A 60,948-nucleotide genomic window follows, 5' to 3' on the forward strand; every position below is an offset into this window, starting at 1 on the left:
CCTTTCTACCTGCCCTCCATTGTCCCCTTGCTCCCTAATCCTCCAGTATCTTTCACAGAGTTCATTTAAAATTAGTTACAGGTCAAAGGAAAACACTTCATTATTACTATATGAGTATATTCAACTTCCAAATTGCTGGTGCTAATGTACGGAAGCAAGACATAACCGAAACATTATTGGTCTGTATTGGTTTATCAGGTTTTATTTGATAATTTTCCTAACTGGACATTATAGACACCCCTTAAGGTACTGCTGGAACCCTGTTCTCAAACCACTTAACGATATGCACAGTGCAAAGGACATTCCCTAGTGAGAACACCAAAAGGCTCATTTGGAACATTTATACCACGATGTACATTAGCACATCACTTCTTCAGTGTCAGGCTAGCTCCTCTGAGCCAAAATCTGAATCTGCTTACAATGAATTCAGTAACTGGCAAGAATGACCCAAGGGTGAGAAAGTAGCCTCCAAAAATATTGAAAAGAAAGCAGATGTCCCAGCAGTTGAAAGTAATGTCTTAGAGTCTATTAGAAGACCACTTCACATGTAAATATATTGTTCCAAATACTTACAAAGTGACAAGCACTATTCTAAGTGTTTTACGTACATCCTTCTATGTTTCATCACAACTCCGCAAGGAAAATTCTAATTGCATTTTGCAAATGAAAATGCTGAGGCATGGAGAGGTTAAATATCTTGCATAAAACCACACTGCTTATAAGTAGTGGGCTAAGAATTTGAAGACTACAGCCTTCTCAGTCCTGTAAAGAGTGCAGTGCCTGTATCTTTAGCTCAATACTGGCACCTATAGGAAGGATTGGACAAAGTTAAAACCAAAAGAGCTATCATCTGTTTCTTCTGTTCACTCTCTCCAACAGATTTCTGAAATTTCCTTTAAGGAAATACCTATAGGTAAATCCCGGGGTTTCTGCAGCTGAAAGTTCTTAACTAATATATACATACCAAAACTGTATACTTTGGTGTACAGCAAATGAGAAATTTACATGCTGTAGTTTTAATATAGGTTTTACCAAGGACATCTTCCTGAAGACAGAGGATAGAGGATTGTGTCCTGACCAAAGAAGTGATGGGCTCTTATGTGGCTTATTTGGATTTTATAATTTGAAATTCACCATGAGGGGCTTCCCTGGTGGTGCAAGGGGTTAAGCATAGCACTGTGAAGCTATCAGCAGCCTCTGCAGCATGAGTTCGATCCCTGGCCATGTGGGTGGCCTCAGCAGTGTACTTCAGTCAATCTGCCTGTTCTGTTCCCCACTCTGTCTCTGGTGAATCCTCTCCTCCCCCCAGAACCTCTGACCTGTACCCTAGTTCTTGTATGCATAAATAAATAAATCTTTAAAAAAAAAAAAAAGAAATTCACCATGATAGGCTAATATGAAAAAAGCATTCACGCTGAGTCTGTCATATGGTTAATCACCAATGGGCACAACTGGGTAATACCCAAAATGTGTCAAACTCCAGGAAATCTGAAAATTTAAGGGAAATACTATCAGTCATAGAAAACCTTTAGTCTAAGATCAGGAAATTACGTTGAGAAATAAGACATGACCGATCTGATTTTTTCCTCATTTTAGTCAAGGCCAAGGACCCCATGAAGTTTTCCTTAGAAATTCAAAGAATTACATGTCTGGAACATGACTCAGTCTCTCCACTGAATCAACGTAGACACAGCTGCAAAATTTGTTTCCCCCATCCTGAACCTAACAGGCTACTGCAGCCCCTGCCACCTGTGTCCAATTCACATCTCTGCTTGTTTCCTGTTATTTTCTCATTGGCCTTTCTGCTGCCCCACAGGAAGATGAATCAACTCTGCTCAGGTTTGGAGAAAATCTCAAAGTTTCAAATGCCTAATAAGCAAAGGTACCAGCTAAGTACAACCTGGATTGTCATCTCTCCGTGAGCAGTTCTATGTAACATTGAATAAAAAGAGAAATAAAGAACATATACTCCTCTATGTGCATGAAGATATTAACATACCTGGGGAGGGGAGTGACTCTCAAGCATTTTGCAAAGATTTTGTTCATCTATCACTTGTCTGAAGACTAGTACACTGAAAAGTGAATAAATCAGGAGAGATAATATAAGTTAGAAAAAGTTAACCTACAGAGTTAGATTAAGATAAGTCAACTTCTATCTCCAAATTTCTAGTTAAGGTAAATTAAATTAAATTTTACTAACAAGCAAAGTAAATTACCAGTGGTCACCAATGAACACAGCTAGAGTCGAACCATCGTTTATGTTGCTCAGTGCAGAGAGGAAGAAACACTGTGGGGGCGGGCAGAGGGAGGGGGCAAGCTCCCTAATAGGACATTAGACAGAACTTATTTTACAACTGGAGTTTGTGTTAGGGATTGGGGTAGGGACTAGGAAGGAGAGCTTTGCCCTAGATTGGATGCCTTCAGGATGTGAGGCGATTCTGTGTTTGGGTCTCTTAATAATGTCATCCAGAAGCAACAGCACAGATGGACCTAGGGAATGTAGGGAATGTTATGCTAAGTGAATAAGTCAAATGGAGAAAGACAAACACCACACTTCTATGTGAAATATAAGCAAATGAAACTAATGAACAGACAACACAAGGCAGGAACAAACTCTTAAGACTGTGAGAACAGAAGAGTGGATACCAGAAGAAAGGGGGAAGGAATGGTAAAATGGGTAACAGGTACAAGGGATGAATTGCATGATGAACGATGGAAACTAGACTTTGGTGGTGATCACTTGTAGTATACACAGTAGGTGACTCATAATGTTTAAACCTGAAAGCTATATAATGTTATAAACAAATGCTACTTCAATAAAATTTAAGAAAAAAATTATGTAAAAAAATATATATGCCTGTGCTTTGAGTTAGTTATACCGACTGTGGAAATGCATCTTATGTAAATATTCTTTAAAAAAAGATATTAAATGTTGTCATTGGATTTTTATAGTAATTAAAATTTAAGAGCATTTTTATTTCAAATAAGAGCAGACACTCTAAATATATCTGCAGCTAAGTCTCCTAGCGAGTCTACTAAATCATAAGAACATAAGTGACTGTTACTGGAGCTAAAATGACCCCTCAGAGTTGTCAAATGGATCTTTAAATGTCCACCTTCTCAGCCATGGGTAGGACTCAAGTGAGGTGACTTTGCAGATGAGACAGTTGCTGGAGGGTCTGAACTGAAGGCCATCTGCTTGTAGTAGCTAGAGCAATGAAGGAAAATCAAGGACACATTTCATGTCCACTGAAGTTTGTCCCAAACTGTTGCATACATACAAGATCAGCTCTTCCAGGATTCTTGGTGCTGCTCTATTCCTGGGGCAAATTTGGGAGAAGAAATTAAATGGAAAGAGACAGAGTCTCCACCACTGCAAATGGACTTGGAAATGCAACTGATATTGTCTCCAATCTCCATTATCTGTTGTAGATTTCCCTTCTCTTCTGCTGATACTTCAATTTGTTTTACAAGTTTCCTAGGGATATGAAACTTGTCCTCAAGCAGTAGAAAGCTCTTCTAAAACCAGAACTGCTGCATTTGTCTATTACCATCAAAACTGGGCAAACAAATACTAAGGGACAACCAAGTGGATCACCTGATTTGGATCCACTGGTATGGTGATGATCCATGATCCATTGGACATATTATGTCCAATCAGAAGACACATTTTCCACAGAGGAGAAGAAGGAATCATTTCATGACCTTGAGCTCCACTGGGACTTAACACAGTGCCTGGCATCAAGAAAACTCTCTTCATCCTCTGCCAGTGAGTGAGGGGGGAAACGGAACCTACTATGCAAATGAAATGACTTTGTGTGTGTGTGTGAGTGTGTGTTTCATTGAGCCTGAAGCATAACAGGTGCTCAATAAATATGAATTAAATGAACTATACTTATGCATGTACATTTTGCAAAAGAAACAATTTAAACATTAGCATTCCCTTACTATCTCCAAACAGCAGAGGAGTCGCTTCTCTTCAACCAGGGAGAAGTGACTTTACAGTAGAGGATAGAGATTTTTCTATTATATTCCATTTTTCCATTGATTATGTTAATCCTTTATAAGGTTTGTTTCTAACACTTCTATATTTGCCACTTCAGGTCTTTATCTGCAGGTTGGAGAATCAGGCTGATTGCTTTCTTCTTTTATTCATTAGGAACCAAAGACTATGGTGAAAAAAAATCAGTAGAATAGCCAGTATAATTAGTTACTTTATCACTAGCTCATGTAAATCTCTTAATCCATCACGACCGGTATGCAATACAGCAGTCAGAAGAGCCTCCGAGCCTTTCTATTCGTTGATAACTCTTACTCAATGAAAGTGCAGGCGTAGCCTCAGGGGGAAAAAAGTCCTTTTATGCCACTAGAGGGCGCTACAGCCCAAGATGTGAGATGAGGCAGCCTCACTCCTATCGCACTGCAAATGCCCTTCACTGTTTTGTATTGCACTGTATTACTGTAATATCTCTATTGAATAGTTTTAATTAAATTGTGTGATATGATACGTATAATATGGATTTATGTGGTATTTAATTGGATTGTCTTAGAGAAAGGACTCTTTATTTGCTGTTATGTTTTTAATTTAATGTCTATAATTGATGGCCATTATTGTCATTTTCGTAAAAAGCAGTGGCTGAAATTGAAGCACAGCAAAGCATGACTCACTTCAAGACCTTTTCATGACACTCATTTAGAGACAGTATGTTATAACTGAAAGCACTGGAGACTATCTTGTGAACATTGCTTGCATACAGTAGGCACTCATCAAAGATATTTCAGTACTTGGACATGACTGTCTCATCTATGCTATCATCTGGGTACACTTGGGTAAATTATCTATTCATATATTTCTCAAAGTGGTCCCCTGACTACTCAGTCATATCATCACATATAACACTCATCATCTGGGTATTTAAATGTTTCTTATACTACTTGAAACAAATACATAAGTATTTCTGTGAAGTGATGGGGGGGGGTGTTTTAATAAGTATCCTATGTATATATCAAAGTTTTAGAACCATGGGCTAAATCAGGTATCCAGGTTTCTTTTTTCATCTGAAAAAGCAATGAATTAACTAAACCAATTCTTTGGTACAAGTTCCTGTACAGAGTATACAAAGTTAGTCCCATACAGAGTAAATAGTTAATCCCTATTTACTAGGGAGAGAAAATATCACTTCTCATAGTTGCAAAAGCAAAGATCAGCTGGGGAAGAAGACCCCTTCAGTTTACTCTCATCCCTTGCTTCTGGTCTGTCTTCCTCTCACCCATCAGAGGGGCTCTGGATGTTCAGGTGAGGGGGCCTAAACCTGGTCATGGGGTTCAGCAGAAATAGAAGAGGGTTCGTACCCAGTCATGGAAAGAGAAGAAGCTAACAGTGGTCAGTGCTATATTCCAAAGTCTGGATGGAAATCAGACATTTAATGGCTAGAGATGATGTATTGTACACAGATGTTGGATTATAATGCTGTACTTCTGAAACTTACATAATATTATAAACCAATTTTATCTCAATAAAAATGTGTTAATTGAAAAAAGTCTGCTCTGAACCAGTAACATCAGCATTATCTGGGAATATTTTAGAAATGCCAAGTGCTCAGATTTCACCAAGGACATAATGAATCAGAAACTCTGGGACCAGGACCAAGCAGTCGGGTGTTCTGGCAAGTCCTGGGGTGGTTCTGATGCACACTGAATTTACCAACCACGCTCTGTCGGCATGCAGTGCCAGGGGCCAGCTGAACTCGAGTCACTGCCCTGATTCCGAAAGGCCCTGTGGGCTCCAGTGTGCAGTGACGAGAGCATTGGCCTCTCCTTTAGGAATCAAACAGGATCTTTAGCAAAAAGACCCTCCTGGAAAATCCTATAGACCCTTCAATGACTATAAAAACATTTCAATAACGTGGTGCTTATTTAACCTAACAGTGCCTCATTGAAGCAGAAAAAGATAGTACTGCCATTTTGTTAATAACTTCCATGAATCTGAACAACTTGAAAATACGTTACCATCTTCATCACTATTCCTGTTCGACAGATGGGGAAACTAAGACACTAAGAAGGCACAAGTGATCACAGGTTGGACTGAGACTATTAGCACAGCCATCCCAGAGCTACAGCAGCAATCTCCCTGCTGCTTCATTTAAAAGACACTGGGTGGGCAAGACTATCTTCTTTTACAATTCAGTTCAGTTCCCCTGGGGGCCTCCTGGGAGCACAAGGGGTTAAGTCTCAGCACTGTGAAGTTATTTGCAGCCACTGCAGCTTGAGTTCAATCCCCAGGCAGGGAGCGAACCCACATGGCACAGCAGACCTCTCCTGTCTTGCCTGCTGCTTCCCTCAGCGGTGTATTTCGGTCCATCTGCCTATTCTGCTCCCTGCTCTGTCTCTGGTGAATCCTCTTACCCTCCCACACCTCTGGCCTGTACCCCAGTACTTGTCTGCATAAATATATAAAATAATTTTAAAAAAGGAAAAGAAAAAAATAATTCAATTCCCCTGATACTAGTAAAAGAGATTTTTCTATAGCCCTGTCCTTCTTCAGACCTTTGCTTGTAGGAACGTGTTAGGAGGCTGAAACTTTTGTCTGTAGGATAGAAAATGACAGATGAGGGGAATGGAATGTCACATTTCAAGATATATGGGGAAAAATATTTACAGCATTGAGTTTCCTTGACTATTTCCCTCCTTCCTTTCAACCATGCCTTTCCAACATTTCCCACTGACAGGCATCTACCTACTCCAAGATTAAAAGAAAACAACCCCAGTCCCTCCCTAAAGGAAAAGGTCTGCGGGGGGATGGCAGGGATGGAGGCTTATTTGTCTGCCCCCAACATGATTATAATGGTAAAAAGAAGGTAAATCTGACATGTAATTCAAGTAATGTCTTTACTTCTGCAGCAATTGTTTAATATAATTGTGGTCACCATTTAATGAGTGACTACACTCATTGGTTAGATAATATTATGTGGTATCAATTATCCATAAGGTAACCAACCCTGTATATATATTTTTTTTTTCTTGAAGTTTACAGAAAAGGAAATTGAGGCGTCTTGCATTTTTTCTCTCCCAGCCTTCAATCAAAATATACTGAATTTTAATCAGTCTTTAAATTTCCCTGCTCCTTCCTGTCATAGATCTTTTTGCACATGCTATTCCTTCTAATTATAATGCTCTTCCCACCCCACTAACTTACAATACAATTTAGAACTTAGCTCGCTTTGTAATTATATATTCATTAGTATCCTCTTGTTACAGGGCAGCCCCCATATAAACAGGTTGCCTGGCTGTGGGTGCTCACCCGCGCACTTAAAAGGGACTTATTAATACTCCACTGCAGGCACACACAACAGGTTAATAAAAGGTTTATTTACAAGGGAAGGGGAAATGAGGAAAGGTACAACTCAGGGAGAAAAGAGGGAGATAAAGTCTTAAATGCATCCGACCCGCTCCACCCGACCTGGAAGCCCAATGGCACTCTGAGAGCTGACGGAGAGCCAAGAGCCATGAAGCCAGGAGGGGAGAGCCCCCAAGACCCATGTATCTGGTTTTATACCAAACCTGGCTGCTTAACTCCACCCTCAGATCCCAGCAACCTTCCCTTTGGTGGTGATGGGATTTGTCTTTCCCAATGTCCTGATGGCTTTGGTCTGGAGTGGGGGTGGAGTCCACAAAGCCTGTATGGGATTAGCTCAGGACATCCTTTCCCCCTAACACTCTTCAAAAAATGTCTGTCTCCTATTTGATATCCTGAAACCTAATGAAATCAAGGATTACAGCTACCTTTGTTCACGATCATATCATCCGAAGTAGTGCAATACCTGGGACATAGTAAGAATGCAATAATATAGGTTACATTAATTAATTTGCCCAAATTGTCAGAGCTAAGAGTTAAACCAATGTGTTTTAATCTTTCAAATTGGTAATTATTTAAAAGAAGGAGAATTCAGGAGCTATCCAAGGAGTGTACAATTAATAATTTTTTGAGAGAAATTATTTTAAAATGTACATTCTCTTCATTTTGTAACAGGGTGGTCCCCAGGAAAGGGGGAGGTTCCCTGCCCCACCCAAGGGAGGGTGGAGCTGAGCAGGAAGAGGAGAAGCTGAAGAAGAGACTGAGGAAGGAAGGAAGCAGGATGGAGCCAGGAGACCTGGAGGAGGCACATGGAGCCTAGAGACACGTGAAGAAGCTGCGCTTGTCTTTTGGTCGTGGACTGGGTGACACAGATGTGGGTGAGACCCGTGGGGAGGTGACCATGGCAGTTTTTATCTTGATTTTGATTTTGCTCTTTTCCTTCTGGGCTTCTCTGGTTGTTTCTGACCCTTTTCTGTGGGTCCCCACTGGAAGGTACTTTAGACTCATGGCAGGCTTTGGAGCCTTGCTCTGGGCCAATCCCATTTGGATGGACTTTTACCCACGAGGGGACGGGTAACTTTGGGTTGTTGATTTAGAAACTAGACTCTTTGCCTTTCCTGTCTTGTTTCCTAGTTGTATTAAAGTTCCTTCCCATTAAAGTCTCCTGTGTTTTGTGTTGATGAGGCGGATGGCAGAACCCATTTAGAATAGGCAGGTTTGCAGGGTTTGGGCTGCCCCTCTCCCTGTCCTATAACAATTTGACAATTTTTTCTTGATTTTTTTGGACAATTTTTTTCTTGACAATTTTTTTCTTCATTTTTTGAGAAGTACCAAAAAGACATAATCATGACTGTGTGTAGTCATTTATAAATATTTACTACAGTGTTTTTACAGTCATATAAATTTCTCACAATAAGGAACTGATTAAGTAATGACATATCCATATGCTCTTACACAGTGCAGCTAGTCAAAATTACACTGCAGGAAAAAAACTGACATATGGGAAATAGTTCATAATATGTTTTATGTGATAAAGTAGGTCATAAAACATTAAGTCAAATGTAATAACATTTTGGTAAATATCCATAAAGAAACTGTCAATAAAGACATTCACCAAATTGTAGTAACCATATTTGAGAGTTGAAAGTGTAGGTGATTTTTTTCCCTCTACATGTCTGTTTTTCAAATTCTTATTCCTCTACAGATCTGAACTTACCAAATTTTCCACATGGCACATGGGAAAAATAAATATAACAAAATACAAATTATAAATGTATGAAAGGGTAATGATTCAAAAACAGAAGGAGTCATTGAGCCTTGAAAAGAAACCAGTTGAAACAGCCATCAAAATAAAGATTTCAAAAATGCAGCAGATAAATAAATGCAAAACTAGGCTGTCCTGATACCGATAATAAACAAATGATCTCCATAGATAGCAGACAATGAGGGTGAAGTGTGGATTTCAAAAGAAATCCCAGAGCCTAGGAGCTGTAAACACTATAGGTCCTGTTAGTCATCATTCAAAGGTCAGTCCATATCAGCAGTCACAAAACCAGGGCCGGGCTGTGGGGGTGGTGGGGAGGGCAACCAGGTAAGCAAATTAATACTACAAGTAACATTAAGTCACACAGGCCTCATATCTGAGGTTGTGGAAGCTTTGATTGTAATCCAATGAGTTCCTTTGCCTGATTCTCTTCAGTTTATGGAAATAGCACAAAGAATGGTAACACTAATGATATCTAGTATCACACACCATGAGATAACTAGGTTAACTGACCTTTTGAACAAATAGAATCCTTAAAATACACTACCAAACAGGTAATCTATAAATGAAAGTGACATGGTCTGTTGCTTTGACATTTGAACATGGAAGACAACAGAAATCGACTTTACTGAAATACCAATGTGTGTGCATGTGTGCAATAAAAGCACTTTCTATTTCTACAACATAATGTCATCTGAGAGTCTCTAAGTCTTGAGTGGGTCCCCCATACATTTTTTTTGTACAGATATTATTTAATTTTAAATAAAGATAAAGTTTTGGGGCCTCCCTGGTGGTGCAGGGGTTAAAGTCTCAACACTCTCAAGCTATTGCCAGCCACTGCAGCATGGGTAGGATCCCTGGCCAGGGAGTTAATTCACATGGTATGACAGACCTCTTGGGTCCCTCCCACTGCTCCCCTCAGTAGTGTTTCTCAGTAGATCTGACTGTTCTGCTCCCCACTCTGGCTCTAGTGAATCCTCTTACCCCCCACACCTCTGGCCTACACAGCAGTTCTTGTATGCATAAATAAATAAAAATAAATCTTTAAAAAAAAAAGTTTTGACATTTTGATAGTTTTCATAGAAGGGGGTTTTGTTTTTGCTTTTGTACTGTGTCAATGCCTTTATCTATTCCTTTTCATAAAATTGAGGTAAAATCTGGCATACAACAGTTTCAAGTGAACAACATGCTTTAATATTTATACATATTACCAAATGGTCACCAAGTAAGTCTAGTCAACTAGACTTTAGTGTCTTTGAAATTGGAGGTATTGAAGAACTCAAAGTTCACAAATTCAGTTTAGTAGGCAGTGGCTAAATTATTATCATTTCCTCTCTTATACTTTATTAAAACAATTTTCATATTTGATGTCTACCAGATTCTTCTGTAGAGCTTATGAAACGAATACAGGGGTCACCATCTGTTTCGGACCTACTAGATCAGATACAGGTGCTGAGCCAGGTTCAAGGGGTTAGCAAGTTGTATGGGTACCTAGGTGCAGCTTGAGTTGTGAGAATCTGCTTTGGGTAAAGAGGTGCTGTGAGGAAAGGAGGTGGCAAAAGAACAAGGAAAAGAAAATTAAATTTCTAAAGAGAAAAATTAGAAGAAACACAGGTGATAATGATAGTCACTCCTAGTTGGTGCCATCTCTTTTAGACCATTTCTCCATAGTTTGAATAAACTAGAGAGCAGAGGTTAGAATGAGCCCAAATGAGTGGGTTGTTGATCAGAATGTCAATTTACTCAAGATGTGTGACAGGGAGCAAAGAGTGTGCCTATCAGCTGCTTCTGAGAAAGAAAGTAAACACTCCCAACATGCACTGAGGCGCAGGGAGTGGCTCAGGTTTCTAACTCTTACCTGCAGAACGACACAGAGTAATCATTAACAGCTTCTTGGGCTTAAGGATCACGAGGAGGAACCCTGCAGGAGGGAGCCTGGCGTGCCGACAAGCGCCGCCCCTCCTCCCGCCTGCGGCTGTGCCCCGGGACAGGTGAGTGAGCTGACTTTCTGAGTTTGCGAGCTGTCGGGAAGAGCCAGGCGAACCAACTATCCGGGAAAGTTCTGCCAACAACTAAGGTAAAAAGGCTCATCCTGCTCGGAGTGAATAACAGGTGGAAAGAGGGGGATAGAAGAACCCCTCTAGACCCACGCCCGAGGTCAAGCTGAAGGCAAGTTGTTAGAAAGCAGCATCCACTGGCAGCCCTGTCGAAGGTGGGGATCAGAGCAGCCTGAAACCCGAGCATAACGTTTTCTTTTGAGATATATATATATATATATATTTTAGAATGCCCTTCCCTGACAAGGTAGGCATGTTGGGGGCGGGGGGCGGGGGTGGAGAGGGGCACTGGGGAGGAAGGCGTAGAAGAGAGAAGGGCAAAAGGAGTGTGTGGCCACTGAATGCCCGCCCTTTCCTCAAGGGATATTTCCATGCCAACTTTACATGGAATGGTGCTTGCTCTCACCAAGATGCTAATCTTTGGCTTGATGCCCCTGTTGTCTCCCTATTCTTACGGTATAGTATTATATTGAATCAGCAGAGTTGAATGTTCTTTTAAAGTGAGGGTTCAGCGAAATTTTTGTTTCCATAAAATGACAGAGCCATCCCGCCCCCCCCCCATATGAAAAGGATATCTGGTATAATTTCAGACCTCACCAACAAAAGGATAATCATAAATAATTAAATGGGAAGCCATGTGCTAAAGGTACAAATTCTGAAACAGGAAAGCCATGGATTCAAATCCTGACTTTGTCAGTTACTAGTCTGGTCCTAGCAAGTTGCTTAACTGCTCTAAGCCTCAGTTTGTCATCTATAAAATAAGGATCTACCAATAGATCATAACAGGATCTACCAATAGGGTTTTGGTAGGAACTAAACACTTAGTAAGTGTTCTATAAATGGCACCTCCTATTAGCACTAAGAAGTAAACAGCTCTGCTGAAGGGGCCAGATCAGGGAAGGAGAGATGAGCTGTGGAGACCAGACAGGATGGAGGTGCTGGGGTTGAACTGGTTTGCAGAGTGGAGTCAAGATAGGTGAGCAGATGGCTAGTGGGCAAAACATTGCTTTCCTAACAGTGAAATTATCTGAATTTTTTCTACTTTTCAAATAGAGTATATGGTGGCAATCATTATTTGCAACTGAATCACTTTTATTTTTAAAAAGTCACATATCAATTATTTCTAAAAAAAAAAAATGAATTTTACAGTAGGAGAGCTGTACATAATCCCTATTGTGAAACCCATGACATTTGAGTTTTACAGGAGCGTGCCCTTGAATAATTTTGATAAAATTAGAACATATAATCTGTGTCCTTATTGTAGCACACATTGTATTATTTGGATTTGAAGTGAGGTAGACTTTCATTTGTATTTACTGATAAGAACATAAAAGAACTGTTTTGTTGTTTTTCATCTCTTATTACAGGAGGTCACCTTATGAAATTTTATTTAAAGAGTCCTTTAGTTTATATTGCTGCTACTTTTATGAATGTTGATGGCTTTCAGGAAAGGAAAAACTTACAGAGCAGACTACCAAGGTATTCCTGCTGATGTCATTTCATTTTTTACTTTATTAAATTAAACATTTTAAAGGTTTGTAGTTGAACCTAGCTTAATATTGTTATTGTTTTAATACATTTTTTTTTCAAATTGCAAAGTTGAAATTCTCCAATGTATTTACTTGGATATTGATGGGAGAGTTGTGAGTAGAATTCCAAAGCTAACCAAATTGAACATTACTGTGTTATTGTCCTCTATAGATTAATTATATTTAGTATAATTTAGCTAAAAATTTATAATAGAATACAATCTATTTGGAACAAATTATAGTACCGGTACTCCTTAAAGAAAAAAATACACTTTTATGTCCATTAGATATTCTTAAAACTTCTTAAATTATATTTTGTATTTCTTAATAGACATATGTCTAAAAAAAAAACTAATAGCCCCAATTGAAGTAAATTGATGTAAACATATTTGAGATTAATTTATTAAACATAACTGATTGTAAGTCTTCCTAGGTAAAACTTAGTATATGTAGTTTTCATTTTACTTAGTTTTTTGATTTCTAATATTTCTAATATTATTTCCGCTTTTATTTATTTATTTATTTTCACTGAGGTAACATTGGCTTACAACTCTGCATGTGATTTAGGGGAATAGGTTTAAAGCACCTCAGATATATGTCACCACACCACACAGATCACCACACACCCAGTGTTCTTTGCCATAGACCCCTGACCCCTTTTTCCCCAGACCCACTCTCTCCCCGACATGTGTAACATTTTATGAAAAATTATTCAGTGTTTTTGGTCAATTAAAAGAGAGAGAGATTTAAAAACCAGCAATGAGGGCCTCCCCTGGTGGCCAGAGGTTGAGCGCTGGCCTTCGAAGCTGCCGCAGCCTCTGCAGCATTGGTTCTATCCCCGGCCACCGGCGAGGGTCCCACATGGCCAGCAGACCTCTCCTGCTGGGCCTGCTGCTCCCCTCAGCCATGTACTTCGTCTTTCTGCCTGTTCTGCTCTCCGCTTTGGCTCTGGTGAATTCTCTCACCCTCCTGCCCTTCTGACTGTACCCAGTGCTTGTATAAATAAATAAATAAATCTTTTTTTAAAAAATTAAAAAAAAAAAATAAAAACCAACAATGATTAAAAAATTAATTTTTATAATTATATTCAAAATAATACCATATGTATATAACTTGTCTTATTAACATGTAATTCAAAGTTTTAAATCTGATAGTTGTTTAACTCCCTAAAATAAGAAGCATGCTAGGGTAGACATATGTCTAAAACATGTTATAATTGAAGTAGAAATCTAATGCTAACAATTTACTTACACAAATTCATTGATTATATAATGAAGATAAGGAATTTATAATTGTTAGAGATAGACTTCATATAAAGGTTTTTAAATTTTAAAAAAGATTCAAGCACAGGTCAGTTGAAAAACAACCTCTAAAAAAGAACTTCTGAATATTTGCTGCACTAAAGCCTAGGGTTAAAGAACTATCCTTTTGAAAATGTTATCTGTCTTTCAAAGCTGTCATCCCTTCTTAACATCAACACAGATACCAAACTAAATACTACTACTGCTTTCAGTAGTTGAATATGAATGTGTGTCCTTTTTAAGTGATGATGAAGGTGTTTGTTGTCTTAGTAGCTGAAGTGGTTGAAGGGTAACTTTTCCATCCTTAGTCTAATAATAATAAATAAAACTCAACGAAAGTACTTACTCATTTGCAGCCAACATATGAACAGGAAAAAATGAGTCATGGTCCCAGTAAAGTCAATCTTAGAATTTTCTCTTGGAAACTCAAATAAAGCAGAGAACCCTTAAACTGTACCATAGTAGCAATTCTAGAAGATTCCAGTAATGGACTGAGCATCACCCTTCCAGATTGAGTGATTACATGAAGCCTTGAGTAGTGAAGTGGCTTAAAACTAGCTTGCTTCTACTGTTCCTGCTTCCCCCATCCTCACAGAGTATTCTAAGAGAGAATAAGCATGGCATAAGCACTGTATAAATATGCAATAGAATATTAAACATTGGTATTTCAAATTAGATTCCACTGGCCTTCTGGCAATGGCAGCTCACATAGGAGTCTGTTTGATTCATAACCTGTTTTAATCCTGTCTTAAATTCAAGCACTGTGGTATATTTTTATAGCATCTTAAAACAAACATTTCCTAACTACAGTCAGTATTACTTAATAAAGTCATAGTTTTATACTCCAACTCTCAACTTTGACTATTTCAGCTAATAAGTCACATTCTTTAGGAAAAATATGAGCCAGACACTTCCCAGAAACCACCCTTTCCTGGACTCTTTTTCTATATTCTTCAGCCCCTCAGCTACTAAGACAACAAACACCTTCATCACTTAAAAAGGAGATACATTCGTAACCAACTACTGACATAATAGTTGAATAATGTATAGAATTATAGATGTTTTGTCTCATTTCCTTGAAAAGATGTAACTGTATATGGCTCTGCTCTTCTCTACTCTAAGATTCCAGGTCAGTGCTTAGAGCAAACAGTGTTATCTTGTTGCTGAATACATATTTGTAACTTTGCATTGTTTCTTTTTTTTTTTTTTTAAGATATATTTATTTATTTATTTATACAAGCACTGGATACAGTCAGAAGCGCCCAAGGGTGAGAGAATTCACTAGAGCCAGAGCGGGGAACAGAACAGGCAGACTGATGAAGAAATACACTGCTGAGGGGAGCAGCGGGCGGCAGGAGAGGTCTGCGTGCCATGTGGGACCCTCACCAGCAGCCAGGGATCGAACTGGCGCTGCAGAGGCTGCAGGCAGCTTCGCAACCCAGTGCTCAACCTCTGCACCACCAGGGGAGGCCCTTTCCATTGTTTCTTTAGGCCAAATAGATTATTAAACATTTGGTGTTTCAATTAGATTCCACTGGCCTTCTGGAATAGTTTAAAGAAAAAGCACCCACATGTGTACAGGCCTTAATGTAACCTATTTCACAAATGAAATAGCCACTTGTTCTTCCAATGTAATAGTCTCTTTTCTTTTTAGTAACTTTTATGTGTGTTATATAAGACACATTCCTTGTACATGACTTAGAAATACATATAAAATCAGAAAGAAAATAACTTTAATTTTGTAACTCAATTTTACTGTTAATATTTCCTCTTACTGCTTTGCTCCATCTATATATTCATTATTTTATATCTGTTTTGCCTATAGACTTGCATCTATACTCACTCTAAGAAATAAAAAAATGAAATAAGCAATAATGTCAAATAATAGCAATAATTTGAAATAATAGTCAAATAAAATAAAATATGTGTAGAGAGAGAATGCAATAAGCAATTAGAAAACTACATGTATTTTGCTGTGAAAGTTTAGGAACAGAAAAATTTGGTGGGGGGGTGGTTCTGGGAAATCTAGAGACACTAGCTCCTGCATATTAGTTCATTGTAAAATTATTTCACACACTCAAGAACCCAGTGGCCTCAGGAATACAGACATAGGCTATGCTTCCTGTGCTAGCATGGTCACAGGCACAGAAAAGTAACTCATGAGGTATGTGTTGAAAATACTAAGGAGTGGGCCTCCCTGGTGGTGCAAGGGGTCAAGACACAACCTATGAAGCTATCAGCAGCCACTGCAGCATGAATTCAATCCCCAGTCAGTGAGGAGACCCACATGGCGCAGCAGACCTCTCCTATCTTGCCTGCTGCTTCCCTCAGCAGTGTATTTCAGTCAGTCTGACTGTTCTGTTCCTCATTCTGTCTCTGGTGAATTCCCTCACCCTCCACACCTCTGGCCTATACCCCAGTTCTTGTATGCATAAATATAAAAAAAAAAAAATACTAAGGAGTGAATCAAGTTTTCCATTTTAAACATTTAACCATTGAATTAATCCATGCTTGGGCACAGAAAGGTTCTATCTATGAATCGCCCATCTGAGCTCATTAGGGCTTGGATTGCCTTCCCATTCTTTGGCTTTGGTCTGGTTACTGGCCAGTCCAGATAAGGCCCCACTTAAGCAGAATTCGGAGTAGGGAGAGGCAAACTACTAATGTTCTCTGATGCTCCCAAATCTCAGCATTGCCTGCACACTAGCTTTGTTAGATTTTGCATTCTCAGGCTCCTGATCTCCTCTGCCTGCTCAAGCTGATTTTACCTTACTGGTCTTCTCCATTACCTGTTGAGCTTCCTAGATTTATTTGAGCCTATTACTACCTATCTAGTGCTTCCAGGACTGTTTATTTCTTTAGGAGTAAATTGCTGGCCTATCTTCTTCCCTATCTATTGAGTTCCATTCTACCTGGGAATGAATGAATGAATGAATGAATGACCATACTTAACTAAATGTGATTTTAGTTCATACACAATCCAAGTCAATATGTTCTGGCCCCAGGACCACAGCCCTGTAAGATTCACCTCCACATATAAAGTATGTAGATCTGTAACAACTACTTTCCTCCTCAAATCACAGTTTATTATGAGCTACAAAATCATTATGGAGGTTCTTACTAAGAATCATAGGCTTCTAGACCTGTAATTTTTCTTTCCATAAATCTTCTTCTTCTCTGCTAATTATGACCTTTGTCATTCTCCTCTTAAACCTTTTGAGGAAATTAATTCAGACCTTAAATCTAACAAGTCTTTACAGTTTAGAAGATATTCACAAAGGCCCTATCAGGTTTTAATTTTCTGTGAATCATGTTAATGGGAATGGAGATAGGAAACTATTTTTATTCATAGATTTACTTACTTTAGCAATTAATAAAATAAGACTTTTAACACACCATGTTTTTATCTTTCAGGTAATTGTTGAGCCATTTTTTTAGATTCATGCATGGTCTATAATATTTCTTGTTTAATTATCATATACTGCCTATGAACAGAAATTTTGTCCTTTCATTTTCTTCCTTAAATTTTATTCAACAATCTCCCTTTCTAAAATCACAGAATGATGTAAGATCTTTTGAAGTTCTTTAATCATCTCCTCTGCCATTTTCTGAAGCTGGCTATAGTTTGCTTTAGTATAGACCACAAGTTTGATAATATAATTACAAAGCAATTTTTTTCTTTCTTTAATGATACCTTTCCTATGTTTTTATAATACAAATAGAGGAAACCAGTCAAGAAGCTGCCTGCAATGATTCTTCATCCCATCACTGTCAATTTGCACATTGTGATTCTGTGAGGCTTCTGTAGGTGGGTCTTCAGCTCAAAATAACTCCAGCTTCTAGTTCCAGCTAAACTATGTTAACTATGAGATCAAGAGAAGTTTTATGAATAGCTATTAATCCTTCAGGCCACATCTAACAACTTCACATAAGTCAGTAACTCAAAAAATATTAATTGAATTCTTTCCATGTTCCAGGCAGAATTCTAAGAACTAGATGTACACGGGTAAACAAAAAAAAAAAAAAGTCCCTTTTCAGGAAATTCCTCTTGTGATGGGGAAAACACAGGATGTAAATAATAAGGTCTTTTCAGATACCAGCCTGAACTCAGATGAAAATAATGTAATAATGACTGACCTGATCAGGGAAAGTGTCAGAGAGGAAACACTTGGACTAAAATCTGCGAGGTGAGGGGGAAAAACAGTCATTTGAAAACCTGAGGAAGGGTGATCCAAGGAAGGAGCAACAAGTACAAACCTCAGGAACAGGCATGAGCTTAAGGAGGCCAACGTAGAGGAAATATAATCAATGAGGGAAATAATGAAGGTAGCTGAATGCTGATTGACAGGACCTTGTAGGTCATCATAAGGAGATGATATTTTAAGTGTCTGCAGGGTTTTAATCATGGAATGATAAGATATATTTCCAGCTTTAAAATTACCATTCTAGGCAGTTCTCCTGGCCTCCTGTGACTATGCAAGTGTTTCTTATCACAAACCTTATCCCTTTGCAAAACAGGAGTGGCAGCTCTCCTGCCCACCTGTGACTTTGCAGGTGCCTCTCTTTTTCTTTTTCTGTCTATTTTTCCTAATAAACCCATCCTTTTAAAATGTAAAAGTAAATAAATAAATTACCATCCAAGATGCTGAGCAGAGACTAGAATATGGGTCACTATGTGGATGCAGGTAAACCAGTCAAGAGGCTAACTTAGTAATGCAGGAGAAAGATGATGGTGGCTTGGCTCAGTGTGGTAGCTTTGGAAATAGAAGCTTTTGGAATCAAATTATATTTTGAAGCTGCCATTCCATAGGACTGGCTTTTAGATTGGATTATGATAAAAGAGGGAAAAATAAGACTGAGACTTAGTTTTGGTGCTTAATTATAAAGATGGGACAGAATTGTGTATCTAGAAATTCTAGAACCTAGGAGGAAGTCATTGGTTCTATTTTCACCTTGTTATTGAAAGGTCCATTAGACATCCAAGTAGAGACATTAAGTAAGGAGTGGCGTGAGTCTGGAGCTCAGCAGAGAGGCTCGACTGAAGATAACTATATTAACAGAAGAAAGTAAAGGATGAGAAGAGAGGAGAGTGGAGGATGGGCTCTTAGAACAAGCCAGCATTTGTAATTGTATAAAGGAGTCAGCAAAGGAGACTAGAAAGTTTAGGCATGTGAGAAAGCAAGAAAATAACCAGGCTTTTGACTCAAAAGCCTCAAGAAAAAAAGTGTTTCAAAAGGAGAAAAGCAGCCTTATCAAATATTGCTGTGAGACAGAAAAAATAAGGAGAGAAAATGAACCATTTGGTAAGCCAGAGGCCATTAGACTGTGGGAGGAGAGATGCAGGGAAGAGTAATAGAATAGATGGCAAATAATCTGGATCCAGGAAGAAGATAGAGTTTGGGCAGCAAGGTGATCACTTGGGGAATCTTGCTATGGGACATTATGCTTCCTTTTTTTGTGGATGATTAGAATGACAATATCTGGGAGCAAAACTCTAGTTTTAGAGGCAAGAGCAAGGATTGTATAAGCAAACAGCTCAGACTAAATCCTGTGACTGAGTAACTGGGATTTGCTGAGCTCATGGAGCATGCTGTTCTTTGTCCCAAGGCAACCTAATATACCCACGCAACCTCTAATCTGCAGAGTTAATTTGTCTCGTTGGCTAAGCTTCTATCGCTTTTGTGAGATTCCCTCCCTCCCAATGATGTGCTGTCAAAGAGGATGATATTCCCAACTAAGGAAGCACCATGCTGCAAATCAGAGGACATAAAAAATGGGAGATAATGCATAAATCAATCAAGATAATTAAAGGTAGAAAGCAGAAAGTAGCATCACTGTCTTATAAATAATGGACTATGAGAAGACTTGATAAGGTCCCCCTAGCACAAAGGACTAGAAGGAAGCAGAGCTCTGGGTCTGCCATAATGAGGGCCATCTAACTGGTGAGGACAGAAGCAGTGGTATGACATTCCATTAGACTAGGAAGGCCTGGGATTAAAGAAAACTTCAATTCTGAATCTGGAAATATAGGTTTGGGTAGAATTGTAAGAAGCCTAAATGTTAGATTATGAGAATGTATTTGCTAAGATTGAGATCCCAAAAATGATTATGAATATGAGGATGATGTGATGGTCAGAATGGTTAGCCATTAAGGGAGAGTAGTCAAGCATTCAGCCTTGAAACTGTTACCGTATGCCTGATAAAATGTGCTCATAGATTTCAGGTATATTATATAATTTCAAACTAACAATGCACCATAAGGAAAAATATGCATCAGGGATTTTGTGAGAATAGATTTTCTTTTCTTTTTTGGTGGGAGGAGTATGGGGAGAGGGTGGATAGCCCTGTACTCCGCTGAAAAAAAAAGAGGCCACAAAATGTTTTCCACATACCTTACTCACTCAAATATAATCTAATCTGGAAAGAAAAGGAGAGAAAAATCCTCCCCCTCTTTTTAAAATAAAACAATAGAACTTTTCTCCCCAGCCTACCTTTTATTCTGACCACATCCCCTATGGTTCTGTAGCCTTAAAGGCTATAGAATGAATAGAAAATATTATACTTTAAAATCTCTGGTCACACCTTAAGTCATTTATATGCAGACATAAAGGAGTACATTTTTTATGTCTGACTGCAGTTTCCAGAGCCTGAAGGAGACTGGAAGGATGTTACATCAACCCTTCGAGTTAGAACTTGATTTTCACTGCCTGGAAACTTAAAATTGCATTTGTGGGACTGGGGCAGAGTTCAGCCAGTTTGGAGTGAGTTGTTGCAATAGAAGGATTGTTCTCTTGCACAGTTATACTGAAGAGAAGTCTTTCTAGAATTACTCCAAAAACAGACTGACTGATTTGGCTAGTCCTTCTTTGCCATGTGCCTCTGTTTCTATAGTTTTCCAGTACACAGAGTGTATTTTCTTCTTCTCTGCATACCTCTACTCATTGCCCTGGGATTTTTTTCTCTACTTTAGTTCTCTTGTATTTCCATCTTGCCAAAAAAAATCTCAATAATTGCAAAATACATCTTTCTGGGTAGTAGAAGTTTTTGGAAATTTAATATATTCTTAAAAATAACATTGAGCTGCTAAGTAAATGGAAATTTAAAATTGACTGAATTTTTTTATAAGTCTCCAGAAATTTTATTTAAAAATATAACAACAAGACATCAAATTTTTTTCATAGACTTCTGGAAATGTTATTATAGCGTATAAAGCCAGTAAGACTTCAGAAACAACATTCCAGCCAGGCAGAATTCCTCTTGTGTCTTTGCTTTTTTTCCTTTGTATGCTTCTCAATAAAAAGTAAGCTCTGAACCAGGAAACAGCAACTTCAAACACCCAAGCACATCTGTGCATTTATGGAGAGATGGAAAAGGAAGATAAATAGGAAAACCTGGTCATATCAGCACTGCAGATAAATTGAAAAATGAAAAAAGTCCTTCGAATGTATTCCAAATCACATACTAAAACTTCAGAAATAGGGTTCCTTTTAACAGGAGATATGGTGAATCTGGACATACTAGATATAGTCATTACTAGGAATATAGCTAGCACAGCCATCAGCTGTAAAGTGATGATCAGCACGAACTTGAATCAGAATTTCACTTATACATTTGCAAGTCATTAGCATTTATCTTGAACCAACATTGTGGTATGTGTTATGCTTTCTTAGAAATACTGCTCTATCCCGGTCTGCCTAGCCCCTCTATCTCTCTATCTCACATTTGTCAGTCTCTCAAACTGATGACAAGGAGTGGACCATATGTCAAGTTATATATTTCTGGCTCATCTAATATTTCTTCAAATGCTCTCTATATCACCTGTTTTTAAAGATTGCAAATATTAAATTTTGTGTTTCTCTTTATTTACTACGATTTTCCATAAATTATATGAAGAATCTAAATGTTCAATTTAAAATGGGAAATTGATATCAAGAGAGATGAAATGGATTTTTTCTCATAAGCACATAATAGGTAATCAGAACAGAGGAAAATATCTTAAAAATTTTTAAATTTATATGGAATTGGGCAGGGGGCAGAAAAAACACATTATTACTTATTCCCAAAATACATTGTTAAGTGATAATTGAAATTCTGAGAAAAGGTTTAGAGAATGCCATTTTAGAAACTGACTCAAAATGAGTTAGAATTCAAACTCTCAACTGTAACCTTACTTTCTTACAGTTGAAGGTTTTGGAGAACTTGTCATCCTCAATATAAATTCCTTCAGGCATGGGGAGAAAATACTTGAAAAGACTCTTAGAATAAATCAATTCAGAGAGGGTCAAAATAATTTGTCTTACCTTTTTCAAACTGCAGTAACAATTTGGTAAAGATGACAAAGTAAAGGTTTTGTTGACATTTAGACCTTGTTTCAAATTATGTGTTCCTTTAGTTACTAAGGTGTTTTAAATAGAGACAACACCATAGCTGCCTGCTGGCATGCTCTGAGGATTAAATGAGACACCCTCTACAAACCAGCCCACCACCAGAGTGGAAGATCCATAGCAGGCACATGTTAAAAAATTCTTCTATTTCCTTCCATTCCTGACCCAACTCCCATGCCCATCTGTAAAACACTTTGAAACATTCCCCAAATACTTTTATACACTAGGCACACAACACAAAATTCAGTTTAAGTCAGAAACTAGTGTATGGCTATATCACAGGAACATACAATTAATATTATTCTAAATTTTTAGGGTATCCTCAGATGATCTCAAAAAGGAGAAAAAGATAACTATGATGGCTCACCAGTACTCTTCTTGGATCTTCATCAATGAGAGGACGTTCATTACCAGGTATACCCGTATTATATGTTATTCCACTCACCACTCATTTGTGGCTTATACTCCAACATTATGTCATTCTAAGTAAGATATATGACCCGCAAGACCAAAAATAGAAATCTTCAGCTGAAACTTTGAATAAGAAATTGAGTAAATATGTTCCTACAGGTTGCTAACCATATTCTCTCATGAAACACTCATGCTTCATAAACAGTGATCTAATATCACTAAAAGCTACATTTCTATTTTAATAGATGCAGCATGAACTGGTGGATTGAAGGCTTCTCATCAAAGTTATAGTCCAAGAAATAGCCCAAAAATAGGTGTTTCTGGCCCAGTCATCTGCCCTTGTCCTACAGGACACACTTCACTTTCTCTATTTCCCTCTTGAAAATAGGTCATACTATATATGGCCAGCACCCTAAGCTGTTTTCTTTTTTTTCCAAGATTTATTTATTTATGCATATAAGAACTGGGGTACAGGCCAGAGGTAGGGGTGAGAGGATACACCAGAGACAGAGTGGAAACAGAACAGGCAGATTGACTGAAATACACTGCTGAGGAAAGCAGCAGGTGAGTCAGGAGAGGTCTGCTGCACCATGTGGGTAGCTCCGGGACTGGGGATCAAACTTGTGTTGCAGTGGTTACGGACAGCTTCATAGGTTGCCTCTTAACTCTGTGCGCCACCAGGGAGGCCCCTAAGCTGTTTTCTTATATGCAGCAAATATTGTGTATGTTTGTGAATAATAGAACAGAGATTTGAAAACTATGAGAGTAAAGATTTTGAGAGCTGAGCCTTGCTGAGCCAAAGCAGAAACTGAGAAGCTTTAAAAAAAAAAAAAAAAAAAAAAGTATGCACCACTGAACCATTACCACGTCTTTTACTCAGGGAAGAGAAACAAACCAAAGAAGTGACAGAGGAAACTAGGTGTAAGTTATAAAGGACTGGGCAACAGAAAAGCAGCGGGAATAAATATGGTCAAAAATGGGGTTAAAGTCACAACTGGAAGGTTAGCATGAAATATAAGAGGCCCGAAAAAGACATAGAAGTGAAAGAGGATTCACTTATTCATTTCTTAGTAACTTCTCACCATGGCTAGTACTCATGTAGGTATTAAGCATTTAGCAGTAAACCAAACAAAACCTTTACCTTCATGTAAAACTCTTACCTTCATGGAACCACTTCATAAAAGGAGGATACAGTCAATATGTAAGATAAATGAGTAATCAGTGTACTATTAGAACCTGAAAGGTATGAAGAATAAATAAAGAGGGAGAGAATGGATTGAGTGGGGGGTGTAGAAAGTAGGAGAAGTTATAATGTCATATAAAACAGCCAAGGAAGGCCTCAGTGAGATTCAGCATAAGAGAAAAAATTTGAAGGAAGTGAGCTAGCAAGCTCTGCAGGTATCTGATTGGGAGCATTTCAGCAAAGGGGACAGCAAGTTCAGAGCCCCAGGCAGGTACCTGCCTGTAGAGGTTGTGGGGAGCCAGTGTTGGGAAGGAAAGTAGGAAGGACTGAAGGAGAAGTTGGGTCAGAGCCTTAAATGAGCCAGAACATGTAGGGTCTTATAGCCATTGTGGGACCTCATCGTTCCCATGTTGGAGATGAAAAACCATTGACAGATATTGAGTACATGAGTGACATGATCAGTCTGTCTGCTGTGTCAAGAACAGTCTGAAGAGAGCACAACAGTGAAAACATAATAGAAACAGCTCAAGAAGCTGATAACCCAGGTTAGAGATGATGGTGGTTTGAAACAGGTTGGTATTATAGAGAGGTAGAAAAAAGGAATGATCAGATTCTGGATATACTTTAACAGAAAAACAATCAGATTTCCTAAGGTTTAAATATGGGGTGTAAGAGAAAGAATACACAAGGATGATCCCAAGGGTTTTGGTATAGAAGAATAAAGTCAACATTTTCTGATACAAAGTTTACAGGAGGAGCAGGTTTGGGGAGTTCAGATCTCCCAGGGAATAAATGTAGATAAAAGAGACTCAAGGTCCAAGGTTAAAAGAATGAAATGGAGATGGAAAACAAGAAATCAAAACAGAAACACCTTGGGTGGAAAAAGGGCAGGATGAATATGTAGCCTGAACAGAGAGGAAGAAAAGTTTATAGTGGGTAATACAGTATATATATATATACACACACACACACACACACACAGATATATATATATATATATATATATATATGATACTACTTTGGGATGTCAAAATAACTGAAGTATTGATGGATATAATAGGAGATGAGGGAAGTTAAGGAGATATAAAATTGTAATGAAATATTGAGAAATTCATTTTAAATATATTAATTACATATGACAGATAATGAAGGTCAGAGAAGGTAATAATCACATAAAATAAAAGGTAAGCGGAACAGATGCTAGAGAGTGGTTAGAGGTAGCGGGACGTACATTGTTGAAAGGACCTGAATGAAACATGATCATTTGGGAAGAGAAGATGAAGATGAAAGAAAAGAGAATGTGAGTGTTCTGCAAGAGAAGCAGGAGGCAAATGGGTTCAGGATAGATAAATAATGGAGAGAATGCAGAGACTGGGAATGAAATAAGGACTCACAAAAGAGTGATAGATAGTGAAGAACAAGGTACAGCTAACAACTTAAGCAGACCCAGCAGGACCCCTGACTTCATTTGCCTCCTCTCAAAGAAAATTAAGAGAGGAGAGAGGTGTCTCTAAGGACACTGTGATCTGCACCAGTGTCCTTTTGCCTAAGTGCCTTCTGCGCAGTTGAAGTTAAGCCAACCAGGAAAAACAGCTTTTGCACTGAGAGGGAAGTTTAGAGAAGAAACAGTACACAGCATAAGAGAAGAGTGTACAAACCCATGTGGTATTTTCCTGTTACTCAACTCTGACTCAGTTCCGCTCGCAAATCATGATTCCCAACTGCCTCTGCCAGCACATTGCTAACCTACTCCTGGGACCCTCCTCTCAGCATAGTTACAACTGCTTTCCCTTCATCTACTTTAGCTGTAATATAGCAGCTCTTTACTACTAGATTCCTGAAGAAATCAGGACCTTATCTCAGACTTTTATTTTTTTAAAGGTTTATTTTTATTTATTTATGCATACAAGAACTGGGGTACAGGCCAGAGGTGTGGGGGTGAGAGGATTCACCAGACACAGTGGGAAACAAAACAGGTGGATCTACTGGAATACACTGCTGAGGGGAGCAGGGGATGAGATAGGAGAGGTCTGATGAGCCATGTGGGTTAGCTCCCTGGCATGGGATCGAACTCATGCTGCAGTGGCTGGCAATATCTTGATAGCACTGAGACTTTAACCCCTGTGCCACCAGGGAGGCCCCTTATCTCAGACTTTTAGACCTCACTTTTATGATCAGATTAAAATCTACTCTCCACAGGTAACCAGGTAACCCAGATAGCAAAACCATAGTCCCTATCTATACTCACTGACATCTCCATGAGTCAGAATCTTCTCTTTTTTTTTTTATTTACAAATATATATATTTTATGTTCATTTTTTAAATTTTATATATGTTTTACATCATTTTTCATTTTTGGACAATGTGTGCATTTTTTTTTTATAAATTTTATTGTTATATTCCCCATACAATTGCAGCCCCCCATTCTGACCCCAATCCCTCCCCTCCCGCCCCCGCCCCCCTAAAAGTGTCTCTGGTTCATAGTTTTTTGTTGATTTTGATTTTCACTTTCTTATAGTTATTCATTTTCCTTGTCCCTTATTTAAGTTTTCTAGATTCCTGCTATGAGTGAGACCAGAGTCAGAATCTTCTCTGACAAAAACTCAAGCAAATGTCACCAAAGAGCCCTACCTACTCTTGTCTTCTCTTAGGGGTGTTCCTGTACTGCAGATCCCCACCATTTATCTGCTTGTTTCTTTTTCAATCTCTAGGTTCTTTCTGTCCTTCAATTCTTTCTCTAGAAGGCTTTTCTTCATCTTCATAAAGTGATTCATTCTGTTTCAAATTAATTTATGTCGATCTCATGTAACCATGAATATTCAATGGGAAATTTTCATCGTGGATCTCCACATTCCCTTCTTTTGTTCGTCAGTGTAATCACAATATGAGCATCAGGAATTTTTACTGAAAATAGGCACTTACTCCACACACTGGTCATTACCAAATCATTTTTTGTTGCCTTTGTATTATTTAAAAGTTTCCTAGTTTTGATTCCTCACTTTTCTCATGGAATCCTTCCTCAACTGCAGTATGATTTTAATTAGCCCATATTAATTACTTGTTTATTTTTGCCTTAAAAATATTTATTGCCTCACTATGAAATATAGTTGTTTAATAAATTATTATATTTTATATATTCAGATAATTATAAGTTGAGAAAATGTCATCCTCAGGTATCTATAAAAATATGAGATTGAAGAATAAAAGTTATCTATTATCTCACCACTCAGAAAAAAGTTTAATTTCCAACTTCTATGAATTCTATTTACATAGTTGAGATCATACTGTATCTTATTTTACACACCTGGCATTACATTGCAACTATTTTCCCATACCATTCAAGCGTCTTTCTTAAAGTTTATTTTAATGACATTGTAGTATTTAAGGATATAGAAATATTGTGATCATTTCCCTCATTTTGATCTTTGAGATGGCCCCATTTTTTTAATATATAAAATTAGTGTACAGAAGTGAAATTACTATGTCAAAGCAAAAAAATAAATTTAATGTTATTGCTCTAAAATATTAGAAATTAGTCTCCTAAAAATTTTTGGTGACTTTCCCTTCCCACCAACAACTTAAGTCCTCCTGGCCTGTCTTAATTATTTCATACACAGATGCTTGATTTGCCAAAGTAGAATGTAAATATTGTGATGGTAAGGCCTAGTGTCTTTTTCTGACTGTATCCCACGAAGGGGTACCTGGATGACTTTGGTACCTGAAATAATTTTAGGTAAAACATAAATGTTCATTTTTTATTTGGACACATATGAAAAGATTAGAAAAGCAGAACTAGCCAAAAAATATTTGCTTTCACATACGAAAAACTTAAAAGGGAAGTTAATTAGAAAAATATAAAATGACCACAGATGATACTTGGAGCATCATGGATTCATATCATAGTGTAGGCCAATTATAAAACAGGAATACATAAAGGTTCCCAAATTTTGTTACTTTCCTTTCTCTTCTTGTACAAAACAGTACAGGGAGTTATTTTATAAGAAAGGGATTAATACATTCTGACTGAAGGTTATGGCACTACATTTGTTCAAGCAAATGTACTGCCATATCTTAGGGGAATATATTTCCAAAGAAGAGTCTACAATTCTGGTGATCCTTATTTCATGTCATATTTTGAATGACCAAATTGAGGACTTGCAGTTTATCTTCTATAGCCAGGTCCCTTTTCAAACCTTAGATTCTAAGTTTGTTTGTTTGTTTTTTTTAAGATTTATTTATTTATTCATATAAGCACTGGGTACAGGAGAAGTGCGGGAGGGTGAGAGGATTCACCAGAGCCAGAGCAGGGAGCAGAACAGGCAGAAGGACCGAAGTACACTGCTGAGGGGAGCAGCGGGCGCGGCAGGAGAGGTCTGTGTGCCATGTGGGACCCTCGCCGGTGGCCGGGGATCTAACCGGCACTGCAGACATTGTGGCAGCTTCACAGCCCAGCACTCAACCACTGTGCCACCAGGGGAAGCCCAGATTCCAAGTATTAATTGGAACTCCCTGGTGGTAAAATAAAATATTATAGCATTTCACAAACACCAGACTTAAAGATAGCATTTCTACAAATGGGTTCCCACCAGGACTCCAATCAGATGCTTATTAACAAGGCAGGTCCTGGGCTTTACATGATTCTACTGCATGTAAAGACTAAGCACCATTGCTGAGAAAAGGAAAGTATTTAATTTTGAAAACTGACCTCCTGACATAAGCAAATTTTGTAGATTCCTGGGGAGATCTTTATGAGTCTCCAGATATTATAACTAGCCACCTGTGATAACCAAAATGTCACAAGTCTGACAAACATTTCTGTTCATTTATTCACTTAACAAGAAGTTATTCCTCTCTTACTCTGTAGGAGGCATTGTTCTAGAAATTAACAACTTTTTTTTTTTTAAAGATTTATTTATGCATACAAGAGCCGGGGTACAGGCCAGAGATACGGGGGGTGAGAGGATTCACCACAGACAGAGTGGGGAACAGAACAGGCAGACTGAGTAAAATAAACTGCTGAGGGGAGCAGCGGGCAAGACAGGGGAGGTCTGCTGCACCACATGGGTCTCTCCCGGCCAGCCGGGGATAAAACTCGTGCTGCAGAGGCTGTGGATTGCTTCATAGTGCTGTGCTTAACCCCTTGTGCCACCAGGGAGGCCCTAGAAATTAACAACTTTTTAAGGGATTTTAATTTTACTGCATACAGAAATGTGTATGTAATGGAATTTAATAGGAAAATAGTACTGCTTATTGGGAAACTTGGTTTCAGCAAATTTCATGAGAACTTCATATATCAACAAAATTAAGAGGTCTTGATTTTAAAGGCACAGTAGACAGTGTAACCTTTGTGTCTTACTACTGGATGAGAATTCTCTGAGTTTAGAAACTTCTCTGGGTGCAAAGTTGCCATATGTTAGCTTCATGCTCAAATGACTGAGGTTCTAGTTGCTGTCATGGCCGAGGATATCACTGCTTTGCTGCTTGACGTGGTAAATATTGTGAGTGTGCTAAGTTTAAAAATACAAAATTTAGGGCCTCCCTGGTGGCGCATCGGTTGAGCGCTGGGTTGCGAAGCTGCCCGCAGCCTCCGCAGCACCGGTTCGATCCCCGGCCGCTGGTGAGGGTCCCACATGGCGCGCAGACCTCTCCTGCCTCCCGCTGCTCCCCTCAGCAGTGTACTTCGGTCCTTCTGCCTGCTCTGCTCCCCGCTCTGGCTCTGGTGAATTCTCTCACCCTCCCATGCTTCTGACTGTACCCAGTGCTTGTATAAATAAATAATAAATTTCAAAAAAAAAAAAAAAGTGGTAAACTGTTCAAAAAAAATAAATAAAAATACAAAAGTTTAAAAGATTCCATATGGCTGCTCTCCAAGTATTATTTCAGGTACTAGACTGAAATCAGGGCACTGTAGAGATGAGTAAATGCCAACCCCGTATTTGAAAAAAGTTCAAATCCAGTTGTAGAATGGAGATCAAATTTCACTCTCAGAACCTGTTAGACATTTTCCCCTACTTAGAAACTTAAAACCATCCTTTCAGGCTACTGTGCTCCTAACACAGGCCCAAAGGACTCATGCACATCCCTGTCCCTAGTAAATAAATAACTTTAATTAGCATGATGTAATAAGTTTTAGCAGAAAGTGAATTATTCCAGTTTCTTTTTCCAAGCACATTGATTGCTGAGACAAAGGAACCAGCCACCTGCACCCTTCAGCACAAAGTCATCACAAAGAGCCAGTGTGCCACAGGCTGCACCTACCTGACTGGCAGAGCCAGAGGGCAATATTTGCCCTGGTTCCACCGCCAGGGTCTCTCTTGATCAAAGGAACAGGAGCAAACCCCACGTGAGCCCAGTAGGTAGGTTTGTGAAGAGAGGGCACCACTCTCCTGAGGGTTTATGGACTAAGAAGTCTTTAATAAAAGGACACAGAAGCCCTCTGACATATTTTTATAAGGAGTCAGGATTTTAAAAGAAGACAGAATCAAAAAAGTCCAAGACATGTTTAGGACCACCACCTTAAGAAAGGAAAATTTTTCTATGTGAGGATTGTTTTTAAAATTTTATTTTAAGGGGCTCCCTGGTAGCGCAGGCGGTTGAGCCCACACTGTGAAGCTGTGCACAACCTCTGCAGCGTGGGTCGATCCCCACCAGCCAGGGAGAATCCCATATGGCACAGCAGACCTCTCTTGTCTCCCCCACTGCTCCCCTCAGCAGTGTATTTTGTCAGTCTGCCTGTTCTGTTTCCCACTCTGTCTCTGGTGAATCCTCTCACCCTCCCGTGCATCTGGCCTGAACCTAGGTTCTTGTATAAATAAATAAATCTTAAAAAAAATAAAATAAAATTTTGAAATTCCATTATTCATGTTTGAGGGCCTATGAAAAATTTTCATTATGAAAAATTGGATATCACATCTATTACTATATCACAAAAAGGTCAGTGTCACCCCCAGATATGTGAAAAGGTCATTTATTGCATTTTCTTTCTATCAGATATTTTTCAATGAGTATACATTGTCAAGAATTATTAAGTTTATCAATGACTGTTACTTCCCCCCAAAAATTATACCACACTTCAGCTCATTAAATAAATTAAAAAAAACAATGAGATCATTTGTCTGCTTAAGATCCACTGGACATGTCTATTAATAGAGAGTCTGATGAAGTCAAAATTCAATGATTCTAGAAATATATTACACTTACAGCGTGTAATGTATTTACTTGAATTTCTGGATATCTTAGCTGCTCTAGTGAAAGATTATATCTACCTAAAAGTAGCTGAGGATTCAATTTTCTATATTTTATTCCCTAAACAAATAATTACTGAGAGCATATTATGAATCCAGAAACTGTACTGGAAGTTTGTGCATGAAATTTTGAGCAAAAAGATACTGGGCTTACCTGGTGGCGCAGGCGGTTGAGCGCAGCACCGTGAAGCTGTCCGCAGCCACTGCAGTGCGGGTTCCATCCTGGCCAGCTGGGAAGATACCCACATGGTGTGGCAGACCTCTCCTGTCTCGCCCACTGCTCCCCTCAGCAGTGTATTTCGGTCAGTCTGCCTGTTCTGTTCCCTGCTCTGTCTTGGGTGAATCCTCTCACCCTCCCACACATCTGGCCTGTACCCTGGTTCTTGTATAAAAATAAATAAATCTTTAATAAAAAATTATGGAAAAAAAAGAGAGACCTATGCTTGTTGCCATCTGAAAATACAGATCTCTAACTTGAACTTTCATCAGAATAAGCTGGAGAGCTTATTAAAAGAAAGATGCTAGGCCTCATTCCGAGTTCTGATTCAGTAAGTCTGGGATAGATGAGCATTTGCCTATGTAACAAGTTCTCTTCAGGTGCAGATGCTAGTGGTCTGGTTTCAACAAAGGTTGAGAAATACAGATATAAAGGCCTGGAAAACTGAGGCAAGTGTTCTGAAGGAAAGAAAGCCTGTTATTAGAGAATAAGGACCCTGTTAACACAGGGTTCCAGAGATCTGAATGATGAGGGAACCAGCAAGGTTAAAGGGATTGGGCAGCAAAGTATGACTGACACAAGTGTCTATCCAAAATCCTAATGGTCAGAGAAGCACAGAATTCCAGCAACAAAATGATTCCCAGTGTGACTGATGTACAGGACACAGGGAACACCAACTCTGGAGAGGAGGCTAAAGAAGGCAAGAGAAAGACTGAGCAGAACTATACCTGCTCTGATAAGAATTTGGGGTGTTTATTGCAAGAGCAATGGGAAGACATTGGGGGATGTTCAGTAAGGTAGGCTATATGATTAGATAGGTTGGATAGACTCTGGATAAAGTATGGGGAATAGATGGAGGATGCCCAGAATAGAAACAAGGAGACCACTTCTTTTTAATTTCTCTAATGTGAGAGAATCAGTGGTCAGAGTCATAGCAGCATAATGGAAGAACACGGGAGGAGCCTTGCATAAGAACGGCTCCTGTCTCACGCATGCTCATTTATTACTCTGCCTGCCTGTTGTTCCAGACCCTCTAGTAATAATAGCAGTGTTCTAGAATGCTGAAAGGTATATCACTAAAGTAGGTGGAAGACTTCATTAAAGGAATAGGTAGATCATATCCCATTCCGAAGAGAACAAGGGGCATTAGACTGTGAAGTCAAGGTAGTCAACCTCAACAAGCACAAAAGCCTCTCAAGTTGCTCATACACAGAGGGTGTTATTTTACAGCCAGCCTGCATCTGCTACAGTAATGACGGGTGTTATGTGGCACACCTGTGTTTAGTTTTCAGCAAACCTGTAAGACTTCTATTAGAAAAACCTGAAAGGAAATTTAAATCATGGAAGAATGAGAAACAAGAACACAATATGAGCTAAATAGCAACCTAATTGCTTCATTCCCTTACCTTTATACAAGACCCATAGCAATCAACTTTACCTCCAACAGCCAACCACTTCTCACCATCCAGTGCAAGCTTTCATTCTCTCTTGCCTGAATAACTGCAAGAGCCTCTAAGTGAGCTGCATCCAACCCCTCCCTATAGTGCCTTCTTTCCAGCAGTCAAAATGTCCCTTTTATTATAGTCACAACAGCCTGCTTGAGCCTGCAACTGTTCCTATTGCCAGCTCTATACCATAAGAAGTCTCTAAGGCCTGAGATGATCTGGCCAGAAGGACACCTGGAACTTCATCTCGAACCATGCTTCCCTTCTTTCTCTCCTTCAAATATGACAAACTTATTCCTGTAGACAGGACATGATATTAGCATCTCTCACCTAGAACACTCACTTTGACTCTTCACATGGTTGGCTCCTTCCCACGTTTGCGGTTTCAGTTTAATGTTTTTGGTATCTTGCTCACACACTCTAAAATATCTTCTTCAATGCACTTCATCACGTGATCCTGTGTTATTGTTATTTTTTTCCTCTTAATTAATTTTAGATATTTACATGTTTTACTTTTTTATTATTATCAAGGGAATGTTGATTTATAACACTGTATATGTTGAGAAATGTAGAACCCCTACCTCTTCAGATATATGTTACCATACCACACCCACCACCAAGGCATCCACAATCCTCCACCATAGGCCATTGTGCACCCTTCCCCACACTTACACTACACCCTCCTGTTCCCCAGCAGCAGCATCAGTTCCATAAGACTTCTAGCACTTGTCCTTAGTTTGGCCGGTCTAACCCTTAGTTTTGTTTCTCTGTATTCCACATATGAGTAAAAACATATTTCTCCTGAATTATTTCACTTTACTTACATGTGAACAAGACAAAACTTAGGGGTATACAGATAGGTGTTTCTAAAACTGGAGCTAGCACCAGGCTCACATGAAGGGCTTGTGGAGACACAGGTTTCAAAGTTTTTTATTGAGTAAACTGGGATGAGTTCTGAGAATTTACATTTCCAACATATCTTCACATGATTCTGATGCTGTTATCCAGACATAACACTTCGCAGTTGATTCTTATAGCTCTTGGGAACTTAGAATCAAAGTGACATTATTCTTTTAGGGAAAGAAAAATATTTCCACTGGCAAATTGCAGATGGAAGTAAGTGGTCATCCCAAATAAAACTAAAATAATTACATATGACCAGAACAGTGTAATTGCCACAGAAAGGAGAGCTTCCAGTTTCCCTGCCACACCTAAGGAATGGTGAGGTGGCAAGGGGAGGCTAGGAAGGACCAGGGAGAGGATATTTGGAGAGAAGACTGGGAGAAGGCACGTGGAGCAGAGAGACATGAGGACGCTGTGCTTGCTTCTCAGCCTTGGGCTTTGTGGACAAGGAGGGAGACAGCTGGCGCCAAGACATGCAGAGACACTTGAAAGAGACTGAGAGACCCTTGAGGAAGCTGACAAAGGCAACTGTTACCTTGATTTGTACTTTGATTTCCTTCCAGACTTGCCTGGTTCCTTCTGCCCTTTCTCGTGGTTCCCTGCTGGAAGGTACCTTAGACTTGTGGCAAACATTCAGGTCTTAGCAGCCCTCTTTGGCCCAACCCTGTTTGGCTGGACATTTGGGGCTATGAGGGGATGGGTACCTTTGGGTATTTCATTGAAAAAGTAAATTTAAAAAAAAGACAGTTCCCAACTGGAATATTAAGTTGTAAATTTAAAAAAAAAAAAATTCATAAAAATCTTTAGAAGCCAAACCATAGAGGGAAAGAAATAGATGTCTCCCTTCCTTTGAGGTTATTGGAAAACATGTTACTATGTTAAAATGTCAAATACTAATACCTTAAAAAGGAATTTAAAACCAGATATCATACAGAGCACATTTGAACTATCTTCAGAAACACTAACATTTCTGGGCTCAAGGGGTTAAGACAAAGCGCTATGCAGCTATCTGCAGTTCTATCCCAGGCCAGGGAGCTACAAACATGGTGTAGCAAACCTCTCCTGTCTCACCCACTGCTCCCCTCAGCAGTGTATTTCAGTCAGTCTGCCTGTTCTGTTCCCCACTCTGTCTCTGGTGAATCCTCTCACACATACACACCCCCACCCCGCCACACACACACACACACACCTCTGGCCTATTCCCCAGCTCTTGTATGGATAAATAAATCAATCCTTAAAAAAAAAAAAAAACTAACATTCTAAAAAGTAATACAACTTCTTTTATTATTTTCTACTACTGCTTCTTTTCTACTACCACTCTCATGTCTTAACAGCTAATGATGTAGTTATGAGTCAATAAACTTCCTCTCTTAAAGAATGCAGTTTTCCTTATTAAGAAAATGTTTTAGGTATTTTTCCTTGTTTTGTATCTACTAACTAGCCCTCACTTAATTTTTTTTAATACTGTGAAATTATTCTTTAATTTTAAATCCTTTTGTTTCTATCTGAGACCTAGTGTTACTGACCTAACTGGGTCATATCGCTTGCACTCAGAAGGCCAAACTGCACCATGAGACTGTTTTCACAAAGGAAGCATTTTCTCAGCAATCAGTGCCACATCAGGAGGACATAGAGCCAGTACTCAAGAACAGATTGCCTCTTAGAATGGCTAGCAAAGGAAGATTATATAGGAAAAAACAGAGTGTGGAATATGCAGGAGAGAACGTCTTCATTCTCAGATTGGGGGGGGGGGGTGCTAGGTAATCTAGGGATAGTCAGTCACAAGTTATTGATATTTCTGGAATAGCTATTCTTTTAAGATGACCCCCAGGTATTCATCAGGCACTGATGTTTAAGCGTCCTCATTCTGGAATAAAATAGAAATATTTCTTTAGCCTTTACACAGTCCATCTTCATGGCCCTGGGAAATGCAGTAGTGTGGCCTCTAAGGCCATGTTATTGCTCTTGGTTTAGTTCCGACCATATTAGTAGTTGAGGACCTGAAAAAAGCTGGCACCTGTATCCATGAATGGTCCCAGGGTCATTTTTAATCGGGATAATCCCGAAAAGATGAATGTCTTAGAAAATATGAAAGTCACAAAATGGCCAAAAGCAATCAGGGCAAATATGTGGTGGGGTTAGACAAGTCTGGTTATGTTACCTTATTGATTAGATTAGATCAGTTGTCAGCACCAGAGAGGAAGTTAGGGTCTAAAGATAGAACTGCTTAGAAGAATAAAGGAAACATCACAAGAACCGCCATCCCAATGGCCAGCAGTCATAATTGGTACTCTAGCAAAGAAAACCTGCCTTCTCAACAAGGGCATTGCATTTAAAAGAAGTCAGGAGAGTTATAAATATAAAAACACAATGTTCCTGGGCCTCCCTAGTGGCACAGGGTGTTAACGTCTCAGCAATATCAACCTATCGATCGCCACTGCAACATGAGTTCAATCACCTGCCAGGGAACTAACCCACACTGTGCAGCAGACCTCTCCTGTCTCTCCCACTGCTCCCTCAGCAGTGTATTTCAGTAGATCTGCCTTTTCTGCTCCCCACTCTGTCTCTGGTGAATCCTCTCACACCCTGCACCTCTGGCCTGTACCCCAGTTCTTCTACGTAAAAATAAAAATGAAATCTTAAAAAAATTCAGCATTCCCTACCAATTTAAGGTCTGCATTTTTTCTTCAATAAAGGTAGCCCTCCTCTTCCAACTTCTCAGCTTTCAAAAGGCAGAAACAAATCCCTTCATTTGCATTGGAAATGTGAATCACCTACTTTGCTAGCTGTGAAAGAGCTCTATGCAAAGGTTGAAAGGCATTCTTCTTTCCTTATCATTCAAGTCAGAGATGAGGCCAAAGGCAAAAAAGATCTGAAATTGAAGCTGCAGAAGTTTCACAGTTTTAACTCTAGAATTTAGGTGAACAGTAACAGGATAAAGTAATTAGGATAATTTTGCTATTGGGGCCTCTCTGGTGGCACAAGGGGATAAGTCTTATACTATGAAGATGTCTGCAGCCACTTCAGCATGAGTTTGATCCCCGGCCAGGGAGGTGACACACATAGTGCAACAGACCTTTCCTGTCTTGCCTGCTGCTCCCCTCAACAGTATATTTCTGTCAATCTGCCTGTTCTGCTCCCCATTCTATTTCTGGTGAATCCTCTCACCCCTGTACCTCTGGCCTGTACCCCAGTTCCTGTGTGCATAAATAAACAAATCTTATTGAAAAAAAACGATAATTTTGCTATTGCTTGGTGTATTGTGGAATTGTTATAGGACAGGGAGAGGGGCAGCCCAAACCCCGCAAACCTGCCTATTCTACATGGGTTCTGCCATCCGCCGCATCAACAGAAAACATAGGAGACTTTAAGAGGAAGGAACTTTAATAAAACTAGGAAACAATACAGGAAAGGCAAATAATCTAGTTTCTAAATCAAGCACCCAAAGTTACCCGTCCCCTCGTGGGTAAAAGTCCATCCATATGGGATTGGTCCAGAGCAAGGCCCCAAAGCCTGCCACAAGTCTAAAGCATCTTCCAGTGGGGACCCACAGCAAAGGGTCAGAAACAAGCAGACAAGACCGGAAGGAAAAGAGCAAAATCAACATCAAGATAAAAGCTGCCATTGTCACCTCCCCATGGGTCTCACCCACATCTGTGTCACCCAGTCCACAACCAAAAGACAAGCGCAGTTTTTTTACGTGTCTCTAGGCTCCATGCACCTCCTCCAGGGCTCCTTCTGGCTCCATCCTGCTTCCTTCCTCCCTCTCTTCTGCTTCTCCTCTTCCTGCTCAGCTCCACCTTCCCTTGGGTGGGGTAGGGAACCTCCCCCGGCAGGTTTGCGGGGCTTGGGCTGCCCCTCTCCCTGTCCTATAACAGATTGATGCTTTGTCTTGGCAAAAGGATTAATGGAAGACTACTTCTTTTTTCTGTTGCTCTCCTATTTCTTGGTTCCATCTTTCCAAAAAACATGGGAGCTTGTAATGTGTTTTTTTTTAACGAAGTAAAATTGTGAAAAATATTATGAACATATAAAATACTTATTATGTAGAGTTTGGAAAGCATACAGAATTACCACACATAAAATGAAAATCACAATCTAAACTCCCAACAAATGGTCAATTTGTTTCCTTAACATGTTTAATTCATAGTTAATTAAAGAAAATATATTAAGTTTTGAACTCAACATGACAATGTTAACTAATCTCATTGCTAAAACCTAACATTATGAACAAAATCAGCAAGGGGGAATTAAATGTGTAAGAAAACAAGTTAATGTTTTTATAGTGCCTGATTTTCATCTCCTTGAAGAGACTTTTTCAACCATTTTAGATTCCTGCTCTTAAGTGTAGTAGCAAGCACAGCAGAATATTGCTCCTAATAATGCAGTTCCATGCTGCCTGATCAAGAGCTTGAACATTTTCCAGCAAGTCTCCAAGAGGCAAAAGCAACACAAACTCAGGAGGCACTGCCAGGGCCAACTGTGCCTTTCGGGGGCTGCATTGGGTTGTATTTTCCCCTGAAGTTTATTTTTGCCATGTGGCAATCTCTGAAGTTTGTGTTGGCCTCCAGCATATGTCAATATATCTTGTTTGTCTTTTGTGGATCCAAATTGTAGCAATCAGTAAAGAGTGGAAAAGTGTTGGTTTTTTTTTTTTTTTTTTTTGGTTTCCAGGGATGGAATCAGATATCTACTTAATTGTGTTGTAAATCATTAAGACATTAGAGAGAACTCTTATTTGCAGCTAATATTTGACACCCATCTATGTGGGTGGGTGCAGAGCATAACTCCCACCCACCATTCTCTCTTCTATCCAGTCATATTGCAGTTTTATAAAATCAAATAAAAGTTGTTTCTTCTAACTGGCTAAATAGAGTGATAAGATTGAGGAATTCATTTCTTGCAAGTACATAATTATGGCAAACATCAGAATATGGGTAATTTCCATCTGTTGAGCAGCTGCAATTCTGGTGACAAAGTACACAGTACACCTAAGCACTTCCCAGTTGACTCAGAAGCTGCTATTACTCATTAAAATCAAACTGGAAGCCTTAAAGAAACAGGAGCCCAGAGTTCTCCCCTACACGCATATGATCCACCTGGGCACCCCCATGCTGAGTCTCTCCCTGGCTAGCACTCTTAAAGGATCTGTAAAGAATAATTCTGGGTGTCCACTGGATCCTCTCCCTGCACTGCCAGTGCATGGTACAGCTCCTGTCCTGGGGAAGCTTATGATTCTATGAATTCCTTTAGCAAGATTTGGACGTTTGCCATGAATTATGTACTTGCAAGAAATGAATTCCTCAATCTTATCACTCTATTTAACTGGCTAGAAGAAACAATTTTTAAAAATACTTTTTAAAAACCCTTGTTATATATTGTGATGCAGTATTTCAGGCTCATAGTAAGTTAATTTCATCTGTATCATATATAAAGTATTCAGTGTATTTGAACCTTGTGTCTACTTAAGTATTCCTATTGCTTCCAGACATCACAAATTTGTAAAAAGATTAGATATGGAATCCATGTCTTATCATCCATTTAATAGCTTTCTTGGGGCAATATGCTTAGCAATAAAGATTAGGCAGGTTGAGGAAGTCTTTAGGGGCTCAGCAGAAAAGATTAACAGATTCTTTTTTGTTGGGGGTGGGGTAGGGAAGTCCATGTATAACATTTAAGTGGGCCCTGAAAAATCTCTTATACTAACTATTGACAAGTCACAGTGCACATTTTTCAGTGCCCCCTTTCTTGAGTAGGGGACTGCCCAGATAGTACTTTAATAATTAACTTTGGTTTTCCTAAACCCTGTACTTTATGTCCCTTCTAGACTTCAGATCCTTTGATACATGTGAGGCATTTGATGTCCTTTCTATGCAGCAAAGCTTTGTTCCCTCACCTCACCCCCAAGACTGTTACAGTGGCCCCATCCATCTTGCTACCTCCATCTTATCTTCTTGCCCTGGAATCTGTCTTCCATAAATTCCCTAGTGGCCTTTAGATCATCATGTCTTTCTCTTGTCTAGAATCTTCAGTGACTGCCCATTGCCAGCAGGGTGAATTCTCTCTGCTTCAAATGGTTTATAAAGCTCTTGCCAGCTTCTTAATTTATTATTCCCTACTCTCTATCTTATATTGTGTGATCTTAGAATTCCAACTCTGAGATTTCTTCACAAAAGCTGTAGACATAGAAAAATGACATGTCCTTGTTATATTTTCTTTGCCTGATAAACTCTTCAGACTCTTGTTTAATTTTTACCATCCAAGGTTTGCTATAGGCAACATTTCTTCCTTGCAGTTGTCACCCACTCTCAGAGAATGACTGATGCTTCCTGATTGTACTCACACAGTAACTTTGTGAATGTGCAAATGAATGACCCTCATACAGGTCTTCTGTTCAAGGACATGATTGAATGTATAAGCCAATCATCTTCAAAGGTTCCTCTGAGGTGTGAACTTGTTCCCCTAAATCATATACAGTGTTATAAACCAATGTTAACTCAATAAAGAAAAATATATATATAATAAATTTCATTTGGCAGATGGTGTAGCTATAAGTTGTAATGGGGAAGTGCAAATTAAGAGCATCAGAAAGTGACTTTTATACAACTACATGAAATTGTCTTCTAATTTATTTTTAATAAATGTACTGGGGCCGTTCTTTAAACTGTTCCTCTGGTAAGTTACATGCTTTTAAAATATGGTGTTGTAGTATTTAGGATGCATTCATCCTTGCTATAATTGTTCACATACTAATACATTTTTTCTAATGCTTCACTCTTTCTATTGTGCCATTAACTTGTCTGATTTTATCCCAACACTTTATTTTCCTGAATTCCCCTCTTCTTTTATACTCTAAAGTCCTTCAAAGTATCATTCATAATCAAAGATCCTGCCTATAATAAAAATTATAGAAGACCACTGTGGTATTCAGTTATTCCATGTTAATATGGTTTGTGAGTTTGCAGACTTTCTCTACAAAGGGCTAGATAATAAATGTTTTAGGCTTTGTGGGCCATACAGTTTTTGTCACAATTGCTTAACTCTGCTTTTATAGAAGGAAAGCAGACAATAAGCTAACAAATTAGTGTGGCTGTATTCCAATAAAACTTTATTTATAAAACAGCTAACCCCTGGTCATTTGGAGACTTGTTTTCACAAAGGAAGATTTAGTTAGGTTCTGTTCAGATACAGGAACAAATTCTAAGTGCCTTGTACCAAGAGTATAATATTTCTAATTAAACATTGTAAATAATTATACACAGTAAATAATTTGAAGGATATTTGTATCACACCTTAGTGTGCACTTTTATCAGAAACAGTAGCTGTTGGGGGAAAAGATTATGTAAAACTTCATTTGCTTTAATAGCAACTCACAGCTCAGCATATTAGGAATTGCATCCCAGTGGAACCAGAAATTTCTGTCTGCTGCTCTGACATTCAATAACAAGAGCTATAAAAGTGTTCATGCACTTTACTGGTACTGTAATTTTTAGGGAATATTCCACAGCAATGATGTTTCATAACCCAGATGTGTCCCAAATGTGAATCTGAAACTGACCTCTATGTACAGAAGGCAAGGATGGACTAAAGAAAGGCAGGCTATTCAGACTGGTAGGTAGCAGTTTTAATGAACAAGGGGACTTACTTAGGAAGCATTGTCTTGGGTGACCCCACAATGAGTAGTTTTCCACAGCACACCCCACCAAATCTCAAAGTTTTATAGAGGCTTGTATTATGTTCAGTAGATATATGTAAACCAGATAGTCTCAACAACACACCACACGTACACACTCTCTCGAGGCTATATCTGAAGCAGTTTCTGGGTCCTGCTGTTCCATGGGAGGAGGATAAGGACTGTCTCGTTGTCACAAAGTCAAGACGACTGCATATTCCCCTGGGGAGGGGAATGAGAAACCTCAGATTTCCCAGTCCCAGCTTGTGAGTCATTTCTTTGGTAATGTATTTTTAATTGCTTTCCCCAAAATTTGACTCCAAGGGAACAAAATCAATGTACTAAATGATAGTTAGGACAGGATGATTCATTAATGCTATAATTCTAAAGTAACCCTCCTAGAAAATGGAACAATAGCATGTGGGAATTCTATAGAATTTTCTTAAATGTTAATTGTGAGGAGTGTATTGATCCTCTAAATGTGCAAATTACAATTACAAGTGAGAAAAATGGGAAAAAATCAAATATAATCTCAAACATTTAAAAATCAATATTACAAATTATGATTTAATATTCATTAAGATTTTGTTGAATTAGAGCCTATTGTAAGCAAGTCTGTGCTGTAATTAAACAGACCAAAATTCCGTCCTCATGGAGCCAATATTCTTATGAGAGGAAGGCACAATTTGAACATGAAAGGGATTTTAGTGCTTAATATGTTTGGAAATTTAATATCATGAATTTCCCCCTGTAAAACTGCTTATATAAAAAAGCTTCCCCCACCCCATTTTGTTTGGTTTGTTAAGAATAAGAATTTCTCTGCTTACTTCATTTTTCAGGTATTTAATTTCTCTGTATGTGCCAAGCAGTCTTCCAGGCACAGAGAATACAGTGTAAACAAAACATTCAAATATACCTGCAGCTACAGTCTAGTGGAGGGAGATAGAATATGGGATAAGTAAAAATATTTTACTTATCAAAAAATGGGGGGGGGGATGGTGACTATGGGGCAGAGGAGAAAAAAAGATACACAAGTTTGGAGAAGACAAATTTTAGATTGATCAAGAACTCCTTGAGAGCTTCCCTGGTTGCACAGGAGTTAAGTCTCAGCACTATGAAGCTATCTGCAGCCACTGCAGCATGAGTTCGATCCCAGCCAGGGAGCTAACTCACATGTTGTAGCAGACCTCTCCTGTCTTGCCTGCTGCTCCCCTCAGGAGTGTATTTCAGTAGATCTGCCTGTTCTGCTCCCCACTCTGTTTCTGGTGGGTCCTCTCACCACCACCCCTCCATGCCTCTAGCCTGTACCCCAGTTCTTGTATGCATAAAAACATAAATCTTTAAAAAAAAAAAAAGAGCTCCTTGAAAAGGTGGCTTTTGAGTAAATAGTTAAATGCAGCAGCAGCAAGTGACAGTGAGTTGGGGGAGGGCCATGAAGGAAGAGGGAAGAGCATCAACAAGTTCAAAGGCCTTGAGGTGAGTGAGCATGTTCCTGGGCATTCAAGGAACATCAAGGAGCTCCGCTCAGAGACTGAAAGAAAGAGCAGTGGGAATTGAGATCAAAGGTGATCAACAGAGCATATCACATTTGACCTTTGAAGTCATTGGAAGGATGTTGGCTTTTGTTCTGATTACGGGAAAATACTGGAGATTTTTGAGGAAAGGATAGAGATGATCAGGCTTACATTAAAATAATTCCTGTTGTTGCAACTGATAGCAGATACAGGGAGGATTTAGGAGACTTTGCAATAGTCCAGATGAGAGACAGTGAGTTGGGTGGGATAAGCATCTTGAGTGGGAGCAGCACAGATGGAAGGATGGAGGGTTCCCACTGTCAGATCCCACCTGCCATGAAGGAGAAGAAAACTGGGGTGCAGAGACCATTCCTGAACTGTTAGTGTATCCCTAGTGGGAAGCACAATGTCAGACACATACTGATTGCTTAAGTTGGTTAAATGTTTGGGCCTCCCTGGTGGCACAGGCGGTTGAGCACAGCACTGTGAGAATGTCCGCAGCCTCTGCAGCACAGGTTCAATCCCTTCAGGCTGGGGAGATGCCCATATGGTGCGGCAGACCTCTCCTTTCTCGCCTACTGCTCCCCTCAGCGGTGTATTTCAGTCAGTCTGCCTGTTCTGTTCCCCTCTCTGTCTCTGGTGAATCCTCTCACCCTCCTGCACATCTGGACTGCACCCCAGTTCTTGTATGCATGAATAAATAAATCTTAAAAAAAAAAAGTCAAAAAAGAATGTGAAAACAAATAGCTATCTCATGGCTGCCTTCTGTTAGAGAACTCTGACTTCATCACTGCTCCCTCCGTCAGTCATTTCCCCAACTTTATGTATTTATGAATTAAAACCGTCAATGTTTGTTGATGTCATAAGAAGGCTTTAGTTTTCAATGACCTCCATTAAGTTAAAATTACAGAATAGTAAATATTTATTGAACCATTTCTTTCTTTTTCACACTTTATGATAAAGTGTAAGCACAAGTTATTGCCTTTTACTGTTAAAAAGCCTAAAACTATATGGAACTAAATGCAATACTTTCTTTTTAGGGATGAACTTAATTCTTTATTGAAGAACTATAACATTTTTTATGGGGACCAGAAAAATCTGCATATTTTATATGGACAGGTAAGCACATCAAAGAAATGTACTATAGTTTACTTTAGAAGAAAATATTCCTTTAAAAAAAGTCAGGATGAGTTTGAGTCCATAATCCAACAGCATGAACAGTCTAGGAGAAATAGGGGAATCTTTAACTTGATAATGATTTTTCTTTTTAGACACTATCACAAAATCCCAGATCTGGAACACATGACTTTCCAACCAGTTTTGCAGTAGGAAAGCATTTAAAATAATTTTAATAATGTATTTGCTTTTGAATTTAAAAACAGTATTTATCTTTTAAACACCAAGTCTACTAGAAATCTATCCCAATGTTTTCTTACCACACCAGGGCATATCTAGAAAGATGTTCACGGTGATGTCATTTCTAATGAAGAAAAATTGTGTCCACCAGTGTGGAATTGTTAAATAAATTATCACACATCTTTGGATTTAGTTAACATATTTGGACTTAATTAACATATTTGGATTTAGTTAAAATGGCTGAATTAGAATCCAGTGAATGGCCACGATGTCACAATAACACATTTTAAAATTTAGGAAACAGGGCCTCCCCGGTGGCGCAGCGGTTGAGCTCTGGGTTGCGAAGCTGCCCGCAGCCTCTGCAGCGCCTGTTCGATCCCCTGCTGCTCCCCTGCTGCTCCCCTGCTGCTCCCCTGCTGCTCCCCTGCTGCTCCCCGGCCACTGGAGAGTCCCACATGGTGCGCAGACCTCTCCTGCCACCCGCTGCTCCCCTCAGCTTAGGAAACAATTCTGAAAAGTACTGAAATTATAAAACATTTTTAGGGGTACAACAACTGATAGGCTACTGTACAAACTGAACTGATATTGTTTCCTTTAAAAATATTACCTATAGGGCCTCCCCGGTGGCGCAGCGGTTGAGCGCTGGGTTGCGAAACTGCACACGGCCTCTGAGGCGCCGGTTCGATCCCCGGCTGCTTCCCGGCCACCGGAGGAGGGTCCCACATGGCGTGCAGACCTCTCCTGCCGCCCGCTGCTCCCCTCAGCAGTGTACTTCGGTCCTTCTGCCTGCTCTGCTCTCCGCTCTGGCTCTGGTGAATTCTCTCACCCTCCCGCGCTTCTGACTGTACCCAGTGCATGTATAAACAAAACAAACAAACCAGCAAACAAATAAATAAAGCATGCCTCTATTAAAAAAAAAAAATATATTACCTATAATATTATATAGGTTTCAGGTATGTATCAGTATACATCAACATCTGCATATACTACATTATGTTCATTACTAAAAGTTTAAATCTATTCTTCACCCTAAGATTGACCCCTTTTACCAGATTTATCTTCCATTCTTTTCTTCTGACAATCATTGGTTCAGTCTTATATTCTAAATGTTTCTTTTATCTTGTTTAGTTCATTCTTATTTTGTTTCTTTATGTGCTACATATGAGTGAAATCATACAGTGTTTGTCTTTCTCCTTCTAACTTATTTCATTATGCATAACATTCTGTAAGTCCATCCACATTGTTGCAATGGCAAAAATGCATTTTTTTAATAATAAAGTGGTGTTCCCTTATGCACATATACCACATCTTCTTTATCCAATCATCTGTTGATGGGTACTTAGGGTGCTTGGCTATTGTAAGTAATACTGTGATTGCATAGAGTGCATAGATATCTTTAAATCAGCATTTTATATTCTTTAGATAAATATCAGAAGTGGATATATGGATCATATGGGATTTCCATTCTTAGTTTTTTTAGAAATTTCCATAATGCTTACAATGCACCAATTTACATTCCCACTAACTTTGTACAAGTGTTCCCTTCTCTCCACATTCATCTTACAGCACATGTCTTTTGGATAATTGTCATTTTCACAGGTGTGAGGTGATATCACATTGTATTTGTTTTCATTTTCCTAATAATAAGAGATGATGAATATTTTTTCATGTGCCTGTTGACCATCTGTATGGCTTCTTTGGAGAAGTATCCATTTAGATCCTCTGCCCATTTTTTAATAAAGTTGTTTGTTTTTTTTGTTGCAGAGTTTTATGAGTCCTTTAAGTATTTTGTATATTAACCCCTTGTCAGATATATGATTTGCAAATATCTTCTCCCTTTCGGTAGGAAGTTTTTAGTTTTTATGATAGTTTCTTTCACAGAGCAGAAGCTTTTCTGTTTGATGCAGATCCATTTGTTAATTTTTGCTTTTGGATCCCTTGTTGGGGATCAAGTGACCAACAATATCGTTGCAGTTGATATCGAGGAACATGTTATCTGTATTCTATGTATTTTGTGATTTCGGGTCTTACATTCTGATCATTATTTTCAATGTAGTGTGTGTTAGTTTCATTCTTTTGCATGTGACTATGCCCTTTTTCCAGCACCAGTTATTGAAGAGACTTTCCTTGCTTCATTTTATGCTCCTGATCATTTTTCATAAATAGTTGTCCATATATATGTAGGTTTATTTATGAACTTTCAATTTGGGTGTCTATATTTTCCAAATTTTCTATAATAATAATTCTTTAGTAATGGACTTTTATATATAAGAGAGAAAAAAATAAGATTGGAAAATATGTTCTCTGGGACTATGTTTTGACATTAATATTTATATTCACAGTATATGTTCAATCTATGCTGTGAATTTTTCTTTGCATAACATTTCCTTCTATGCTAATATTTCTAACTTACAATAAAATCTTCAGATGCTAATGACTTTTTCAAAAATATTTCTTTGTTCTGTATTTTCTATATAATTTTATAATACATTATTCATTCATTTTGGATAATAATCTTATGAGTTAAATTTTTCCTGTTCAGAAATGAGGAAAAAGTAAATCTCTCCATTGCTATTTTCCTGATTTGTAGTTTAGTTCAGTTTTTAACTCTGCTTTAATTTAAAATTAAACAGAATATGAGAATTAAACTTCCACTTAATTGAATCATAAAGTTTAGAAAGCATTTTCACATCCTATGTCCTGTGGTGATTATGACTCACTATGCTGTTTATCTCTGTTTTCAAAAATAAAAGAAAATTTCAAAGTAGAATTATTTGTAGCTAAATTAAAAAGCCAAACAATCTCACCTAAGAATTTATTGTTTTTGTCTATTAAGATATCTCACAGGGGCCTCCCTGGTGGCGCAGCAGTTGAGCACTGGGTTGAGAAACTGCCTGCAGCTTCTGCAGTGACGGTTCGATCCCTGGCCACCGGGTGAGGGTCCCACATGGCGTGCAGACCTCTCCTGCCACCCGCTGCTCCCTTCAGCAGTGTATTTCGTCCTTCTGTCTGTTCTGCTCCCTGCTTTGGCTCTGGTGAATTCTCTCACCCTCCTGCGCTTCTGACTGTACCCAGTGCTTGTATAAATAAATAAGTAAATCTTTAAAAAAAAAAAAAGATATCTCACACACTTTAGGTCTGCTTCTTCAGTTAACAATTTCACCTTCTATAAATAATACAAAAACAGTGTTGAGACCATTGATTTCTCCCCTAGACTGAAGATGGTAGTCCAGTTGTTGAAGGAATGTTGGATATTTTCTGGGGCGTTAAACGACCAATACAACTGAAAATACAAGATGAGAAACACATCCCTATGTTGAAGTCACCAGATGTCTTTTCCAAAGGGTAAGCTCTCCTTCATGTTCTTAATTCGTTAGAAGGTAATCTTCATATTCACCTTTATTATACACTCCTTTACCTTTATTGGGAGTGCTACTAACTGGTTATACATGGTCTTATTTAATTTCCCAGCAACTCTGTGAATTATGTGTTCAGAAACCAGGGCTCTAACTGGTGAGGTAATTTGTGCAAGATTCCCAGTTATCAAGAGGCAGGACTGAGCTGCCTCCTGTTTAGGGCTCCAGAGCCTACTGCTTCTCTCCTAGGAAAAGCCCTAGACAGCTTTCCTCCATTAGAAAAAGGCATGATGAAATGCAAAATTTCATTAGCTCTCGCCTGGTTACAAATAAGGGAGGATAAAATTTAAACTTCTCCCTTCTTGTAAAACAAACAGCTCTTCCTACTTTCTGGAGACTTTATTCTATATGATTGTCCTGATTATGTTTAGCAGGACACAGAAAAATGCATTTGATGCTCAATAAATGCATCAAACAGTTCTCTGTGTAGTTGTGTTAAATTTTTTCCCCTTTCAATTCTTAGAAAAAGTAATATTCACAGAAGGAATAATAGGAATAATTTTTTTTGTTTTCTTCATTTCTGCCTTTTCCCATTTTAATCTCTCTCTCTCTCTCTCTCTCTCTCTCCCCCCCCTCTCTCTTTCTCTATTAGTTTTGATTAATTAGCCAAGAATCCTTTGTGGGAACCAGCTGTACACTCAGCAGGAAGGTGAAGCATATTCGGATGGCTGGTCCCTTGTCTCTGGATTCCTAGCAGGTTACATAGGCAGCTAAGGTGCGACTCTGTTTTAATCCAAGCCTAGGCACCCATTTTGGCTTCCATTTTTAAGGTGACCTACATTAAAATTCTGACCTTTAAATGTAGTGGTATAAAGAAATGGACTATTCCCTCATTCTGTAAAAACTTCTCTCATGTCGCCTTCCCCATACTGGATTTCTGTGAGAACAACCTCTACTTCTGCTTTTACAAGATCACAGATTTGATGTCTCCAGCAAGAGGATGCAGAGTAAAGGATGTGAAAGTTCTATACTTAGCTGCTGGAAGGGCTGTACTTTTGTGTCTTTCAGTACACCCTTTGAATCTTCAGTTTGTTGTGGTAACTTTAGTTATCTTTGAAATAAGTCACACTGAGTCAGTTTAATAGAAGTGGTAGAGCTTAAAATTGAATCAGTTTGTTTATGATGTGACCACTTGGGATCTTTTATATAAAGAAGCAATTCTGTAGGCAGACCTTGATCCCTCATACCTGGTTCAAGTATTTTGCTTTGGAAATTTTTCACACAAAAAAATAAACAGCCTTATTGAGGTTTTATATGCATGTACCAGTTTTCATTTCTGTTTGTAAGGTCTTTTCAAAGTCTGCTTTGGAACATTTTGTGCAACTCATGGGAGGAAGAAGGACATTATAGAAACTGGACAGGTGTACATTTGAATACCATCAATAGTCTTTTGCCTTTCTTATAGGACAGGTAGAGAATTGACCCCATTCTATGTGACCACATTCTATTTGTATATCAAATTTCTACTTCCTTTTTATTTTGCAACTCATTAGAAAACTTCCCTTTAGCTTAAATTTGCTAATGGCATACATCCTGAAACTTGGTCAGAGCAATACAAATAATCCCCACTGAGGCACGTAGAACTATTTGACATTACGTAAAGTTCTCACCAATTACTTTTGAAAACTGAGAGGAAATACCCACAAGCTTAAGCATGTTCACGGTTGTATGGTAGCACTTCAGGTTACATAATCCAGAGCTGCTTTCTGCTCTGATGGTAGAGTGGCAACAACTCCACACACTCTCTTTTGAATGTGTTTGTCTCCCTATATTTATGTGATGCCACTGAACTGTAAGAGGGTGAAACCAGTGTCAAATCTCCCAAATCATGGCACCACTAGTCTGGCTTTCTAGTTTTTGCCTTTTGTTGATATTTTGTCTACACCATCATTCCTGTGATAAATCTCACTTATTTACTTCATAGAATTATTGAGAGTCAGTGTTATAAAAGTTGTCAAAAGACTTCAAAGGAATTCAGAGATCAAGGAAGAAAAGGATCATGTTTATTCATATTTGCTACCACTAGTATTGATAAGCATGTTTGTACTACCACTGATACTAGGTACACTATCACTGCAAATTCCCTATGGATGAGTATTTGTAGTTATAAGGAAGATAGATAAATGATATGAAGGAGACCCTTAGGAGAACTAACACTGTCCCAGCTAAAGTATCCTTTAACCTAGAGAGATTCAGGAATATCTTGTATCTCTAAAGGTTTCTGACTCATTGTAAAATGGATACAGATGGTGGCATTTATGATGAGGATAACAATGAAGATGAGGATGACTGTGATAATTTTTAACACATATTAATTACTTTGTATTCATTGGGTACTGTCTCAAGAATTTTATACAAATTAGCTCATTTAATCCTCTCAACAACTTTATCCTACCTCATGCAATTATTGTCCCCATTTTATGGACAGGGACACTAAGGCACAGAGAAGATAAGTAACTTATCCAAGGCCATATAAATAGAGATGAGTGTTGGTCTAGCTGATAAAAATAAATAGTTGTTTGGTTTTATTTATTGTGTGCATTAGCATGTGTTTGGTTATTAGCCTATAAAAGATAATTCTCATACTCTATCTTCCTTTGTAGATTGCTTTCTGCATAGTAGATATGCAGCATATCTTATTAATTTAGAGCTACTCTAGCTAACAATGCTTTGAATACAAAAAGGAACCCAATGCATATTAGCAAAACAAAGGTTTTTGTATCCATACTCTAAGAGCATTGTGGAAAATCTGAACAACAACGGCTTTATATTGGTTTCTACTATTTCTGTTTACATACGTTTTACAGAATCATCTAACCGTGCTTTTTAGCTTGTAACTGAATCATTGTATCAAGATATGTTCGAATAAAGTATTTATTTATTTATTAAATATTTATTTATTTATGCATACAAGAACTGAGTGTCGGGTCAGAGGTGTGGGGGGTGAGAGGATTCACCAGAGACAGAGTGGGAAACAGAACAGGCAGATTGACTGAAGCACACTGCTGAGAGGAGCACCGGGCAAGACAGGAGAAGTCTGCTGTGCCATATGGGTAGCATCCTGGCTGGGGATCGAGCTTCATAGTGCTGAGATTTAATCCCTTGCACCACCAGGGAGACCCTAAATAAAGTATTTAAAACCCATGCTGACCATTCTGCTATAAATATAATTTTAATAATATCATAAAATTGTTATAATTTAAGGTGCTATGTCTGCCTACATAGGTCCACAGTGCTATATTAATACTATAAATCTGAAAATGATCATAAGCCTCATCATGTATGCCATTTACAAAATGTTTTACTTTTCAGGAGAATGACACGCTGGGGGGAATTTGATGATCTTTATCACATCAGTGATTTGGACAGGACCCAGATTCCAGTGTCTGAAGCAACAAATTCCCAGGAAGGTTAGTATCAAACTCTTATTGATGGGGAGACATTTTTTAATTAATGTGAAACATGAATCTAAAATGTTTCTCTGAAATTTAATATTTTACAGAAACTGCTTAATAGTATATTTATATCTTTATAGTTTCTTAGGAACACATTCACTTAGGCCACTACAGTATTGCTATGATGTTTAAGAACTACTTTGCTATATAAAGGTATGATTTCCTTAAATTACAAGTCACTGATCTACTAGCTTAGGAAAAACTAATGGTTTAAATAAAGTTTATAGACATAAAATTGTTCAATATTTTCCCCAAAGATTAGGATCATTTATTATACTCAGTAGCTTGTTTTGTTAGACCAAGACTCTCAGTTAATTTTTCTTTCATTTATTTTAGGCAGAAAGGTCAGTTTTTTTGTTTAACTGAAGTTTTATACCACTGTAGGGAGCTATTACTCTCAAAGCTTCCCAAACACAGCCTCAGGTCACCCTTGCAAGCCTTTCTTCTCTACACAAGAGCTGAGCACATCCATTTTATTCAATAACTATTTGTGTAAACTGTACTAAATGAACCAAGACACTCAGTGGAACAATGTTTACATTAGTAAACAAAATAAATTCAACTCTCAAAATCTTATATAACTTAATATGCAACTACAATGCCAGGTACAAATGTATACATTCATCTCATAGATATTTTTCTGAACACTTAATACTGTACTGTGCTTTGTGTTGGATTCTGCAAATACAAAGATCAGTAAAACAATCTCTTTCTTACCAAGCAGATTCATTGAGGTGGGGAAAATAGATGAATAAATAACTACTTAGAACTAACTATAACCAATGTAAAATAAATAATACTAGCAATACTGATTGCCTATTAATAAGTATCATCACTTTTTATCAAATTAAATATCTCAGTAGTCTTAGGCTTCCAATATTTAAGTGTTTTAAAAAAGTACTTAAAAGTGTCAACATAATCCTCAAACTTCATTTGTGGTTCTGCTTATGATAGTATGTTAAATAAGACACTCTGAAGACTCTTATTGCTACAAAACAACTGTATCCACTATAAACCATGTTTTTAATATTTTGTTTTCAGAAATTAAGGGAAAATATTAAGTCTTCTCCATAAAAACAAGCTAATATACCAGTAAAATCCTGAGACCAAGGCAGAAGGTTTTGAATTAAAAGCAAACATGAAAACTGGTCTGATCTGGGGGATTAGTTAACTCTGAGTCAGGAACTATGCCTCAGACCTACTACAAAGTAGGAGAACTGGGGCGGGGGACTGGAAAAGTGTTTTGGGGGCGTGATGGTAAGGAGGGAAAAAGAGAAGGCAAGATAAGATCCACAGATTTCAACAGAGTCCCACTGGAGTTGGTTTTTAAAACAAATCAAGATCCACTGAACTAGAGGTTTATCCTAAAGAGACTATTTTAAGAATCCAAGTGTTAGATGCTGATCTTGAAGCACCAGGGAACTGAGTAGAAATCATGAAGTTAGGTGCCATTTCAAAGGTCAAGGGAAAAATTCACTACATTTGAAAGATTAGGAGAAGATTCAGCACTGGTAATTGCATATAAATGATTGTTTTGTTTTGTTTTGTTTTTAAGATTTATTTATTCATTTATACAGGTACTGGGTACAGTCAGAAGCACGGGAGGGTGAGAGAATTCACCAGAGCCAGAGCAGGGAGCAGAGCAGGCAGAAGGACCAAAGTACACTGCTGAGGGGAGCAGCGGGCGGCAGGAGAGGTCTGCGCACCATTTGGGACCCTCCTCCAGTGGCCAGGGAGCAGTCGGGGATCGAACCGGTGCTGCAGAGGCTGTGGTCAGCTTCGCAACCCAGCGCTCAAAGCTGGGCCACCGGGGAGGCCCTGCATAGAAATAATTGTTTCTCAAAAAAACAATACATTTATCTGTATGGATATAATAAATAAAGCACATCTCCTCATTCTTCAATTTAACTTACTAAAGATATTGCATAAATGTGAGCAATCATACATGATTTTAATAACCTCTATATTCCCATTCTGTCTTTTTAATTCATCAATAAATGCATTTTACTTGATAAATATTTATATAACATTGCTTCTCAGAAGAAGCAGAGATAGTCGAGTCACTCTATTTTTGTTTTTTTTTTAAAGTTTTTTTTTTTTTTTTAAAGATCTATTTATTTTATTTATTTATACAAGCACTGGGTACAGTCAGAAGCACGGGAGGGTGAGAGAATTCACCAGAGCCAGAGCGGGGAGCAGAGCAGGCAGACTGACAAAGTACACTGCTGAGGGGAGCAGCGGGTGGCAGGAGAGGTCTGCGCGCCATGTGGGACCCTCCTCCCGTGGCCGGGGAGCAGCCGGGGATCGAACCGGTGCTGCAGAGGCTGCGGGCAACTTTGCAACCCAGCGCTCAACCGCTGCGCCACCGGGGAGGCCCTCGAGTCACTCTATTTGATGGAGTTGTTTCAGTCATTTACCTAAAAGAGAAATCTGCTTGAACAGCATGTATTGAATTTAGCTAACCAATGAAAAATGCTAGTTCCTATGATATGTGACATTCATAGTTGTACCAATGATGGTGTTAGAATGATAATGAAATTACAAGTGTTGTTGCTAAAAGTCTAAATATGAGGCATGGAATCTTGTATTTTACATGGATTTACAAGTTGATTTTCACATAAATTATACCAGCCCAGGAGCTGCTGATTATTGAGATGAGGGTGAGGGGTCATGTTCCTGGGGTGTGATATTACCAAGCTGGGCTCAGACTGAGCAAGGGTATCCAGCTGACTTTACGTTCATGAGCCTACAACTTCCAATGTTTTGTTATTTTTTTAGATCTCCTACACTGTCTTTACAACAATGTAGATTCTATAACATGATGTTCCTTCCAATATTCCCTTATTCTCTTATGGCCTTTTGACATCTCTTATATCATAGTCCTTCCTATTAATCATTTGAAAATACTCATCAAAACACAGGGAAATGCCAATATTTTGACACCAAACATAACATAAAAATCTATTTGTATTTATTAAGCTCTACTACTGGAGAAAGATGAACTATCTTGTGCTTACTTGATGATACACAAATTACAATAGAAAATTATTTAAAGTCTGAATAAAGTGGAACACAAATGCCACCAGAGGAATCTAGTCTTATGAACATTGTTGTTTTCTCAAAGTTTAAAAGCATTATTATCCATTGTTTAGTTACATATTTACTTGTTAAACACCTTACATAAATCCACCCAGGATGCAAAGAGGTGGGCAGCTGAATGATACTGGTTTATAATCTTTATTCTTCCCAGATTATTTATTTTATCACAGCAACACTCTCAAGCCTATTGCAGAACAAGAGCCAGAATCCCCATTGCTCTATAGAACCATGAGTGAAGCAACCCTGGTGGGAAAAAGGATGAAGCCTATAATCATGGGCAGAAAAGACAAACAGAACCACAGGGCCTCTATTAATGGACATTTTTACAACCATGAAGTGAGTATAATCCCATTGTCATTTCAAATAGTATCCCTTTTGCTAATGATACTGCTCAATCCAGCTTGCATTTAAAAATTGTGGTAGTATAGGGTCTCACTGGTGGCACAGGCGGTTGAGCACCCGAGAATCCCACATGGTGCAGCAGACCTCTCCTGTCTCGCCCGCTGCTCCCCTCAGCAGTGTATTTCGTCAGTCTGCCTGTTCTGTTCCGCGCTCTGTCTCTGGTGAATCCTCTCACCCTCCCGCGAATCTGGCCTGTACCCATGTTCTTATATAAAAATAAATAAATCTTTTTTAAAAATTGTGGTAGTATACATAATGCTCATTGATTCCTCTATAGGTTGGATAGTAAGCTATTGATTTTTAATGAATTACCATTATTCACTAAAACAATCCTACGAAGTAGGCACCACTAGTTGCCCAACTTTAAATATGAGTTGAGGTTAACAGAGGTTCAGCAATTTGTTTTAGGTCACTGCTTTTAAGTAGCAACTCTGAAACTGAACCCAGACTTGTCTGACTCCATAATCCAAGTTTTTAACCAACAACCAATAAAATGGGTGAACTCTAAGTGACAGACCCTGTGCCAACCATGGAAACATAAAGATGACTCATTTGATGTATCTGCCGTGGAGCAGATGTGTCTACCATGGAGCTCAGGGCTTGGGTAAAAAATGCAATGTAACGGCAAATGAAATAAAGTAAGTGCTACAATTGATATTGGTTCAAAGTACCTCTGGGTATTAGCATTTATTTATTTTTTTTTTAAAGATTTATTTATACAAGCACTGGGTACAGTCAGAAGCGCAGGAGGGTGAGAGAATTCACCAGAGCCAGAGCAGGGAGAAGAACAGGCAGATAGCTAGAGGACACTGCTGAGGGGAGCAGCAGGCGCTGCAGGAGAGGTCTGCGTGCCATGTGGGACCCTTGCCGGCAGCCCGGGATCGAACCAGCACTGCAGAGGCTGCGGGCAGCTTCTCAGCCCAGCACTCAACCACTGCTCCACCAGGGAGGCCCCTGGATATTAGCATTTAAATAAAAGAATCAGGGCCTCCCCGGTGGCGCAGCGGTTGAGCGCTGGGTTGCGAAGCTGCTCGCGGCCTCTGCGGCGCCGGTTCGATCCCCGGCTGCTCCCCGGCCACCAGAGGAGGGTCCCGCATGGCGCGCAGACCTCTCCTGCCGCCCGCTGCTCCCCTCAGCAGTGTACTTCGGTCCTTCTGCCTGCTCTGCTCCCCGCTCTGGCTCTGGTGAATTCTCTCACCCTCCCGCGCTTCTGGCTGTACCCAGTGCATGTATAAACAAAACAAACAAACAAACAAATAAATAAAGCATGCCTCTATTTTAAATAAATAAATAAATAAATAAATAAAAGAATCAGTCATTTTTGTCACAGTCCCTTTCAAGTCTCATACATTATACGCCTATCTTTTGATGCAAGTATAGCTGGTGAATAGATATAATTTGTATTCTGATGTTTCACTTAGTGTATGTTATATTTACATGTGCATTTGTATAGTATTTGTAAGACATTCCACTTTGCCAAAAATAAGAAAACCTTTTATCTAGTGTCAAAAATTTTTCATGACATGTAATTTTACAATCATTCAACCATTCACTTAAATATTTTTTTTTTAAAGATTTATTTTATTTTTGGGGCCTCCCCTGTGGCATAGCAGTTGAGCGCTGGGTTGCGAAGCTGCCCGCAGCCTCTGCAGCGCCCGTTCGATCCCCAGCTGCTCCCCGGCCACCGGAGGAGGGTCCCACATGGCACACAGACCTCTCCTGCCTCCCGCTGCTCCCCTCAGCAGTGTACTTCGGTCCTTCTGCCTGCTCTGCTCCCTGCTCTGGCTCTGGTGAATTCTCTCACCCTCCCGCGCTTCTGACTGTACCCAGTGCTTGTATAAGTAAATAAATAAATCTTAAAAAAAAAAATTATTTAATTTTTATTTATTTATACATACAAGAGCTGGGGTGTAGGCCAGAGGTGAGGGAGGGGAAGGAGAATGGTGGTGGGAGGATTCACCAGAGACAGAGCAGGGAGCAGAACAGGCAAATCTACTGAAATACACTGCTGAGAGAAGCAGCAGGCAAGACAGGAGAGGTCTGCTGCACCATGTAGGCTGCTCCCTGGACAGCCATGGATCGAACTCATGCTGCAGTGGCTGGGGATAGTTTGATAGCGTGGTCTTTAACCCCTGTACCACCAAGGAGACCCCCCTCTTTTCTTTTTGATAATACCCACTCTAAGTGGGATGGCGTGATATTTGATTGTGGGTTTGATTTGTATTTTCCTTCATGATGTAATGATAAACACCTTTCAGTGCATCTGGCCATCTGTATATCTTATTTGGTAAAATGTTTATTTACTGATATTTGTACCTAACTTAGTCTAAAAACACAACAACAAAAACAGCAAAACAAGATAATTTTTTAAGTTGATAATTCTGATTTTTTTGCCCATAAAAAGGTCAGGTTCAGGATAATGACTCTTGTTTGTTTGATATAATTCTAAGGACTTATATAACAATCCTTTTTTTTTCCTAGACATCAATTTTCACTCCAGTCTTTGGTTCAGAAACTAAGGTCAGAATAAACAGTAACATGAGTACTGAAGAAGTAATAAAACAACTTCTAAAAAAATTTAAGGTAATCTTTATTTAAAATGATCTATATAAATATCTGGCATATAATTTAACTCTAGACACATATATGTCTGTGAACATATATGTCCTCTGAAATAGACCTACAAATATGTCAGTTAGTTCTGAAGACTTTTTCCTATGTATAACAACTTTCAGTAATTATGCCCTGAGAAATTATATTATTCCTGGGGATCAGGGAAGGTTTAACGTCTGAAAGTGAAAAATGGAACCTAATTCCACTAGCTTAGAAAGTATCTTATGACAAGGAATTAATGTCTGTTTATTTATTACATTGACAGATTGAAAATAGCGCCCAGGATTTTGCACTTTACATTATTTTTTCAACAGGAGGTAAGAAAGTTTGATCACCCTTTTTCCATGACTCCAGTGCGTTATTGTTTGTTTTCTTACTACCGAAAGACAAAAAATAGTTCACCTCATTACGTAGAAGAAAGGGATGAAGGGGGGAGGAAGGATGAGAGGGACTGTTTTAGAATAACCTTAAGAATAAGGGATCCGGACCTCCCCTGTGGCGCAGCGGTTGAGCGCTGGGTTGCGAAGCTGCCCTTAGCCTCTGCAGCGCAGGTTTGACCCATGGCTGCTCCCCGGCCACCTGAGGAGGGTCCCACATGGCACACAGACCTCTCCGGCCGCCCGCTGCTCCCCTCAGCAGTGTACTTCGGTCCTTCTGCCTGCTCTGCTCCCTGCTCTGGCTCTGGTGAATTCTCTCACCCTTCCACGCTTCTGACTATACCCAGTGCTTGTATAAACAAATAACAAACAAACAAGTAAATAAATAAAACATGCCTCTATTAAAAAAAAAGAATAAGGGATCCTAGGAGAGTTTATAATACAAAAGAACTTGTTAGCTAGACATTAAATTATCTGAATGGCTATCAGAGCCCTTGAGAACCCAGTGAGGGTTTCAGGAATTATTGGAATTTAAGTTTTCACTGACTTCTGTACTTCTTCCGTTTTGGCTTTCCCGTCGCACCTCAGCTCTTACTGGAATCACAATTGCTTACCGTTTCTCTCTGAACTTGTTACTGCATCTTTCTGAGCAATGTCCAACAAGCTGTTAGGGGCGTTACCTCCTCAGTAAACAAAACATTCATAACTTGGTGGTGGGGGTAAAGGATTAGATGTAGGATACTGGGAAGACACTAATGCAGGTTGGTAGGAGCAGGGAGTTAAAGAGAGATTAAAGAAAACCTAAGGCAAAGCCAAAATGAAATTTTTGTAAACCTTACAATTGAAAAAATGTAAATGTTTAATTTAGTAAAAATTAGGTTATAATTTGTGTTAGAATGTTTAAGCCCAGAAATTAAATAGAATAAAATAATACATTTTGATGCCAGAATATGAAAGCTGGGTCTCCAAATACACAAAATTAAAATCCGTGTAAATTGAAAACCTTATGGAAGAAATATATAAATTTTTGAAAATTCTAGAAGATACACATATGTGTGTATATATATATATATATACATGTAAATACACAGCTCTAGGTATGTACATATATCTGTAATAGGTAGATTGTAAAGAATAGAAGATAAAAATCATTTACATTGTCAAAGATTTCTTGCATAATGGTAATAAAACGACAACCAATGCTACAAAAATAGAAAAAAGTATGATAAAGCAATTCAAAGAATCACAAATTAAAATAATCAGTAAACATGTTTAGGAAAAGCATTAAACTCAAGGAAATAAAATATCCTGTGAAGTGCAATTTCAAGCTACAATGCAGATTATCTTGCATTTAGTCAGATTGGCAAAACATTTTTGAATGATTCTCTGTGGCTGCCATGGACAAAAGTAAAAAGATATTTTTATTTAATTCTGGTGAAAACATAATTGTCTGCTTTTTTGGAACTCATTTTAGCAATATTTACTATTTGCAGTATATATACTGTGAATAATATAATATATAATATATATATATTACATATAATATATATAGCCTTTGGCCCAAACCATCCCCTAATAAGAATCAATTTTACAAAAACAACAACAATAAAAGACTTTTCCTAAAGGTTTTTGTTCAATGACAAAAATATAAAGACAAACTCACCCATTACAGGGGAAGGATTGAATATGTAATTATAATGCAGTCATTAAATTGAATGAGCTAGATTTATGCCTGTTGAAATGAGGGAATTCCATGTAATGCATGTATTAGATGAAAAGTGCAAGATGCCTAAAGATGTTTGTAATAAGCTCCCATTATCATGGCTGAAAGACTGAATGCCACAAATATGTGAAATAATAAAAATAACAACCTTCTAATATCAAAAACATTCTGATAAGGAAGAACCAAGGATTGACTATCAGGAGAGAGAAAGAATTGTGGATAATGACAAAGTTTTGGATCTGAGCAACTGGAAAGATTGAATCATATGAACCAAGCTAGGAAAGAATATTTTTTGAATAAATGAGTGAAAAATTATAATAAAGGGCTTTAATGGGGCTGGAGATTTGTTAGAGCTCACTCACCAAAGGGAAGGTTGAATTCTTTGAGATATAGCTACAGTGAACCTTCGAGGATAGCAAAAGAAAGAAGTCCGTTTTCAGTTCATTTAAACATGTTTAATTCCAACTTACTTTTTAAGTGAATACCTGTGGTTAGGTTTTGGTGTTTTGAATTAGATCTTTCAAAAAAAAACTAAAGAAAGAAAATAAATGCATAAGTTAATCATTCTTTTTCTCTAGAATGGACTCCTGATTGAAGTTGATCTTGTTTTCATTCGTAGAGCAAAAACGACTGAAGAAGACAGACATTCCACTCCTGCACAGGCTGATCCAGGGACCTTCCAAAATGAATGCCCGCATTTTCCTCATGGATAAAGATGCAGAAGAAATTAGCAGTGATGTATGAATTCCAGCATCCTTAATCTGCCTTTGCTTCCTCCCAACTCAGCACCTCTCACGTAAATGCTCTGCTTTCTTTCATGTTTCATTTTGTTTTCTTTTTTCTTCTCAGGTGGCTCAGTACATTAACTTTCATTTTTCTCTACTGGAAGCAATCCTTCAAAGATTAAATGAAGAAGAAAGAAGAGAGATTCAAAAAACAAAATTAAAGTAAGTCAATAGCATGCAACCTGAGTTGTTGGTCCTTTTAATGTAAAAAATATGTCCATTTTTTAATACTCTTTTTCCCCTTCTCTTTTGCAGATTCTCAAATGAAAAGGCTTTTATACTGCATTGTCTTCAAAGGAAATATATAGTAAAAACAGAGACGACAGTTTAGCTGTACAGCTCATTATTGGTGAAACACTTCAAAACTAGAGATGTTAACTATTTAATTAGTGTGTACATTCTATACTTGAACTTGAATCTACAGAAAGTTGAATGCTGAAATACATAGGTGAACTAGAATCTGTAGAAAAGTGAATGTTGAAAAGGCTTGTCTCTCTTTGAAGTAATAGCATTAACTAGGGTTCAGAGTTGGACTGAAATGAGCTGGCATTTATTTCAGTAACTGAAATACGCTTGGATACCATGTATTCCAAATAATTTTTATAGTAAAATGCTCAATGAACTTGAATGGCAACTTCATATATCCAAACAGTTTAAACTTCTTTTAGCTTGAACTGTGAAAAGAACTGAAATATGATCAACCAACTCTCAGAAATGATTCAAAAGTAAAAAAAGCTGCAAAC

General features: G+C 38.5%; 1 protein-coding gene across 2 annotated transcripts; it reads left to right on the forward strand.

Moving 5' to 3' along the window:
* Positions 1-22,745: 22,745 nt before the first annotated feature.
* On the forward strand, positions 22,746-60,536 carry RASSF6 (Ras association domain family member 6; the record flags this gene model as incomplete). Of its 2 annotated transcripts, XM_084233558.1 has the most annotated exons (10): positions 22,746-22,804; positions 44,020-44,098; positions 47,550-47,680; positions 51,064-51,161; positions 54,457-54,641; positions 57,189-57,290; positions 57,586-57,637; positions 60,040-60,158; positions 60,270-60,367; positions 60,461-60,536. In XM_084233558.1, the coding sequence occupies 10 exons, from the start codon at positions 22,746-22,748 to the stop codon at positions 60,534-60,536; spliced, it is 999 nt and encodes a 332-aa protein (XP_084089684.1). The 2 variants fall into 2 exon arrangements, with proteins under 2 accessions (XP_084089684.1, XP_084089685.1); XM_084233559.1 differs by lacking the exon at positions 57,189-57,290.
* Positions 60,537-60,948: the final 412 nt, after the last annotated feature.

The sequence above is a fragment of the Talpa europaea genome (assembly GCF_964194135.1).
Source record: "Talpa europaea genome assembly, chromosome: 5".
In the NCBI taxonomy this organism is placed as follows: domain Eukaryota; kingdom Metazoa; phylum Chordata; class Mammalia; order Eulipotyphla; family Talpidae; genus Talpa; species Talpa europaea.